This window comes from Lichenostomus cassidix, chromosome 5 (assembly GCF_008360975.1).
Source record: "Lichenostomus cassidix isolate B80296 chromosome 5, HeHo_3.0, whole genome shotgun sequence".
In the NCBI taxonomy this organism is placed as follows: domain Eukaryota; kingdom Metazoa; phylum Chordata; class Aves; order Passeriformes; family Meliphagidae; genus Lichenostomus; species Lichenostomus cassidix.
In genome coordinates, this window is record NC_139486.1 from 19975375 (window position 1) to 20029514 (window position 54140).

Below are 54140 nucleotides of genomic sequence, written 5' to 3' on the forward strand. Positions count from 1 at the left end.
TGCATGTGGGAAGATTTGTTTAGCTACTCTGAGAATTCCTGTAGTCGAGTCTCTCCACCACACAAACTTCATAGTATGAAGTGTTTTCTCATGAACTATTCAATCCTTAGTTACTGTGGCTGACCATACATATTAGGTTTAAAAAGGAGAATGAATAGATCAGATTCCAGACTTAGTCTTTTGAAGAGGACCCTGTGGCTGTTAGATGATTCTTTAGATTATCTTGGATGCAATGAATGATGGTTTTGAAATCCAGAGCTCAGCAGTACTACTACTGTTCCTTTCTATCCCTTCTTCACTGTTGGAGATGGCCATTTATGCCATCCCTCTCACAGCTAGTGATGGAGCTCAAAAGCCCAAACCTGCATCAGACAGTGTGTCATGGGGTAGGTCAGCCAAGGAGAACAATGAAGCTGAATACAAGAAAAATAGCATTAACTTCTTTTATAGGAAAATTATTTTTAAATTTCCCAAAAAAACTTGTTGAGCCTCTTCCAATTTCAAACAAAACATTTTATTCCCATGCTTTGCATTTTTTCTGAAGTATTCTAGAGAACATACCCATTAAATGCCAGAAATAATACATCTTGCTGAGACAGATTTAAAATAGCAAGTATTACATAAAGGAGTGCATAAACCCAAAAATGGCTCAAGGGATTGATCAGAGCAGGAATGGTAGAGAATATCTATAGGATACAAACATTTACAAGAAAAGGTCTGGCAAATAAATTATTTAAATTCTATTGCCTGGACCTTTCCAAGAGCTTCTAAAATATTTTTTACAGAGTTAAACACAAGAAGGAATATGCAAGACAAACTGGAAATACCGAACTTTGTTGATAAAGGCAGTATCTCAGAAATCTTTAAACAGGCATAATGTATATGCAATGATGAGAGACAGAAAAGTTCAATGTCTAAATATATCTTCATCCATTAGTAAGAGCAAACAGCTGTATTAATTCAAAAGCAACCTGCACCAGTCCAACATACCACATCTCTCCAATGTCCTACTACTTTCTCTGAAAGAAATATTCAGGTTTAAGATTCATGTTACTTTTAAAAGCACTTTTAACATAAATTTTGATTTAGTATTTCCTGTCTTTCTGTAGAAGAATGTGGTTTAAGCTTGAATTTTCTTTTTCACTGGTACACTAGAGTCTGTGAAGTCTGTAGGATAAATGTCTATTAGAACTTGATTATCTTTGCTGCTGCTGAGATACTAAATAAAGACACTCAGGTAACTTTTTCTCCCTTTAATGGTTATTCCAGTATCAGAAGGGTGGCAGAACCTGGCAGGGGCATGTTGCATCTCAACATAATGTTTGTATGGGACTCTCTGACTTGGCCAGAACATTACGAATGCCTGTGTTTCAAGAGAGGGAATTTTGCTGATAGGCACACTTAAGAAGCTATCTTTGTTATGCAACACTGGGTGAGTCCAGATTACAGAAGAGGAGGTCATAAATTATTATTTATATGGGTTTCAGCAGTTTTAGTTTCAGAGTTTGCTGAGAATCTGCCTAAAATGGCTCTCCCAAAAAAAAAGCAGCTAAATTAATCTATAATGCAATATTGTAGATTTTTTTAATGGCATTAATGATGATGGATTATTTATTTTGTGTAAGACTATCCCCATGGAATTGGTGAATCTAGGCCTTGCTTCTGCTCACTGAAGCAGCCTTCATTTATAATCAGAAATACAGAATCAAATAGAGTTTTAAATATTTGGAACATACAGAATCGAATAGAGTGTGTACATAGCATTTGCAATCACTCAGTTTCCAGCTGTAGTAGCCAGCTCTAAGGGCTCAACCATTATGTTTTTTGGATACTACTAGCCCACATTATATAAGATCTGACTATTGTCTGATCAATTTAATTATAGTTCCTCAAAGACTATAATTCCATGAAAACCAGCATAGATATTGTAAAATGAAATTAAAAATACCTACCTGAAGGCAAATATTCATGGAGTATTTTCCATTCTTGTGGCAAGTCTTTCAAACAGATGGGTGAAATGATCCATGGTAGCCTTGGTAGCAGTTCTGCAGAGCCAATCTGCAGCTGGCTGGGAACAGGCAGTGATCCTGCCAGCAAAGCCAGGCACTCAGGCCACTCAAATGTTAACAATGCTGGTGCAGAGCTGGAGCAGATCAGCTCCTACCCTGAGTCCTTATGTCTGCAGGAGGTGTTCATTTGTTTGTGGTGTATGAATGAGCTGAGCACAGCCAAGCTTGACCTTGGTCTGGCCTCGTCTAGCAGCAGGTATGGCAGAAGGATGCTTTAGTGCTTTAGACTGGGGGTTGTTCCTTGTGTCTGAGCATGGATTTCCTTAAGCACACTGTGGAGAGAATATGCCCCAGCTACAGCCAGGCTGTGGCCAGCCACAAGATAACTGTGTGATTTGTGTAGTTGTGCTGCAAACATTACAAAAGTCAGGTAACAGACCTCACTACAAGATAAGAGTTGTTCTTAAAACATGTTGGAGGAGCTAGAAGTCATCCTTCAATGCAGTAACTGTTTAGCATGAAGTAAGCTAAAGGTGTGATCCACTCCCTTGGTCTAAGTATAGATTTGAGGCAGCTCAACATAGTAAGTGCTCAAAAGGAAAGTTCTACCCTGTAAGAGAGAGGTAAGTAGGGACTGCAGTAGTTATAAGAAAGCAGTTGTTACAGAGTGTTCAGAGCAATAAACATGCTCACATTAAACAGCACTGGAATATGGCACAAACTGGATCAGTCATCAGAAAAAGCAGCCATCATTAACTTGACTGGGTAGCCTGATCTTCGAAACAAATTCAAATAAACCATCTCCTAAATAGGTTTATCAAAAGGCGGGAGAGTGATAGTAATGGAATTTTTGCAGCACACAAATGCCCTAATGTGTCTGTGTTTCTTACCTGTTAAGAGCAGCTGCAAAATCAGTGATAGCTGGCCTTTTACCACTCAAAAGGCTGTATGAAGAAGCAGCTTCTTTTCCCACCTCACCCAACTAAGCCAAGAACAGCAAACAAAAGACTAGGTCTGTTTCAGGTCAGGATGACAGAATAATAAGAAATTTGTTCCATTTTAGGCCTGCTGGAAGTTTTAGGAATTTTCTAATAGAAAAAAACCTGAACCTTTTGATACATACTCATTTGAGAACTTCAACCTTTAATTTTATTTTTAATCTCATTTTAATTATCAAATTTTGTCCCGTTTTGTTTTTTTTTTTTAGTCATATAAGTATGCCCAAGTCTTATTGTTGGTCTCCTGCTTCCTAAATTTTTTTTTTTAGATGAGGGTATATTTTATATTTGCTCAGTTTATACATATTAATTTTCCTATTTAGGTAGAGCATTCACATCTACTTCCAGAGTTATCATCAGGACAGTATGTTTTGCCCTACACTGATAAGAGCTTCAAATAAGTGGTTTGTCTAAAAGAAGACCACTCTGGAGGTACTTTCAGATATAGCAAAGGGTATTCTAGGGAAAAAGGACATGGTGGATATGTTACCTTCTCACTTGATTCACTGTATGCACAGTCACCTCTTGACCAGATTTTGGCTGTGATACTTTGAGATGTTATAGCTCAGTTTGCTTGCATTCTTCTATGAGAATTTGGTTCTGCGCTGTCCCGGCAGGAAGATAATCATTGACTGGGTCTTGAATGCTTGTAAGAATCTGACCTATCCCTCGGCTGATTCTCTGCCCATAAGACCCACTGCTGTTTTTGGCTGAGATTGTCTGACCTCTGTAGACTTGAGCCTGGTGCTCACATATACCAAACCTGCTTAGCAGGATAAACACATCTCTACGGAAAGCTTTGGTGAAAATAGCATAAAGAAAGGGGTTGGCACAAGAATTGAGTGGGTAGAAAAGTACCAGCAAAATCTTGGAATTGGTGACAGTTATCAGTGGTTTGTTCATAATGGCAGATAAAGCATGGAAAGAGATGGGAGCCATGCACAGAAAGTCCGTGAAAATCAACACAGCCATCCGCTTGGCAATTTTGGTGTCTTTGTCCCCTGACTTATACTGGGGGTTTCGCACCGTTAGGTAGATTTTTATGTAGCAGGCACAAATGATGACAAAAGCAATAATGTTACATATTAAAACGAAGACAATGTAGGCTTCGGCCACTGGTGTTTCAGTGTCCATAGGCAAGCAGATGCTGACTTTGCTGTAGCTGCTGACGCCAACCAGAGGCAAAAGGGCGAGCAGGATGCAGGAGAGCCACCCTCCCAGCATGATGAGCACGGCGTGCCGGAGGCGAATCTTCCTGTCGGGGCGCATGGCGAAGGTGATGGCGTACCAGCGCTCCAGGGTGATCACCGTCAGGGTGTACACAGAAAGTTCACTGGCAAAGACTGTGAAAAACCCAGCTGTGTTGCAGCCTGGCCCAGTCTGCCACTCTATGGCGTGGTTATAGTACTCTGACCTGGTGTAGAGATCCACGGAAGCAATCAGAAGGAGGTATAACCCCATGCAAAAGTCAGCAAAGGCCAAGTTACACATCAAAAAGCGGGGTACAGTTAGTTTATAATGGCTGGTGAGGAGGATTAAAAGGACAAAAATGTTGCCTAGGATGGCAAGAAGGTTCACAAACCATACCACAATCCTCAGAAACTGATATCCCATGATATCCTCACAGGGATTAAACTCATCAGGCTCTGGCGTGCATATTACATCTTCATTGCCTCCACAGACAGGATAGTCATAATGACTGTCAAAGGTCTGGACATCTTCCATTTGAGGGTTCTTGAGCTCTTTGCCAAAGCCAAGATTTCCTTCTCCACGCTCTTCCAAGAAAATGTAAGAATGGGGATTTTCATGAAAATTTGTGAACTTGGTGTTTGCATCATACACAGCATCAGTGTGGTCTGTGTATTCTTCTGCATAATCTTTGTAAAACGGGTCTCTGAGAGCTTTGACTGATCTCTTATGAAAGCTGTGGCTGCTCTGGTTACACATCAGGTACTCCAGGATCCTGAAAGAGCAGAGGGGGAAATCACTGCTGGCATTTACAGTCTGACTGGTGCACAGCATGTAAACAAAGGGAATGCTTCAAAAGCAAGTCATCCTGAATGAAAATGTAACTATAAAAATGTCATTGAATATATTTTTATTAACAGACCATAAAGTGTATGATAGCATTTCTGGGCTTTTTTTTTTTTAACCTAATTTTTCATTTTGTCCCCAGTAGTGATTTTACCTGTTTGGCATCCATAATCCCTCTTCTTCTTTGGGATCTACATTCTTAGTAGGTAAGAAGACATTTATCTACTGTTTCTAACTTCTTGGATAATACATACAGTATTACTTTCTTTTTCACTGTCGCTTGCAAATCAATTGCTCCCAGAACTTCCATCAATCTAATTTCTGTTCAGTAGGTTCTTTACAGCTAACTAGCAGTGCAGTGATTTGGAATCCAGTACCTTATGATGTGATGCAGATGTATTTGTAGTCAAAAAATTTTCAGTAGTGAAAAGCTTTTCAGTTAGAAAATATAAGAAACTTGAGGCTATAACACCTCCAACACTTTTGTTTCCAGGCCTTGCCTGTAGCACATTACCCTTTTATTTTTTCTTTCCCTTTATTTCTGGGTTCAACAAGCGGAGGAACTGCTGCAGAAGGTTCTTTCTTCTGACAGTTTGCAATTGCAATCTCTGTTTCAAAGAACATTGTCTATACCTAGAAAAAATGGTCACAAAAGTGCCAATAGATGTATTGTTATATTACTAATAAAACGTTGTCTTCACTGACATACTTAAAAAATAAATGCCAGTTAATGAAACTCACCCACTTTTTTTTTTCCAGCTCTTGAAAGCACAGCAGTGACTTGGATATGATAGGTCAGCTCGCATTAGCTGAAGAAATATCTTTACAGCTGGTAATTTCTTTAAAGTCCATGTATTTTTGGCCATTAGTTCTTTTAGGCTTTCCAATCCTTTGGCTGGAAGGTTGGCAACAGCTGTTCTGGAGATGTCCCTAAGTAAAGGAAGAAAAAGACAAATGTCAGAATATTCACTGACTGGATCAGATTTTGTTTCAGATTCTTGCAGTTCTTCAGGAGTTTCATAGAATTTTACAATAAAAGTCAAATCCAGAGGAGGTGGGGATTTCATATGGCCTTACTAAATTCTGATACCATTCAAATTCAAGTAGGCTGTTAATTTCTCTGTGATTTTTACTGTCTTTCAAAGCTCTTGTCTTTAATGTCTTATAGTGCAGAATACAAATTATGAAGAAATATCATAACTTTTAAAATTACACCTTTAAAGCCAACCAGATACAAATCCATATGGAAACACAAAGTTTTAAAAATTCTTTAAATCACATCTTCCATTGGAAGAGTTATATTCCCTTAGATTGCTTTAGACTCATTTTCACCTGTTGGCACACTTCAATAGAAAGCACTAAAATTCCTAAAAGAATATTCTTTATATACTGCAATGAAAATCTTCTATCTTAGTCCATTCTGAATCTCTCAGAAAACTGAGTATTATGTTTGTTGCTTTCTGCTTGTTTGCTGTTTGGACTCTCATGAGTCTACCATAATCAATCATGAGTCCATAATTTGTCACTTACAAAGTGTGGGATTCTCAGGGATTTTTATTACCTTACAAATCTAGTCTTGATTATCTATTCAGATTCACAAACTACTTCAAGCAGCATAGCATCTGTCTTCAAACTAGAAACCATGGGATTGAAAAGGTTTATAAATAATTACTAATCCTTAGAGCCAAGTGAATCCAAGTAGTTGGAGTTGCTAATACTATAGTATCTGTGTCTGCATTCATATAGAAGACACTTTTTCCTAAATGTTTTCTTTGTTGCGTGCCAGTTTATAGAATCATAGAATCATTGAGGTTGGGAAAGAACTTTAAAATCATCAAGTCCAACAATCAATCTAGCACCATCACCATGTCACCAAGTGCTATATCCACACTTTTTTGGAACATTTTCAGTGATGGTGACTCCACCACTTCCCTGGGCAGCCTGTTCCAATGCTTTACAAGCCTTTCTGTGAATTTTTTTTTTCCCTAATGTCTAATCTGAACCTCCCCTGGCACAACTTGAGGTGATTTCCTCTTGTCCTGTCACTTCTTACCAAGCCCTGATCAGTCAAGTATGATCAGTCCTGATTTTGGTCTGCTCAGAAAGATGGAACCTGACTGCAATTACGTCTGCCTCATTAACATCTAATAATATTGATAACTAAGATGCTGTTTAAGCACAGCAATGCTTTTGTTGCATGGAAGAGTGTCTTGCTAGCACTGCTGAGCTACAGCTGGCACGCTTAAACACGAGAATGGGCAAGAGGTCTGATGGACTTGTTAAGAGGATCTGTCTCAAACTGAAGTGACTATAAAAAAGGCTAGGCAGGAAACTGGTAACATGAATGATAACATGTCACAGGGATGGGATGGTTTTCACCAGGAAAGTTCTGAAGCAGCTGAAGGAGGAAGTAGTTGAATTGGTAAAAGTTGTGGAATCTTCAACTTAGCTCCCCTGCAGAAAGACAGCAAATGAGCCACCAACTAATATGATGTACCTTGGCACAGTCAGCATGTAAAGGGCTTTTATAAAAATAAGTCCTGCCTTGCAAACTTCTCCGTGTGTTGTGCTTATGATCTGCTCAAAGTCTCCTGGGACTTCTACAAGGCCTTTGACAAACTCTCACAAGGCTGACAGAAACCAGGCAGGCACATTCCTTGTGGAACGTGTCAAATGCTCAAGACTAGCAAAAGACTAGCAACATTCACTGCTAGCCTAGAGCCAGACCAGACTTCATCTTTTAAGTAGCCATGGTCTAGAGCCCACTCAGGTACTGGAAGTGGTAGCAAAGAGCTCTACACTGTGAGGCGGAACAGCGACCAAAGTGCTCTCAACCAATTGCAACATTTTTGCTTGGTAGCTGTTTTTTTTTGTCCTCACATATTTTCTTATAAAGTTCATGTAACACTTAGGCTGTTGCTTGTCTTAGCTGAAATTTACACATTAGATGGAATGTTGAAGAGACATTGGAGAGGTTCAGATAAATGTGGGAATAAAACATAGCTTAAGAATTCAGCGATTATGTTTTCTGAACCAACTATATATTATAGAAGTGTTAAACTGATATTTAGTTGCTCAGACTTTTTTTCTTTTCTCCTGGGTTGTTATATTTTGGTCGAATTTTTTGTTGGTTTTATGAAATTAGAATTTTAGAACTAGATCTAAGAGATAATAGCTTTTTTCAATAATCCTTTTCATTGCCGGAAGCATGCAATTGTAGTATGAAATCCAGTACTAGCAATAATTTAAAAGACAGGTAATTAAGAAAACGAGATTGAATGCATAATGATACACTTGAGAATTTTTACCTAATCATGTAGAAATTTCTGAGTACTGCAACAGTTAAAAAAGCATAAAATACATAATAGATGGGTTTAGACTACAGATACTATTTTATCTCTGCTGAAAGATTTTTTAAATCTACAAATTAGTGTTGTTTGATCAGCAAAATACAGAGTGCTCCTCTTGTTCAAAGACTTGCTTGTGTCCGGTGGCAGAAAGAGAACAGAACCTCCTGAGGCAGGACCCATTCCTAGATTGGGAAATGATGCTTTAAAGGGCAATTCTGCATTCTAAAGATAATTAACTACTCACGTGTATCTTGTGTGACTGTAACATTTTGAGTTTGGACTGTGTGTTTTGTAAAAGCTAATTGAAAAATGAGCCTGATTGTATTTTTGTTGTGCTCTGTTGAACTTTTGCTCTAGGCAGCAGCTCTTGTTGCATTGAGTACATCAGGTCCACTGAGTTGCTGAGCCCTTGCCTAGATTTCATTCTGAGGTGAAAACAATGTACTATCATTATAAAGTTAAAATAGTTTTCTAAAGGGAGCAATCTGTGTATACATCCACACACATCACAGTATACAACAGTGACAAAGGAGCCACAATTACTGGCATCTGTTTTTGTCTATTCAGTGATCACAATTCCTGCTTCCTCTGCTGTTGTAAAGTGCAAGGTTGAAAAAAAACCAAGCAAAACCAATGTAACTTTTCAATACTTAAAAATGTTTAATTAGGTGGTCTGAGAGCATGGCCAGCCTCACACAACATACATATAATAAGGCACAATTTTGTGTAGTTGAATCTTTCTCATTGGGTTTCTTTAAAGCCAAAATGGAACATTACCCCGTTAGGGTGGATCCACGGTCTGCGTTTCAGCCTTTAATTTGCTGTTGCTGCTGAAATCCTGATAAAAAAAACTCACCATCTGTGGGGCACCTGTTCCAACCACCATAAATTCTTATCTCCCTTGAAGAGTAGGGAACTCCAGACAGTAAGTTCTGCCATCTTGGTAGGGAGGCATAACAGAATTTCTCTTTAGAGCTCCATAATTTTTTTAAAGTGTTTTTTTTTTCCCCTGCATACTGCTACCACTGTAAGCAATGCCATTCACTGCCCCAGAAAAAAAGAAATATTCTCAAAATAATTTTCTATAGAGTTAGTTTTCAAGATGAAACAGTTTTACTTATCAAACTTTCTTTTTGAGGAAGCTCCAATGGCCAGCTAACAACAACAAGGTGCCTGAACCAAAAATGACCTAACAAGTTATTTCTTACAATAAGCCAAGTTGTTTACACTGCCCAAGGGAATATGGAAGGGCTGTACTGGTCAGAATTTTCAGACTGTTACAGAAATTAACAAATTTGTGGTCTCTCTGTAAGTAACTCAAAATTGGTCATGATGGTTTTTTGACTTCAGCCTTCTTAAGGTAATGCATATGTGGGAATTTCAGAAACTATTTTGTTCCTGTTAAAGTAGTTCTAGTTCCTGAAGATCAGCTAACAGACCTGTCCAGGTGGAAGAATTCCACTTTAAGTTGTTCATTTTATCGCAAACCTTTCCTACATCACACATGCAGAATAATTACTGGTTATCTGTGGGTAACACAAGTCCCTAAAACTGCCATTAAAATTGCATTAAAATGAAATTAAAAGCTAATATCTTGAATTAATACTGTACTGGTTTTGGCTGGCATAGAGTTAAATTTCTTCACAGTAGCTAGTGTGGGACTATGTTTTTGATTTGAGAGTGAAAATAGGGTTGATAATACAAGGATGTTTTAGCTATCCTGGGCAGTGCTTACACTGAACCAAGGCATTTTTTGTTCCTCCCACCATCTGACCAGTGAGGAGGTTAAGGGTGCACAAGAATTTGGGAGAGTACAGCCAGGAGAGCTGACCCCATCTGACCAGGAGATGTCGTAGACCTTATCACATCATGCTCAGCAATAAGGACTGGGTGGAAGTTTGCCAGGACTACCATTGCCTGGGGACTGGCTGGGAATCAATGGGCTGGTGATGAGCAATTGTTTTTGTTACATCACTTGTTCTTCTTGGGTTTGGTTTGTTTTCTTGCCCCTCTGATTTTTTTTGCAACATCCCTTTTTTAATTATTAAGATGACATTATCTCAACCCATGATTTTTCTCACTTTTACCCTTCCAATTCTTTCCCTCATCCCATTGTGTGCAGAGGTGAATAAGCAGCTGCGTAGAGCTGAGCTGCAGGCCAGTGTTAAACTGTGACACCATCCTAAGATCTCTAGGGTAGGACTAGCATATCAAAGTATCATGATGTGAAATACTCTGGCTTTTTAAAACACTGTTCATTTACTGTGCTTACATGCCATTTCTGGCCTTCTGCCTTTGAGATGTGAAACCTCTCACTGTAATGACACTATAGTAAGTATCATGTCTCTCTTTAGTTGTAAGTACTGCTAGGACTCCTCTTAGCCATGAAGGTAATATAATTCTAACAGGAGATGGATAGCTGGCTGTTTCAACTGCAAGTATAAAACATGTCCTGGGATCAAGGATCGATGGTAGCTGGGCTAGCACAATAGTTATAGAAGAATAGAAAAAATTCAAGAAATTTGGGATCTCTAAATTGAAAACACAGGGTAAGAAGGAAGTTCTTTACAGTTAGATATGCACATCGTAGGAAAGCATCTCTAGCACCTAAACCAAGAGGTTTTGTGTAGCTGACACATCTCAAAGCTAGCCCTGGAACAGGGAGTTTACCTGGTTGTTACAACATACAATTAACCACCCACAACCCTTTGCAGCATATCATTACTTGTTCACCTATCCAGCATAGCAACACCACTGATGCTTTAAATACCCACAATAATCAAGAGTCAAAAATCTGTGCTGCTGCAAGCTCTCACCTGCTGGAGCCAGACTGATTTTCTGCTGTTGAAAAAATTCCGAAAGGAAAATTATTTTTGCACCTTTTGTTATAGGTAGCTGCTAGGATTCCTTCCAAGAACAATGCGCTGTTATTCTGCTAAAGATATGCTGTTTTCCTGAAGAGCAAAAAGTAAAACTTATTCTTACATGGACTGAGCACTGCCAGCACCATCTGGTTTTGCAGTGCAGGAAGAAATTCCCCTTTGAGTATTTCAATTCTCCTTGTGAACAGTTGCAGGCACTACATTACATACTAGATGATTTGAGTCAGGGAATATGATTCTTCTGGAAGTTCTTAACTGGTTTAAAGTTTTATTTTCATTCTGGATTATGATTCCTGATTTTAGTGAAAAGTTTTTTTGAGGATTATAAAATCAGAGTAGAAGCCAAATAACATGAGAAAAAAGGAAAAGACAACATAAGAAGTAACTATTTTTCTGTCTAAAATTATTTTTTCATCTCTTTCAATTTCCTTTACCTGTGTGCTACAAGAGTCCTTATTTTGTGTTACAATTGTACAGCCATAAGACAGGTTGTAGTACAGAAACCTTCAGAAGAATAATTGGTAGGAACAGTATACATAATGTGAGATGCAAGCATTTAATAAATCAGTTCCCTAAAGCACAGGTTTTGTTGCTGGTATTATTTTTGTAAACATGCCATTCCTGTCCCTGCTGCACTGATGCTAATGGTTGTAGAGAAAGTGTAACCTAAAACAGTATTATTTTTAAAGCTTTCTCTACTTCATTTTCTCCTACTTACAGTAGAGTTGGTCCACTGTGCACTCCCAGAAATGCATCATCATTGATAACTTCCAGGTATTTGTTCTTGTGTAGATAGCTGCAGAAATGAACAAAACACAGTGATTTGGAAGTAGTTACCCATAGGTTGCAGAAGATACTGAGTTCACTTGCCTGAACAGATGTACAAAAGCAATATGTATAAAGGCCAACTGTTCCCAAAGACATATTGAAGCATAATCAGTTACTTCATTTTCTATGTACCCAATAAACAAAGTACAGGTTTTCAATTTTGAAAATAAATTAAATTCCTCAACAAATAATTAATTTTGCTGGTTTATTTATTTATTATCTTTGTTCCAAATTCTTTTTCTGTCTCTGTCATACACACAAGGACACATGCATATACACTGTATCTTCAAGTACATATGTGTGAGGATGAGGTAAAATAGTCTTGTTTTCTATCATCAGAATGAGGTATGGGGAATTACATGATGGGACACATCATGAACAAACAGGAAAATAATTTCATCCATGTTGTGAGTGCAATAAGAGTTTTAAAATCTCCATAGATTTAAAAAGCTTTAAAATCTCCATAGTCAAGAGGAGGTTTCCATTTACAGTTCAAAAATGAAGACTGAATTTTCGTTATAAGAAGAGCAAGGAAGGAGTGGGATGTTTGGTAGCCTATTACAAACATTTACAAGCTAGCTTGTGATGCAGCTAGGAGGATAAAAAGTGCAATAGAAAGGTGGTCACAACAGATGTCAGAGGGTGTTCATGAAGTTCACAGAATCACAGAATATTCTGAGTTGGAAGGGACCCATCAGGATCATTGAAATCCAGCTCCTGACCCTGCACAGGACAGTGCCAAGAGTCACACCATGTGCCTGAGAGTGTTGTCTAAACACTTCTTGAACCCTGTCCGGCTTGGTGTTGTGACCACTTCCCTGGGGAGCCTGTTCCAGTGTTCAATCACCCACCAGGTGAAGAGCCTTTTCCCAATATCCAACCTAAACCTTCCCTGACACAACTTCAGGCCATTCCCTTGGGTCCTGTCATTGGTCACCACAGAGATCAGTGCCAGCCCCTCCTCTTCCCCTCACAAGGATATTGTAGACTGCAATGAGGTATCCCCTGAGTCTCCTCCAGGCTGAACAGATCAAGTGACCTTAGCCACCTCTCACACAGCTTCCCCTCAAGGCCTTTCACCATCCTCACAGCCCTCCTTTGAATGCTCTCAAATAGTTTAATGTCATTCTTAGATTGTGACCAAAACTGCAGGACCTGAGGTGAGCAGAGCATTGCAGAGCAGAGCAGGACAATCACCTCCCTTGCCCAGCTGGCAAGCTGTCATGTGGAAAAAATTAAGAAAAGATTCTAATCGTGTTCTGGTTGAAGTCATTGGCAATCTTTTCATAACATTTACTGGATATAAGCTTATATTGATCACCATAGTGAGAAATGAGAAGTAAATGCACTTCATCTGGATTACACAACAGAAAGTCTTTGGGAGCCAAATAACGCTTCTGGCATGTTATTCATTGGACATTATTCATGCCTTAAGCCTTGTTTCTTACAAAGGAAAATAGCTTACATCACCTTTTCAGCTGTTGTTGTTTGAAATAAACTTTGATTCTTTATAAATATATAGTATTCTACTATCACCTGGTATTTGTATTTTCTGAGAATTGATTTTCATATTCTGTAAATGGCACACTATTGTTGTGAACACTTCCTTTAGTGTGCCAATTGCCTCATGATTTTGTCTGCAAAACGAATACAAAAATTAAAACCAGAGCAACAGTTAAGAATTAATCCAAGATTTCAACATCTATGTTGTAGTTTTGAAGTACTCAAAAAACTGCTTAACCTAATAAAACCTGTCTGCTTTAGTAACCAGACACTATTATACAACCAGTTAATTGCTTGTCCAATTTTGAAATATTTTCCCCTGATATTTGAGTATCATAGTGAGTAATAAACCTGAAATATAATAGCTTATGTACATGATAAAAATCTTCAAAGTTACAAATAGAAACAGCTAGAGACTTTGGAAAGTACATAACCATATGTTACAAAGGAGGGGCTGTGGTGTTAGCTGCCAGTTTTCATATCAATGAGTCAGGCCCATCAGAATGTACAATTTCCTGATGCTAATTGATTTCAGTTGTTTAAACTCTTTTATTTTGATAGGTACAGCTTTTAAATGGAAAAAAACCAGGCTTTGATAAATACTAATTTGACAAAGAAAGCTTATGTAGAGCCAGTATAGTTCCTTCTGAAAGTGCCATTAATCCTCTTGTTACTGACAACTAAATGATATAGAATGTCATTTAAATTCACTGCAGAAGAGAAAGCCACAACAGTGGTATCAACATGTCTAAACAAATCTTAGAAGTTTTAGAAATCACATAGGTAATGTGTAATATCTCAGTGGGGACACTATAATAATAGTAATTTTGGAGAGTTGGTGGATGCAATCAGATGAATGAACACATGAATACCACAGTGCAAAGAGCAGGAAATATGTAGTAGTAAAGGCAGAATGTGGAGTAGGAGATGGTGATGTTTTTGTAGTGCTGTAAGGAAAAGATGGGCTATTTTCATATTTTTCAATCAGTCAGATCAGTAAGCCAACTATACTTGGGCCAACAGAGTCTCTATGGACTCAAGATCCAGGGCAAAGTGGGGAGAATTATGTGTTAAGCATCAACCCCACCAGAAAACAACATGGCTGCAGGGTGCTGAGCAGGACCTTCAGAGGGCACAAAACACTAACAGGGCATTTCAAGTGCTATGTAAAACAGGACAATGTCAGGGCATGACAGAGATACTGAGTATTCAGGCAGTACCAATGCAGGCTTCATGAAGCAACAGGCTAGAGAGTCTGTGGGAGGAAAAGCCACATTTTATTTCATCTTGAGTGGCGCACATGCTCTGTTTCAAAGTGTTAGTGTCTCAAGTCTGTTTTAGAAGAGCAACCACCAGGTAGTGATATTCAGCAACTCTCCAGGACCAAAAAAGCTGAAGAGGCAAACATAGCTATAGTCTCCAAAAAGGAGAAATATGTGTGTGTATACACACACACACACACACACACACACACACACATATATATAAATAAAACTTTCTTAAACAAAACTATGAAAGTTACATTAGTGAGAACATTCTGGGAGCTCTTTAGGCACCATTTTGAAGATACAGAGAAAACAAGAAAAGCATGAATTGGTGAAAGAAAAACAAAATCCTGAATTTTCAAAATATTCAACTGAGATGAAAAACTGAAAAATACTGTAAGGTCTGAAGATAATTTTACAAAATATTTTATTTTTACCAAAAGTGTGATTTCTTCTGGGGATAAAAAATTTGAATGAAAAATTCTTCTATTTTTGACCAGCTACTTCAACTAATTAACATATAGTGCCACATACCTTTATTAAAATGAAAAAGATTTCCATTTCTCTTCATTCACAGTACAAGGTCATTCATGCCATGCCCTACGTTGCAGCTGGACACACCTTTCTCGGTGTTTTTTTAAAGCTGAATAATTTCACTGATTAGGTTTTACTGCAGTCCCACAACCAATTTTATCAGCACAGAGAGTGATGGAATAAGAATAAACAGACAGATTAGGGTAAAAGGGAGGTTTTGCAAAATTTTCTTACAAAGGATCACTTGATGAAAAATCAAGGGAAGTTACCAAAGATCCTTGTTGGAACATCTCTCTGGCTTATGGAATTACGTATTGTCTGCTGCTTGCTTTCAGCTTCTAGTTTTAAAATAAGGCAGCAGAGAATAAAAAACAAGAAGAGGATTAATATGTTGGCCACATATTTAAATATCACTACTGTAGTATTAAACGGGCTCTGAATGTGTAACACATTAATGTATCTGTGCATCCAGCTGGATTATGAAATGAAGGTTAAAGAAAGGGAGAGCAGGCAAAAAAGATGCATTGGTGAGTAGTACTAAGGACTCATCATATGATTTTCCCTACAATTGTTTATCTTGACTCTGAGCTGTGCCAAGCATGATAAGTGAACCCTGAAAGTGTATACCAAAGAAAATATATTCTTTTGGAGTTTATTTTTAATTAGATTTTGAGATTGCACACTTTCCATTTCAGGAATTTAGAAAGCTCTGTAAAAGCTCATCACGACTATATTTTGCCATTCACTGAAAATATGCTTTCAAAACTCTTCTTTCCTCACCAGTTTCCTTACAGAAATAAACAGTGGTGTAGCAGCACCGCTTTTCAGAAGTCTGCAGGAGTGATGCAGTTTATGGACGTTAATGATAGGTTAAGATGAGGGATTCAAGTGTCAGATGAATGCTTTTCAGTAGAAGTCTCATTCAGCCCTTCATTCCTGTTTTCTTACTTCCCTGCCTTTATAAAACTTACACAGCAATACTGTGGTTTGCCATTAAACACAGATCCTTGTTGGATGACAAGGTCACCTTGGTAGTGCTATTATTCAGTATGATAATGGAAACCATTTCTCTATGGTTTCTTACCTATACCTGCATTATTTTTTTTTGACTCCCTTTAATTACATAGGCATTTTAACACTGCAAGACTGATAGAAAGGCACAATGCATAGCAGAAAATAGCCTCCAAGATTCCCAAAATGTCTTGTGATTTATGGATGGAACATGAAGGCTTTGAATAATTTGCCAAAAATTTATTATTGTTTTTTATTGTCTTCCTTTTCTACTTTTTTTCATCCTTGAGATAATAATTCAAAACCCATTCAAATTTCCCTCACCTGTTTCTATTAGTTAATTTTTGCTCCTATTTTTGTCAAGTTCAAAGGCTCTTGGATCAGACCCAGAGAAAAACAGGTACTTCTTTCAGGATACAGTGGTAGATAAACAGGAGTTCAAATTAGAAATGTCAGAATAGAGAATATGATATATTTGCCTTTTGCATTAACTTAACTGCTGCTGCTAGAAACAACAAATGTCCAAGCTTGCACTTAGCAAAATTATACCTTATTATACCTTATCTTGTCATATGGTAACCAAACTACTTGAGAAAATTAGTTTAGAAATTTCAGTGTAGATTACCAAACAGATAAAGGATTTACCACTGATGTTCAGCTCCCTCGTTTGCCTTGTACATCTAGAGTACTAGTGCTTTGCTCTAAGTAAATGTCATAGATTTAATCAGGAGAAAAGTGTATGTTGTAAAAAACCATTTTCACTCCTCATAGATAAAGCCATGAACATAAGTCTAGTTTAGTTATTTTGTTGGTTGTTTTTTCTTTTCAAATTTGATTAACTAGTGCATCATAGCCAGTCTCTGGAAAGATTCACTTAGGATCATAAATCATAGAATATACCAGGTTGGAAGGGACCCATAAGCATCATGGAGTCCAACTCCCTGGTCCTTGCAGGATGACCTAAATCAAAATCATGACTATGACCATCATCCAGATGCAATTTGAACTCAGACAGTCTTGGCATTGTGACCACTTCCCTGGGGAGCCTGTTCCAGTGACTGACGACCTCCTTGGTGAGGAACCTTCTCCTAATGTCCAGTCTGAACTTCCCCTGATGCAGGTTTGTTCTGTTCTCTTGTGTCCTGTCACTGGTCACCAGAGAGAGGAGAGATCAGCACCTGTGCCTCCACTGCCCTCCTTGAGGAAGCTGTGGGCTGCCATGAGATGTCCCCTCAGCCTCCTCTTCTCCAGGCTGACCAAGCCAAGCTACCTCAGCCACTCCTCATAAGCCCTCAAGGCCTTTCACCATCTTCTGCTTTCCTTTGGACACTCTTAAGGCTTTGATGTCCTTCTCATATTGTGGCACCCAAAGCTGCACACAGGACTTGAGGTGAGGCTGCTGCAGAGCAGAGCAGAGCAGAGCAGGACAATCCCCTCCCTTGCCCAGCTGGCGATGCTGTGCCTGATGCCCCCCAGGACACAGTTGGCCCTCCTGGCTGCCAGGGCACTGCTGATTCATGTTTAACTTTCCATCAACCAGGACCCCCAGATCACCCTCTACATGGCTGCTCTCCAGCCTCCCACTTTGTAGGTATAACCAGGATTACCCCATGCCAGATGGAGAATCCAGCAGTTGTTCTTGTTAAATTTAATATGGTTGATGATTGCCCTGCTCCCAAGTCTATCCAGATCTCTCTGTAGGAGAGATAGATCGCTCTCTGAATAGATCTCTGATCTATCCAGATCTTTCTTGGCCTTAAAAAATACTTCAATATCCTTAAAGAATACGAATTAGAAATACTTTTAGAAATATTTTTTCTAAAAGTAAGCAAGCAGTATCTACAGAAACCAATATGTGTCATCTGCTTCTCTACTTCCCAGATTACAGAAGCAGATGTTTAGGACTCCAGATCTTCTAAAACTATCTTTTCATTTGATTCTTTAACAATATTGACAATTCCAAAGAGGATAGAAGCAATAGTACCTGCATGCTATCAGAGAAGCATAAAGAAAAATTGCTACAAAATACTGTCCAACCCATGTTTTGTCAAACAAAATGAAATGAAAGAGCCAACACAGTTAATGTATTGGCTACGGCTTAGAAAGGTTCTGAGTTTTGCTGCATCCAGCTTAGCAGGATTCAGTCAAGACACTGGATTAATTTTCCTGTATTTTACATCTTGTGACTTCTGTGGGCACTAGTACAAACACTGTGTCACCATGGAAAACATCCTTTTTCATGTGAAAGTTTAAAGTAACCGAACTAGTGTGAGTAAAATCAGATCTACTCCAGATCTTTGGTTTAACTCAAACCTTTCAGACATTAAGAAGTCTAGCTAGCTGCTAAGGTAAAAAAGGCAGTTTGGAAAGATTAAGATCATGTGAAGAGTGCTCCTACAGAATTCTTATAGAATTTAAGTCTAATTTAAAATAGAGTACTGAAAATAATCCTATCTATCCTCACGTCTCTCTGGTTAATCTAAGAGCTCACAATGAAAAAACCTCTTTACTCATGAGATTGACAGACTCTTCAGTCAAGACTCTGTAGGACAACAGTAAGCTCTGCCAAAGTGAATGGTGTCTCTAGAACTGTCTTAATGATTGAGACAGATGATTTTGTGCATAGTGTGAAAAGGATATTCACTCACTAAATATTAATTTCTCAGAAAATACAATAAGAAGTTGCAGGGAAATATGAAATGCTGGTTGACTGGTTGATTCATGCTTTTGAGATGTGCATCTCATTTCTAGTGTGAGTGGCTTGTCCCTCTGAATTGCTCCCAGCACCTTACACCATGCTCTTTTTTGCAGGTAAGAGATATCTGTGAAAGAGCTGCTACTATTATCAGTGCTAACCTTACTAACATTCTCATAAAATAAGCATAATTATCTTCCAAATGGTCATAGAACAGTTACTGATCGAATGAAGTTTTATTGCAGCTTCCAACCAGAACAAAGCTCATCCTGGAATTACTTGCCATGACTTTATTTCTGAGCTATACATATACATACCAAATGAAAGCACACAGTGAAAGACATTAAGCAATGATATTATTATTGCTGGCAGAAATTAATATCCTCTCTTTGTTCCTTAAAGGTAATTAGAATAAGATATGTATTTCAGAGCCTCAGATAACCAGAGAAGTTTGGGTTTTTTTCTGAAAGAAGAGAAATACCTGCTACTTACATAGCATCCAGATTTGTCCCATTAAAAGCATGGCCTTGAATACTGGTAAAACCGTTATTGTAGAGTTTACTGCAAGAAAAAAATAGTGTATTTCGGGTTGCTTCAATACATGAATACCTAACATTTTATGTATAAGTTTTCTTGGCAACAGCACATTTATGGATAGGTTAATTTTAATCTCTTGAAGAAGCACTAGTTACTGTGGAAAGTCAAACAAATGCTCAGAAGCGTTCTTGAGTGTACCTGAATCAAGGATACAGTGTGGCTGGAGTGACATCTTTTACCTCTTTTTACAGCAGTGATAGACTAAAACACTTTGCTATAACTTTCCCACCCTTAGACTAAACACAGGGAAATGAAATCCTGATATGACTGACTAAGGAAAACTAAAGGAACTAGCAACTTGCAAAAAAAAGGTCTGGTTTTCCTACCAGGCCTGCCTTAAATTTTTAGAATTCATTCCTTTACTCCCTTAAAGCAAAAGGATTTTTTTTAGCCTTTCTTTAGAATACATTCATTTACATTCTAATGCTCTTCCTCCCTGTTCAGGTCATAACTCATTACAGTAATTTTCACTCCCATCAGTCCTTTCTTGTGGCTCACATTGACTATGACTTGCATAACTGAACTTTATTTAACAATTTTCTTTCACATATAATTCTTCTGATGTTTACCATCCATTAATTTCCATAGTATGCACAACTCAAGTTGCAAAAAAAGTTAGACACAGTTCTAACCCTGCTGTAGCTTTACAGGGGAAGAACTTTGCAGACTTTGTCCTTTGATTTTTTTTCCAATATAACCATTCATTGGCTAGGGTCATAGGAAAACAAAATCACTTTAGTCAAGCCAGTTTACAGAAAAGAGCAGGACTGATTCAAATAACTGTCAAAGTAATGAAATCTATGCGAACTGGATTATAGATATTGCCTGCCTATGGTGTTTCCCCGTTACAAACTACTAGAGAGTAGGGCTGGAATAATTCTTTTAAAACATTTTGCCATATGCATTACCAGAGAGGTAATTGCCTTGTGACTTAAAATGGAAGAACTTACAGGGTTAGAGATTCATTACAAAGCCCATGGAAAGCATTTGCAGGCACTGAAGTAATGTAAGGATTATCTGCAATTTCACTGAAAAAGGAGACAAAATATCACAGTCAAACATCTGCCTAACAGAGCTTCTTGAGAACAGTTTTGTTATAAATTGTTCTCTGCCTTGATAATAAATAAAATTTTAAAATACAATAAATTTATTTAAACAAATGAATTTTTATCATTTATTATTATATTGATATTATTAAAATAAATAGCATAGCCATATTTATTATATTATAGATTTAAATTTATTTATTTAAATATAAAAGTTTAAAATAATAACCTGTTTATTTATATCTAAGGCCAGAAGATACATGTAGGATGAAGAACTGAGCATGTTCCAGCATCAAGGAAGAGAGCATGTGAGGTAAATGAGTTTTGTAGTTCTGGAGAGGTGTGCCAGCCTGTGTGATAATTGTGGCTAATGGCACAGACAGGCCTTGATCTCATGAGCCAGAGAATTAGCAGAGTAAATAAGCATTGGCTGCAGTGTCACTTGAACAACCCACATGGCTTTAGGGCTGAAATCTTGCTCTCGAAATTCTGATAAGATATCAGATAATACATTATTCAGGACAGAGGCATTTTACTTTACAGAACTGCATCTAGCACATCTTTCACTAGTAAGAGAAATAACTTACCGATTCTTCTAAACTTTTGTCCAAAGGAGTGTTTCACTACTCATTTATTAAATACTTTTTTTACTTCTACTCTGTAGTCTTAATAAATACTCTGTATCTTCAACCATAATTCTGTTGTAACAGAAGGGAGAAAGAAAAACTAAAGAGATTTACTATGACTAAAATGGAGAGAGAGGAAAAAGCTGGTAGAAACATAGGGCAGAGCAAAGTCTGATTGATCTTTTTCTGCTTTTTCCTGAATCCTATTATAGTCTGGAAATGAAAATATTTTCAAATTCCTCTTTTTCTTTAGCTTGTGGATTAGGCCAGTAAGCCCAATGCAGAAATTCCTTGAGCTGAGAAGTTCTAACAGCAACCTCTGTGCCACAAATAATTTCATTCCTTTTCTGTGCTACATTTGTACATGTATATGTGCTAACACCGAACAGTACTACAACCATTTTCATTCCAAATAATTTTCACTGATAGGTGGTTTTCCACCACTAGTTATTTGGGTTTGACATTTTTCAGATTGGTTCACTTTTCTAAATAAATGTTTGCTTGTAAGTTGCTTGACCTCAAAGGTATATAGTATTATAATGAATGGTTTTTCCCCAGCTATACTTTATTCATCATTTAGAAACATATTATTTTTCATAAGCACTTTTTTCTTGATGTAAGAAAGAAAAAGTCATTCACTGAATATCAATATTTAGAAATATACATCATAGAACTATCTCCCTTAAAAGCACATGTTTATTCTTTAAAAACCCTGTGTAGTATATAAGACCTATATTTATCTTTTGTTAGTGATCTCTATCCCCCCCAAAAAAATCAAGGTAGAAGTAAAACAATGTTTGGCTGTCTGCCACTTAGAAAGGCACTGAGTTGTTTGGAAGTAAGAGCACAGATGGTTGTATAAACTGCTTTGTTTCATTTAGTCATTCAATTCATTTCAATTATTGGTTCTCTCTACTATGTAGAAGTAGATCTAGCAGAGTTCAATCTAAGCTGAAGCCCTTTTGGTCTTTGAGAAGGTCCCTAATTGTTCTTAAGATGTAGGTATATCTCACTCAGAGCTCTGAATGACATAGGTTTCAATCTTGGAGGCCTACAGTCAAGGTGAAGGTGTGAGTTAGAACAAGGCTTATCTCTGGTCTCAGAAGATCCTTGGGAGGGAAGACCTCATTGCTTACTACACTTTTTGCACTAAAAAGTGCAAAAGGTCTGCACTTTTTAGCAAAACAAGCAGCATTTCTACATTGATCCGATGTTTATCTTGCCAGTGGCAGACCATGAGTGCAGTGGGAACTGACCCTTCTTGACCAAAAACACCCCTTAGCAGCACTGAAACAGGGCCTGCAGTCAATCATCAATTATGTCTTTGCAAATCACCTTCTAACATAATACTTCTCATTTTTAGTTGCCTTTTGCCTAGCATATCCAGCATGCAAGCCTCTTCCAGCTGAAAACTGCTACAATATAACATTTCTAACTCCTCTCTGGGACCAAGAAGTGACCAAGATACTTTTACCTTGTGTCAGCCTGCAAGTCTTTATCTGAGCTGCTTTTCCTCCTCAGCTTGATTACAATCCAAAATTCTACCTTTGGTTAATATAGGTGGATGTTATCTTTGCTTTTTAAATACCAAGAACCAACTGCTTTTTTTTAGAGTTCAAAGCAGAACTCTGTTTCTGAAATACCTTTAAGGATTACTGTGGGAGACCTCCCTGCCCCCATTTGCATTCCCACTCTCTTTCTTCAAGAAATTGTTCTGCAGTTTGCTTCACCATGCCAGCACAAATTTGTTCGAACTTTGATAAGATGACTTGATGTTTACCAGCTTAGATCCTGTGTGTCACACTTTTCTGCCTTCAGATTAATTCAGGTATTGCACAGCCATAGCAAAACCAAAAACAAAATAAAAGCAAAAGGCCTGTAGAAGTTGTGTATCATGAATGTGCTTGTGTGTCCATGTATCTCATTCAGGTCAAATGTATAGTGCTAGGTGATCTGGCATTTTCCACATTTGGTGCTAATGATGATTGAAATATCGCTTGAGGAAAACTGCTTTGGCAGACATCCCTGATATTTTTCTCAAAACCAGAACTCTCCATTATTTTCTTGTGGTCTGAGGATGGCAATATTCTAACTAGCTGTGAGGACAGATACTTACAGCAAAAAATTCACATCAAATGAATAGATTTTGTTGAGGTCTGGAAATACTCTGAGTCCAGTATTAAAAATACCACTGAAAGAGAGAAGAAACCGAAAGAATTACTGGATCACTGAACAATAATGAACAATATATTTAAAGTGTTCAACAGTGAAGAATGGTTACTGCATTCTCTCTATTTTCAATCAATTCATTTATAATCAACTGTCCAAAATAGAAGGATGCAAGAACTATTAAAAAAATTAAAAATACCAGACTGATTATAAATTGTAGAATCTACAAAATTGGAACACAGACTAATAAGCCATGTAGATCTGCAGAGGGAAGTAGCTTGTGAGGTCAATAGGGAGAAAATAATTAAAACTCTGGTTTATTTTAACTTGAGAGATTAAGGTTGCTTCAGTTAATAGTATGGAGCCCTGAATCCTCTATCTTTCATTTAAGCTAAGAGTTATTCATATAGATGTAAAAATGGAAACTGTCTTAAAATGTGAATATGCTTAATGCCCCTCCTTTCTGAACTTCTGTAGAGTGAAAATAACTGAAGAAAATTGGGTTTTTAATTTTTAAAACTATTCTCTTGAAATGGAATTTTTTACTACTTGCTTTTTTATTGCTTTCATATCCATAGGAAAAACCTGGAAAAATCTTTCCTCTTTGCCACTGCCTTTACCACGCACACACAGAGTTCTTTCTAGCGTCTTCCAAATCTTACTCAAAATCACAGAAGTTTCTTTAGAATAAGATGGGAATTTTTCAGGATTTCTTTCTGCCATAGAGGTCATGTTACTTCAGGTGTCTATACATGGGCTTTTCACATTTGGCTGACACGTATGCTTTAAAATCCTGTGTAAATGCCTAGTAAATATAAAAGATGGGTAGATATCTCTTGTGTCCCTTCTCCCCACTATTTCCTACAAAAATAGAGTAAGACAGCACTTATCATAAGAAAAAAAGCTAATGCTGGAATTTTGCCAAGGGACATTAGTGTATTCTAGATATTTAATGGATAAGACAAATGGGAAAACTACTGATGAATTTGTGAACGTTTGTCTTTCGCATAAAAGTAGTAAGAGTTCCAAACCCTACCTTTGCTGGCTTTCTGTCATTAGAATAAAGCAACAAAGAAAAACTTGGGTAACAGTTCCAAAATCAGATGCAAACTAACAAAACTGCTATAATGTAAAGAGTCATCTGTGAGACTTAAATACCACTTTGTTACAGGTGGTAAATACTTACAGGTATTTCAAAAGTGGGAGGTTCTTAAAGGCATCTGGATCTATATAATCCAAGTTTCTAAGATTTCGAATTTCACTGTAAAAAGGGAGGAAGATTGATAATTAACATTTAATTACTTATCACAACAGAAAACAGCAATGTTAAAATGAAATTTCAAGGACCTAATCCCTGCAAGCTTTTTGTACTGGCCAGCACTAGCTCAAGACCAGAGCAATCTTACATTGATGCATTACCCTCAGGTTAGATGCTATCCTGGGGACTGACCTGTTGAAGCAAGACAGTGAGAAATACCTGAGATTTGACTATGGATCCTTTGTCTGCATGGTTCTAAAATCAAAACAAAAACCTGTGGCAATGGCTATTACTTTGAACATGGTGAGAAAAAAGAAGAAAAGTAAAACCTTCAGTATTTATACATAATAATCTTATCAAATTATGACCATCTATGTAGCTATAATTTTATGTGTTATTTTTCTTCTTACTTTCTTCATGTGTCCAACAGTATTTTGTATTGTTTTTCCTGTCTCTTTTAGACAACTCATCAAAAGATTGCTCAGGTCACTTAAATTAACTGTTCTGAGACTTGATATGGACATGCCATTCACTACATAGTCATGCCCAGCGATACGAGCATAGTGTATTTCTTTGCTATATAATGAGGCAAGACATAACATATACTTCATTCTTTATATCTTCTGTCCACAGCTGTGTCTTTAAATACTTCTACCCAGGAGACACCTTGGTCTGCAAATGGCTTTTTAGTCTGCACACGTTGAAAAACCTGCCTGACGCTAATCACAATGTAGCCATGATGGTGTTTCTGTAGGTGTGTTGTTGGGTCAACAACACACCAATGCCAAAATTCTTAGTATTGACGTAGATTCAATACATGTACCAAATATTCATCTTTTATTAGTAAAGGCCTCTCCCATCAGATGCAGACTTTTCACTTCCTGGACTCTTCACTGTTTCCAGAAGGATATGGATGGTTTTGCATGTTTGTGTCTATTTCTTTACCTTAAATGAGCTCTGGACACTGATCTCATAACACTGCTGAAACAACCTTCAGCCTTAAAATAAAAACCAGATAGACAGAACAGTGTGCCAGGCTTCTTCCTGATACTAGCAGTGGAGCAATGGGCCTGAAGAAAACATTTCTGGCTGCTTATATAGAGAAATTTGACAAAGATGACAGATTTAGATAGCACAGTGGTGCAAGTTATGTGGGTGATATGCCAGTCCTAAGTCAGTCAAAGAAGTGCTGCTACTGGACAGAGACACATTGGGCAGAAACCAATAGTATTTAATTTACCATGGCCTAACTGTGCCAAGTAACCTACATAATAGAGAATCAGAACATTGGGATTTAAGACTACCTCTGCCTCTGGAATGGTTTTAATAGCATAAAAGCAACCCAGACTAATTGTCTAAGAAATAGAAGTGGGAAAAGAGACAGAAGTTAGTAGATAAATCACTGTCTAGATACTGATACAAAGACTTAAACTTCTCCATATATTGCTGTACTGACAAAACAGTTCTGCTTCACCTTTCAAGTCATCAGCTTTCACTCTGTTCACTAAAACACTGCAGGGAAATGAGGTTTTACATTTTACTTGCATGTTAAACTGATGTAATTAATGACTACAGTACTGCTATTGTAGTGCTGTATTCAACTTCACATCTGTTAGCTACTTTGAACTGTAGCTGTGTTTCTGTATTTAAAAGAAATCCTCTCAATGTCAGTTTCTTGCTTCTCTCCAATTATTAGTTGTGCAGCTATCACATTCGCAACAGTGGAATTTTAACTGACATGTTTTTGCCATCACTGACTGCTTTCAAAATGTTGGACTTGTGAGCTTCCTGGCCTGATAGTCCTCTGTGGATCAAGCATATTCCAGGAAAAGAGTCTTCAGTTCAGCCTTCAGCATGGAAATGGATAATGCATTGGAGCCATCAGGTTTTGGCTTGCTTCTATTTATAGTATTCTGTGTAAATTATTTGGATGAGAGTGCTGGAAATAAGAATTCAAAATCTGCAGATGGTACTAAAATTAAATTTAAAAATTTTGATTTGTTAAGTAATTGGGCCAAGAGAGGACATGTGCTAATTAAAAAAGCCAAGTGAAAAACTAGTTAATCTGGGAATAAAATATTTTAAACTGCCAGATGAGACACTTAGCACAGTAATGAGTAAAGCTGAAATAATGTGATTGAGAGAATAAATATGATTCAACTAAACATTGGCAAACAGTTTATGTCCCTGCTGTTTAATTTTCTTCAATTGGTAATGCTGGGATTAAAAAAGAAGTGTGCTTTAATATATACAGTATTTATACTTGCATTTCATTCTACATTTCTGTATTACAGAGGTGTCTTAAAGCCCAAAAGGAAGAAAAAGGTGATTGTGGAGCAGACAGTTGCTTAGAAATCTCTAGTCAAAATAGATGAGAGAGGTACAAAAATAAAAGGTTATTTGACAAAAGAGAATGTTATACTTAAGAAAAAATTGAGGAGGGAAATCCAATTTTCCCTACTTCTAGTCCAGTCAAATGTGTCTCCTGCATATGGCTTCTCATTTTATCTGCATGAAAAAGAAAAAGATCTTGTGTGCCCTGAATACATGTAGGTAACACCAAGAAGACCACAACACACAGCTGAAGGGCAAAGAGTAGGTTTATTCCATCACCTCACTGGCTGGATGATCCAAAAAAAGCAAGTGGACCCACATAGACTGCTAGGCTCATATTAGCAGGGGCAAAACTCAGTGAGGCCTGAGTCCTGCCTTACATATCATGTTCCTGCCTGGAACATGTGCAAATCTTCAACAGGCTATGTTTTACAATCTCTGCACTTATCTCCTTTCCCTGCTTACAAAGAGGCCCCAAGCCTATAAGAAGAATGCTTTTAAGTCTTTTACAATTTTCTGTTATCTTGTGAGAAAATTTCACCTCTTTAGTATACAGAAAGCAACCAAAACAAACACAAATACGTGAATTCTCTCACACTGTTTTCTAACATCTCCCCAGTGTAAGATAGGTCTCTGAGTGAAAACAATTCTAAAACCAATGCATTTTTCTCTCTCCTTGCCAATCTTCTGTTTTTCAGCCCTTTCCTCCCCACAGATCTTCAAATGCATTTCCATTCATGAACTGTGCTGCTGTCCTTGTTTTAAACACTCAAACATCATTAGTCTTAGAGTACTGGAAGGAATTCCTCCCTAAAATCACAGATTTAAAGGGTATCTATTTCTCCATTGATATTGGTGCCTAAGAAGTTAAGCCCATAAGGAAGAAAGATATTTGAATAGTTCTGAGCTCATCAATTACCAAGACAAGCTGCATTTCACAATTTCTTTTACAGTAATCAGTCATAAGTAGTATACCCAACAACACATAAATGTTTTATGTCCTAATTTTCAAACTGATCAAAAGACTGCTGTGGTGTAAAGATTAATCCCAAAGGGTCCATAAAGATTGAAGAGCAACTTGATTATCAGTAAATTCATTAAGCAGGGTTTGCACTTGTATCATTTAGCTTTTATGAATCGGTGAGTTGAAAAGATTGAAACTCATGAACTTAAAAAGTTATGGTTCTTTGAAAAGCAGCTCTACGAAACCTACTAGCAGTTTTAGGTGCCTAAAATGCAGATAAAGCCAAAGAGTATACTTAAAAATGCGTAGTAAGCTAGTTCCCAGATATCTAAGTATCTGTGAGAGCTGATTTTAAATTACTTTTAAAATGCAACTTTGATACACTCTACAAATATAACTTTGTCATAGCATATAGCAATGTTACAATTCTGAGTCCTTCTGTGCATTAAGTGCTTTTAAGGTATAAGAAAACCTGTCTCAGGTTAGTAGCCATTTTTATGGACCGTCAATGCACAAAGGCAAAAGGTGCTCTGAACAAACACTTCACTTTGCAGTCCTAACTAAAACCACTTAGAGATCCTCATAAGAAAGAAGGATGCTGCTACTTACCCACAAGCTAATTGAATTATTTGTGGAATATTTACAAATGTATTGAAAGTTACTTTACAAACTATTCTACTTCTACTCTATTTTTGGAAGTCCATAAACCATTTAAAAACTTATTTGTGCTATAAAGACAACTGATATTTGAAATTTTAGTTCTGGCACTCAGACTGGAAATTAAAATTGTACTAGGTTCACAATGAAATCACAACCTGACTGTCCAAGAACTGCAATTCACTTTTACTTTTTAATGAAAATACACAAAAAACACTGTCACATTAAGAACAGATGTGCAGAGAAAGTCACTTGAGGATATAAAGATATGTGTCAAGACTTACAGATAACTATGACCTCATGTCTGGTTGCAAATATATAACTACTCAGTTCCAAATCCAAATCCATCTAAAAATGAAACTAATAGTAAGAACTATTCAAATATTAGGCTAATTAATTAATTGAGACATATGTTTCCCAGCTATCTTTTAAGAAAGGTTAATATGCTACTTAACATTCTATATTAATTTAGTAGCATTTAAAAAAGCACAAACATTAGCATACTTAAGTATGTTCATTTACCAGACATGTTTTTCATACCTGCCTTGCAATATTGATACATCCTTGAATCTGTTTAAACCCAGAATCCAGAAATTGCAAATCTAGCCTTAGAATAGCAATATAATCATGTTATGTTGAGATACTTACAAAGACTAAGGACACCCAGGTCAACAATCATGAAATGTTTTAAATAAGCTTTTTAAAATGCTCTTGTAATAACCTGGCCTATCCTCTCTGCCTTCTGAGACTTACTTTGTCTGTCGCTACCTTATCTGTTCTCACTTTTACCTCTACTTCCATGTTTTATTCTCCCCCTGCAGCCAAACCATCCATGTTATTTCATCTGCATGCACCTGTTTAAGCCTTTGCACCACTGGCACCAGAAAACTGGCTTAGGGTCCCAGCAGTCTACTCCCTACCTCTAGACTGCAGATTTTGACAAGATTGTTTTGTACAACCCTTATCACAGTGCTCTGAAATTCACTACAGGTATACAGCATTCCCCTAGAAATCTCTTCAGTCTTCCTTTTCAGTTGCTTCTCTATTCTTCCTGCCATGCTGTGTCCCATGGCCTGGCATCACAAGCTGTCCAAGAGAAGTGCAGCCCTGGCCCAGGGGATGGGATGGGATGGGGGAGCTGCCCTGGCCCTTGGTTCCATCTCACTGCAGAGATGGAGTGTAGTTGCCTGCCAGCTCACCAAATGATGTCACATATAAGAGGGCAAGCCACTTGAACCACAACCTTTGGGCCTGTTCCCAAATGCTGAGAGGGCTTTTTATGTGGTTGTATAAGAGAATGCTTTTGAGTGAGGAGAAGAGTGTAGGGAGAGATCAGGGGAGAGTGAGCTGAGACATAGAAAAAGGAGGAAAAAGAAAGAGTGAATTTTTCTGAGGTTCCTTTCACAGGAATGTTTCCTTGAGAAACAAATACCTAACTACAATAAGTTTTTATTTAGTGTAATCTTACCAAGTTTCAGCTTTACTACTAAGACAGCTACACAGAGACATTGATTGCTAATAATCACATTTATAAAAAATAAATACTTATGTAATTGTATGAGAGAGACAGTTCTGAATTTGTAAACAGACATACTTTAAAAAGGTAAATACAAAAAAGAAGAAACAAGAAACCATTGTGAAACCAATTTAACACAACGGGAGAAAAAAAAAGCAAAAGCTTGTTCCTTATTTACATCTTCATAGATTGGAATTTTCGTCACAAGCAAAGTGAGATCTGACTCATTAAAATACAGCATGTGATCAGTATCCTTAATTTGCAGAAGTTGCTCAGTACTCGAAAGGCATGGATGCATAAAAATATGATCTATGCTTAAAGAGAGCTGAGGTCTAGAAGGAACAGAAAGTCAGGATAGAACCACATGAACCAAGTAAGGAATGAGAAAATGGGTTGCTGAAGATCAAGTCTGAAGTGCACTAACAAGCTTGGCAGACAGAGATCATGATCAACACAGGATGCCTATTCATGTAACACTTGCCTCAAGCCAAAGCATAAGCTCCTCCCTTCCACAAACACTAAATTTTCTCCTAAGAACTTCATATGTCTAAAAACAAATGTTTTGAAAATTAAACTGTGTGTGTAAGTTTAAGTTAGGGTAAAAAGATTATTTACATAAAGCTGCACTTTATAAAATTTCAAAGTAAAACAAGCTGTAAAAATAAAACTCTGTGAAATGACTTCAAAATTGTTAATCTCAACCTTCTTTAAAATACTTCATGATGATCTTAACCTAGTATTATTTTAGCAATAATAATTTAAAAATAATATGGAAATGGAGAACATTAAATAAATGCATAGCACAAGATGCAAATTTATCCCTATATAATCCTCTTGTTTGGAAAGGAAATCAAACTCAAGAGTGATAAGTTTTAACAAATCGGGAGCTATGGAAACAGTTCATAAAAATGATCAAATTTATAAATTGCTTTCTTTCACAGCTTATATGCAACTGTCTTAACTTGCCAGATGACTGGATATTCCCTGATTAAATCATACATATGCCTTACTTCCAAGCAGATTTTATAAACCTGGTAAGCACTTTTGAGTAGTAGAGGTGGCCCTTTGTTGCCTATCTGCAAAGGCTTCTGGTTTTCCTATAACTTTTGTGAGCAAAGTTCTGATGTTTTATCCTGGGTAGTATTTTTGGCTCTTGTGCAGAAAAAAAAGAAAAAGTGTATCTTGTATGTCTGTGTGCGGTTTCTTTTTTGGTAGTGCCTTGTGAGAAATATAAGGGGCTCCACGTTAACATACCCTTGTACACTGGACAGGAAAATTCCCCCCCACAGCCTGTGCCATAGATGGCAGGAATGTAGGTGCCTGTGAACTCTGCTGCTTCCTGAGCAGACCTGCAGCTTCCCAGTCATGGGCAACACATCCAGGCCTGGGGACTGGAGGGGGTGTGATAATGCAATGATTTTGGAGCTGTATGAAGCATTTTATCTTTAATTTCTAATAAGGGTAACCACCAAAGAAGTACCACATGAGGAATTTGTAGTTCATAGTGGCAGATTCTTTTATTCATTGCTGATAAAATGTGCTGCCAGTAAATGCTTCATTAAGTGTTTGTGTTAAACAAGAAATTCTAAAGACGTAACAACTATGAAAGAGGAAGAGAGAACATGGACATGACAGGCTTGGAAAAAAACATCTACATAAGAGGGAATGGTATTATAACCAAAGGTAAGTACTGATATCATACCAAAGTTTTGCTGTGAAACTTTCAGGAACACTACTGGAGCAGATTATTGGCCTGAAGTAGATCTCAGAATCCTGCACGATGCTTCTAGCTATGCCTGTCAGGTTCAGGTTCTCTTAAAGGAGTCATTTACACTTCGGAGCATTAGTTTCTCCCTTATCTTTATTAACAATAACTACATTTTTCTCCTGTAACTTTATTAGCCTTTCTGTTTCATGCTGTGTAAAGTAAAAGGAAAAAAAATAATAGAAAATAGAGAAGTGTTAAGTGATCACCTGATTCAATCTCTGAGTGAAGATCAAATGGATCTATGGGGTTTCAGATCACACAGCTTTAAAAGGCCTGGAGTGGTACGGCCAATATCTCCAGGAAAACAATTCTAGTGTTTATTTATACCAGCCATGTGAAAACATTTCCTAGAGTCTAACACGAATCTCATCTAATCTAACTTAACGTTGTTATTATTACATTTACTTTTTCAAACATTAGTGTGAAAAATGGGTAGTAGCTTTCACCTCTTACAACAAACTTAAAAAATCTATCTGCATCTGGTATGTTTTCTTTCTGGACACAAAAGACTTTCCCCTCTGACAATGTGTTCTGAATCCATGGTGACAAACAGTGCTCTCCCATGGAACCTCTGCAAACAGAAATCTTCCCTGAAATATGGCAAGCTGTAATTCAGTTGAGCTTTACAACACTGGCACATTTCCCAATCCCTCCTTTGGATCAGTAACGGAGACACAGAAGAGTACCAGATACAGGATGGATCCTGTGAAGCTCTCTATTCAATACATTACATTCTCATTTTGACAGGCTGGATGCAGGTATCCTACCAGTTCTGTAACTGCCCTTAGTGCAACATTTGGTGAGGATTGGTCAGAACATGAGAACAAAAAGGTATAAAAAACTTCCCAGAAGCCTTTTCTCATATTATTCTTGATCAGTTTCATAACCATATAAACACTCTTCACTAGTGCACTTTCAGAATTATTACTTATTCTTCGTGTCTCCAGCTAGTGCCATTTTGCTCTGTGCTTTGGTCCTTCAGATTTTATTTCTGGTGGTTATATTGCTGTTTCACACTTACCTGCAGTAAATTGACATAAATAATTTTTAGTTGCCATTTTATTTCTACTTTCCATCAAGTTCATTATGTAGTCCCACTAGTTTCTTACTACATGTACCTACATTTCTATGGGAGGATACAGAAGAGCAAGGAAACCAAAAAGATGTACAGGAAAGAAAGCACAATAAAACAAACTCAAAAAAGAGACTGACTCACTCCCTGTTATGGAGAAAGGAAATGATAAATGGAATATTTAGCTACAAAGGAGACAGGAATGACAACTCAAACATCATCATGCATGTTTTTTCCACACATCCCAAATTTATCTCATCACTGTATTCATTTATTTAATTACACTACTTACATGTGAGTGACTTTGCTTAAACTGTTGAAGGAATGGGCCTCCAGACTCTGAAGAGTTTCATCTATAGAGATGTAGCTAAACACCAGCAAACAGAAAAATAAACAGGTCTCAGACACTGGGAAGCCATATCTAGTGCCTATCATGCCACTTTATTTTTCATCACATTATTTTCCTCACTCAGCTATGATGACACTGCCAGACACATGAACAGTGTCTGAGGAACACAATTTAAAATCCTTTAAAGGATTTTGATTTTGACTAATGTTTTAGATGCACCTTATACTGCAGAATACAGCAAAACCAAAACTGCACAGCAGTGCTAATAAGCAAAAGTAGACATCAATATTTCACAGTTCAGTACCATATTTCTTCCCTTTTCCTTACTTAAGATCACCTTGGAGTTCTCTAAGGGGAATCTTATTCTTAGGTAAATTGGCATATTTCTCTGAAGAATTTTATAAAAGGAGGAAAGAAAAAAGATGATCTTTGGGCCATGACTGTAATAATAAATGTTGCAATTTCTCTAGAAAGAGATGGGTCATTAGGCCAACCAGTGCTTTGATATTGCTGAGTGAAAACATGCTATAATGTGAATTTAGAGAGAAACTCCAGCCATACAATGAGTGTCATAAAGGATGTAAGGAATAATGTGGGTCAGAAAGAAAACCAGACAGCAAGAAATATTATTTACACACAGTTCAGACTGAGTAGCATTTGTACTGCTGGTATTCTATGGAATGTGATGAGAAAATAGCTCTACAGAGTCTCTCCACCATCATTAGGAGAATGATAATGCTGCAACTACTATCAAAGACTTTGAAGTGAGAATGAAGTTGCAATACAACTAACTAGAGCTGATTATCAGTGTAACTGACTCATTGCTCTTTAGGTTAAATTATCTGATTCTGTCTTTCAAAATATCTCCTAGCTTTAAAATTTATTAATACTGGGATAGCATTTAAGTGATCTATTACTGTATTTTATTTACTTTTCTAATAATATTTTATATCATATTTCTAATCTGTACATATTTCTTAAAAATTTATTCCTTGTATATTTTTATAATTATGGGTAAAATATTTCAGTACTACCTTTTGATACTCTTAATTAAAATTGATTAATGCAGTTTTTAGTATTTAGCATGATTACACATATCCTGAGCAACTCGATAATTATTTTAAATGCACAAAACTGACTAGATATGTCCTAGATATCAATTTTAGATGTGAAAATAATAAATAATATAATAAAGAGTCTGTGTCACATGCCCTTCTTCCTTCTTAATCAGTAGACCTACAAAGACTTAGAGTTATATGTAACTTTAAAACTATTTAACTGTTATTTTACATTAATTCTGATTGTGTTCCTTAAACAAAACAGAGACAATTTTTAACATTCCATTTTCCCCACATACTGTATAAGGAGTAGTAATAGTAAATAGCAAATTAAAATGTGATAATACAATCCAAGAACACTTTTTAATACAATCAATTATGGATCAGCTTTCTAATTTTTGGCTAATTTTAAAAAAGAAAAATCTTCACTTCTTTCAGTGGGTGTTAAAAAGATATTTTAAATTCTTTCAAAAATTGGAAAGAATACTTTGTGACCACCACATGCCTTAACAACCAGCAGATCACTAATAGCACTAACTGGGTGGGAATTTATGTCCTTTCCAGACCAGAGCTGAAAACACATTACCTGAATTAACTTGAACTCATTGAGCATGAAATCTATTTTATATTGGTCACTTTGGACATGTATTCAACTATCTTTGAAAAGATATCAGAAAGGTAAAAAGTAGAGACTTCATGACTATCAGATTGTCTTTCTAGAGTAATATTGCTTTTCCAAAGCTATTTGCTTCTTCCAAAATGAAGGAAGATAACAGAAGACAAATACATTAAAGAAATATGTCCAGTGTGTACCTCTGTGACTGAGTGTTGCAGAGCTAGATATTTATGTGCAATGCTTTATTTTTTTTTTTCCTGTAAGTAATAATGTTTGTTGTCTAGGAAATTGGAGCTTCAGTCTTAAAAGAAAACCAATTATTGCATTTTAACAGACCGTACATGTTAATGTACCAAAAGATATCTTAATGACATTTTATTAAAAAAAAATTATATAGGAAACATATATATATGCTATATATGTGTATGTATGTATATATATGTGTATAGATATAAATATAAATAAACAAACAAATAAGCATATATATCTATTTTGACAGAAAATGAAATTAAAAACAGATAATGAATGAAGATTGTATCCTCCTGCCAGGAGAGTAGATTTTGTGTGCTCTACGATCAAAATGAATCACCTTACATCAGGCAGGAAGGTGCTTTTCTCCAACACATGAGAAGAGGCAGAGAAGAGGATTCCTCGTCTCCTTTCTCACCCCTACAGCCATTATATGCCTTCCCACCACATTTCATGTCACATTTTACTATATACTGTCTGGGTTGGACCCATTTGAGGTATAGTTTTATATCTTTCAACTGTGGGACACAGTGGGAAGGAAATGGCATATTTTCTTCACATGTTGACCTTCGCTCTTCTACTTTACAAGCATATGTATTTGTGTAAATAAATTACCCACACTGTCACTGATGACAAGGAGATGAGTAGTTTTATTTACTTTAGTGTCATCTACATAAACACTATACAAATATATTCAAAGTCTCCTCTGAGACAGGAATGCCAAACAGAAACATCTATTAATAGTGCATAAACATTTACTGCAAGTGTTTCAGAGTGCCTCCAGGAACCTTTGGGCTGTGCCTAATGAACACATAAGGCAACACATTAAATGTAAGAAATAAAAATAATAGCAATCATGACTGAAAGGAGCTGCATCAGAAATAGGAAAGCATGTTTAAATTGCCATTTTGAAGGCATGTTACAATTCAGCACCTCCTCTCCCTACCGGCTGTGTTTAATTTGCGGGATTTCAAAATGCCTTCAACACTCTTCACAAATGTAGGGATAGCTTAAACACCAAATGCACAGTTTCAGAGAAAGTCTGTTTGCTGATAACACTTTAATCACCACTGCCCATTCAGAAGGAGCCTGAGAGCACAGGATTCAAATCAGATTGACACCTGGCAGCAGCTGCAAGGCTCTGTCCCAGCCCTTATTTTCCTTCTTCTCCCTCTTGCCACCTTTCTTCGCTTTTTTCCAACCTCAGCATCCACTGTGTTGCTGTCCACCAGCTGCCCCTGTTGTCCTCTGCTGCTGATGGAGAGCACCTTGGTGACACATTGGGCACTTCAGGAGAGGACAAGCAGGAGCAGGAAAGGCAATGGAAGCTCTGAGCTGAGGCTGTACTGTGTCAGCAGGTACTGGGGAGCATGGGAAGTGCAGATACATGCCAGGTGTGGGGAGCTGTGTGGTGGCACTGGCTGTGGGACAGATGTGTGCACAGGGTGGGGAAGGCATTGTGTTGCGCAGGAAAATGGTGCACAGGGTAATTGTGCTTTACATTGGGCTGCTGGCAGAGAGCATTGTGGAACGCTCCTTTGTGTGGAGAAGCCATGGAGAAAACACTTTGGAGAGCTACAGATGAGGTGTTTGTGAGGTACTCATCAACGTGACCTCAAAGCATCATCCTAAACCCAGGAAAAAAGTTTCTTATCTTTGACCTTAAAAATACTGAATGTTTAGTATGTCCCCAGGTTGGTAGAAAACACCAGGTGAAGCCCTTCTACAAAGATTTAATGTATTTGCATTATTAACAATGGAAACCATAATTTTCTCTTGCATTTGAATAGCCTATAAAACTTTTTTGTATTCAATGATGCATTTCTGACAGGAATTAGTTTTGCAGTTAAACACATAATTATAATGCTTTTTCTTTCATACCTGTGGAAAAGCAGCACAGGGGAAAAATCTCAGCTTCTGGTTATCAAGAGTACATAGCCATGCATTCATTTAAGAGAAATTGTAGCTCTAAAATTTTTGTTTTAACAAGGTTCATAAAGAGGACTACTAAATTTTCTATTCAGTACAGAGGAAAAAATGTTTATTTGTGGAAATATAGTAGAAACCATAGGTAAAATGAACTGCTGTATTTGGAACAGTAAACACAGTCTATATTCCCTTATTGAAACTTCAGAATGTTTTCTAGATGAATTTGCAAAACCAGGAATGATCTGGTAATTTTCATTACTGATGGAAATTACGGACTGGGAGAGGCAAATGAGGCATGTGGTACGTTAGAGGCCAAGACAAACACATAAAAGTTGTAGTTAAAATACAGGTACTGCTTCCTTAACCTGAAATTTATATCAAGAAGGTGGGAGTTCATGTTTTGTGGTAGTAGTAATGCTACAAGAAATATCCAGATGGGCAGTGACACTATCCAAATTTAACCCACCACATGGAGTTTTTGGAGCCAAAGAAGAGTTGACCCCCTTTTATATTGAATCAAACTCTGTTCTAAACTACATTTATCTTTTTTATATATGATGTTATACATCATGTGAGGGATATTCCCCTCTCTCCAAAAAAAGCCCCAAACCAAACAAATAATACACCATCTAGCTGATTAAACTGAGATGGTAAATGAGGCTGCAGATATTCAAGAACAATTACTTGTAAGGATTTTAGAAAGACTTTACTTCAATATATCTGGATAAAACTATAAAATATGATAGGTACACCATGTTCTCCCAAAGTCCTTTCTAATGTATTCTTAAATGGTAGTTCTCAACTATTCAGCCAAAGCTCATATGGAGCTGAGACTTGCAAGAAACATCAAGAGCAAGAAGAAGAATTCCCATTGCTACATTCGTAATAAAAAGCTGAACAAGAAAAAGGTGGGCCTCTTACTGAATCAGGGGGGTTATTTATTTAACAGTGGCCACAGATAAAGAAGAGCACAAGACTGTTAAAGCCTTAAGCATTCTGGTTGGATTGTATGAGCAGAATGTGGACTAGAGGCCTCCTGAGGTCTCTAAATGATACGGCTCAAAGTCTAAGGAATGAATCGTGAGATGGCAGAGAAATTCACTGCACGGATTATGGGCCAGCAACAAAGAACAAACAAATGTGGGATAACTTTTTGTCAAGACTGCTGAAGTCTACAAGCAGTACAGTGCAAGGGCAGCTGTTGAGTAACCCATTCAGTGCAGGCAGCTCAGTTTGCAGCCTCAGTGTGAGCTGCAGGTTGAGCTCTGGATGGGAGGAGCCCTAGGCAAGGGGCCATGAACTGCCGACCTTCCGCAAAACAAAGGGCAAGGGGACCTGTGGCCCAGCCAGGTGTCGTGGCCCAGCCAGGTGTCCTGGCACTCAGAGACACAGCAGGAGTCAAGGACCACAGTCGTTGGGGCACTTAAATTGTGAAGATGTAAAAGCCCAGAGATTCCTTTGTTTGGTGCCTCCCTCCTTAGAGGCACCAAAGTCAGGCTGTTATTTTTTTATTTAGTTGTTGAACCAAGATTAAACTATTGAAAGATCTGAACATCTGAGACTCTGCTATGGGAAATGTGGGGTCGAGCTGGTAATGGCGTGAGCATGACTGTCAGAGTGGCTCTGGGATAGCCAGACAGGCAAGTTTCCTTAACATAGCCACTTTCAACAGGACAAATGCTGATGTGAGGCAAATAGCTAGAAGCTGCTAGTTCTGCTTTTGTGGACTGTATCCATGCATATGGTTGCACACAAAGGAAGTGACACAATGGAAGTCTCTCTCGCATCACACAAATATTAGTATTTTGGTGCAAGTCCATCTTTTGTCTAGAAATGCTTCTGGTCTCCAATGAGATGTGTTATAAATCATACTGACAGCTGGAAAAAACTTTCAGTCAGGACCAGCAATTGAATATGTTAATTTGTTATGAATAAAACGATTTTGTGTAATTTGCAAGCAACAACAAAAAAGGTTTTTAGCTTTATTTAGCACATCAACTTCAATAAAGGAGGAGTGGTCTTGTCCACAAATGCTTAGAATGCCTTCCTATAGCTGGTTCAGGTTATAAACAAAAGGATTATTACCTGCATTTTAAAATGTAAGTGGTGAGGTAGCAAAGGTAAGGGAATATTTTAATTTTGTAAGTTTTTCTACACACAGACAGACTTTTGGATAAGGAGAGTAAATTTTAATAAAAACTTAGAAGAATAATATCAGAAAGAGAACAGAACTTACATCCTAGAGATGTTGGGGAGATTGGAAAAAGCATCTCTTGGAATTGTTCTTAGATGAGTCTCCATAAACCTCCTGGAGAAATAAAAGTTTGACAGTTAATATCCTTTGGTAAGTACAATTTAACATTTTCAGGATAAAGGAATCAAACTTACTAGAAAATATGGATTAGTTTTCCAAGTAAGAACTTTAAGCACTAACATATTTATTAGGTTGACTTAATATCCTTTCTACATTAAGATAAAGACAGCACATATAAGATTGTTCAACAACAATTAATGGGAAAAAATGCTCCTGTGCTAACCTGAGTACTACTGTTTATTTCTACCTTTATTTTCTCATTCATTTTAAAAGCCTCAATAGTCCAGAAAAAAATCTTCAGTCATTATTCTGTAAAATCTTTCAAAAGAAAGAACCAAAAGTCTGGACTAATTTTCATTACAAACATGCTACCAATATTTACAAAGATACAGCACATTTTTGCCCTGTGTTGATATAAAAATGTCAAGAAAATGTTTCAGAAAAACCTTTTAAGCTTTAAAGGATGACACATAGTTTGCATTTCTTAATTTCATATATGAAAAAGTCAGTTTGAAGTTTTCAAAATTTTCTTTTTGCTTTGATATTTAGATCAAACATTTAGTCTGTATGTTCTTGAAAGACTCTACATTTTCAGTCGGGGAGAACGGCCTCTATACTGCAACAACTGTTTAATTAATATGTCTGACTCATGCAAAAATAAAGAAAATTAACCAAAAAAAAGTAAAAAAAAAAGGTAATAATATGCAAATATCAAGAAAGAAAGGTGAAGAGGAAAAAGATTACATCATTTTGGTGGAAAGGGTAAAGATTGTCCTCTTTTTTTTCTGATGGGAAGAAAAAAAAGATAATGCTGTTGCTTAGAGTTGGGATTTTGCAATGAGTATTGATACACATTTTTAGAATTATATTAGAACCAAACCTTTTCAGCTACATGAATTTCAAAATGAGGATATTGGCAAGTGAGCCCACTGCTCAGGGGCAAAAGGGATTTAGTGACAAAGAACACGGAAAAGGCCTCAGTGCCTTCTTGGTATGGTTTAACCCCAGCTGGCAATTAAGCCCCACACACTGCTCCCTCACTCCCCCCAAGGTGGGATGAGGGAGAGGATCAAAAGAGTAAAAGTGAGAAAACCTTTTGGGTTGAAATAAAGATGGTAGCTACATGGGCTGTGTCCCCTCCCAGGTCCTGGTGCACCCCCAGCTTGGTGGGGTGGTGTGAGAAGCAGAAAAGGCCATGACTCAAAGCACTGCTCAGCAATAACTTATACATCCATGAATTACCAACTCTTTTTCCAGCACAAATCCAAAACATAGCACCATACTTGCCACTATGAAGAAAATTAACTCTGTTCCTTCCAAAATCAGGCCACTTTTTGCACCTTTTTTTTTTTTTCATTTGCTTCCATGCCTCTTAAACCCTTTGCCTGGCAGCACAGCCTGAGGAAATGGAGCATTACCTGCAATAGATGATAGACTAAAGAAGCACTGAAGTGTATTGGTCATACAACAATTTACAGGACCAGACAGGTTGCACCTGAGGGCAATGAGGGAGCTGGCTGATACCATTCTGAGGCCACCCTATCATCTTTGAAAGATCATGGTGATCAAGGGACACTAGGTCTGAAAAAGAAAAGCAGCTTGAATGTCTTCTAGAGAGGAAAAAAGGAGGATCTGAGGAAACCCAGCCAGTGGCTGCTATGTAGTTATTTTTTGTATGCATGTAATTTTATACATTTGAACATCTTTTTGCATGTGCCATGTACATGATCAGAGGTAAACCAAATTCCCTTATTTTCATCTATATTTCTATCTTAATAATTCCTAACATTCAGTTTGACTTTTTGACCTCTGTCAAGCAGCTGGCAGCAATTATAGGCACTTAGTTGTTCTCTGATTAAACACAATAGTAGGCAGCAATTACAGCATGTTCTTACTCTATTTCCCTGTAGGAAGTGAACCTCTTCAGAGTGCTCTGTTCTGAAATTTCATGGTCCTGTTTGAATTTCTTTGCAGCCATTTATATACTTTTAGCTCAGTATTTCAGAAACACAGCTCTTCTCTATTGTATTCAGAGTACATTTTATTGCAGGCCATTATAAAAGTTTAAAGTTCAGGGTAAAAAATGTAACAGTACTGGTTTTAGGTCAAAATCAAAATTTAATTCAAAAGTAATGAAATAGGTATGTCTGTGATCACAATAAAAAGAAATATAAGAGGCTGTAGTGTTTTAATATGGCAATTGGGTGAAGTCCCAGGTGACTGGAAAGAGGGAATCATTGTACTCATCTTTTAAAAGGGTATTCAGAAGGACTGTGGCAACTACTGACCTGTCAATCTCATCTCTGTGCCTGGGAAGATCCTCCAGAAGCTATGCTAAGGCACATAGAAAACAGGGAGGTGGTTTGGATTCTCCTTATTTGAGAGAAAAAAATAGCTCAAACTTTTTGTGTTGAGTGAATCAACTTTTCTCCATAAAGAGAACCATTTAAAAGGCCGGTTTCTTCAGATCCAGACAGATCACACTAAGTGACTTGAGTTCAAGAGAGAACTAGTCTTATTTTAATATGTGTCAGTAGCTCATGGCCTACATTGAGGCTTAAATTGCAGTGTTTACTATAGGTGGTCTCACTGCTTCAACTTGAGTCTGTAGCATTGCATTTTGCAAAATCCTGAGTATCACTGTTTCCCATTGACTTGGGTAAGGTATCAGGGCACTGGCTGGATTGCCCAATCTTGAATAGAATAGAAGCTGTTGACATAAAATAGCCTTTTGCAGATCGGTCATTTCTCATTTTAGAGTAAAGCAACCTACTTTTTCTGCTCTCTAAATTTTAGTTACCACATAGTAGTCACTAAGCTGCTATACTACTAGCAGCTTCACAATATATATTCTTAGGTTTTTTTGAGACTCTTTAGTGTATTCTGTGAACATAAGCATATGTAAGGGCTGAGTTCAGTGGAACAAAAAAGCATGTTTAAAGCTGAGTTTTTGAGGAACTGAGATTGTATCTCATTTTTCTTATTCCTGTTTTGGAAGATTAACATTTCACAGCAGTCTCTATGAACTGCGTGCGGTAAGGTTCAGTCACAGTCAGGGAAGCAGGCAGATCATTTGGACATTTTTAAAGTACTTCCTAAGACAGTCCAGTTTTCAAAATATAATCACATTTTTTTAGACTATTTTGAGGTTCTGTAAACCCATTTTAAGGAAAATATCAACATTTATTGATTTTGCAAATATATAAACAGTCAGGTATGAGTCAGGTTCATGAAAGTTGCCCTCTTAACTCTTACTAAGAGAAAACACAGTATTGTTACCTTTTTGCAAAATATCTTTAAATTATTCCTCAGTAGACACAGGGAATTTTTTTTTTTTTTGTAAAATTTAAGCTTTTTCTTTCCTTCTACCAATATATCAATAAGCTCTGTTTCTCAATTCAAGAGAAGGCTGTTGTGTGCTGCTGAAGTGTAATGGGTTGGAAATTTTGTGTCAAAAGAAAACACTGTAATCAAAACTGACTACAGTAGCAATCAAGATCCAGTGTAGTGTAACACTTACAAAATCAGTCCGTTAAACCACCGTTGAAATCAACTCCAAAAATAGAGTTTTTAAACTCTGGTATAAACCACTCTTTTGCAATTACCTGAAACCCTACTATCTCTGAATTTTAGACAATTCCTAAGACTTAGGTTTGGGGGATATATTTTAAAACAGTATAATTTATTTTGTATGTAAATCAGCTTCAGTACAACATATAGCTTCTGGGAACAAAAATGCTCTAAATGGCTCATTAAGCAAATAAAAAGTGTGGGTGCCAGTGATGCCAGTTATTACAGGTAAAACAGTTTAGTCCCTACATATTTTGCTCTCCAGTTCAAAAAACCATTTTAATCAGTTTTACTTATGAATATTTGACATTGCTACTTCCAAATATCACACTGTAAATGTATAAAACATGTTGCATAGTTTCCATATGTCCTTTATTAAAAATTAACAAGAGCATAGGGAACTAAACAGACAAGCTGATTCACTACATCTTAGCCTGGTATCCACATGCTCACCCTTGCCAACATAGTAAACATGACTCATGTTAGGGTTCCTTATCCCTGAGGGTTGAGCTACCTTGCATTTATCGAAAGGCAGAATCCTACCTATGGCAAATATCTTGGAGCAGATGCAGAATTGCAGCTTAATACACACTGTAAAGAGCATGTCCTTGAAGACTGTACTGGGTTTGTGTCTATTTATATACAACTACACTGTCCCTGTCTAATTTCCTCTTGTGCAACTTCAATCAAAACTGATTATGTTCATGTGAAAATAGCCCCTGGGTACAGCAGAGAAAGTTTATTAACAAGGCAAGGCAAAGGCAAAGACAAGGCAAGGCAAAGGCAAGGCAAAGGCAAGGCAAAGGCAAGGCAGAAATTGGGTTATTTTAGTAATCCTATACATAATTATATATGTATATTATATAATGTTTAACTTCAGTCAACAAAACAAGAATTACTTGTAACATGCAAAAGCTTTTTCTTTCTATTTTTTTTGTTCATTTCCCAGAAAAAGAACAACAAAAAATAAATTGTACTGAAAAAGGACATCTCCAAGATCAATATCTGTGCATTCGGGCATTCTGGATAAGCACCTGCATTAACTATATTTGCATAAATACATTACAAACAGTTGAAAATAAACACACTTTCCTACTAAGAGGTGGAAATAAACATTTATTGAAATTTCTTATAAGCATGGTTTGTTAAAAAAAGGTTTGCCCCACTCAAAGTAGGGTAGAGAAATGAGAACAGTTCCAATTGAATAATCAGAATGAAACTTTAATTGGAGTTTCAAGATCCTGTGCACTGAAAAGAGCTCATCATCTCCAAAAGCTGGCAAACTGTTCCTAGACTCACCAGTCTCTTAGTCCTGCAAACCCTACAAAACTGAATAGCCACACAAAAAAGTTTTTAAATTGGCAATCTAGAGGTTCACACATACCAGGAAGCAGAATTACTTTGCCTAAAGTAACAAAGTTCCTGGATTCAAGGAAAATTGTAGAGGGTTTCAACATAAAATGTGCAGATACGTACAGCTACATATTTCACCTCAAAGAAGTGTTCATTTGTTCTTAAGGTTAAGAGAAACTTCAATTATTTTGTAGTCTTTTGTCTTTGATTCAGAACTGTTGCCTATTGTGAGGCAAAAGGATGAAAGCATGGTGGAATCAGGGGCACACACTTTACAATCTCTCAGGAAAACTCTGTTATTATACCTGCCACATGCAAGTAATCTAGTCTGAAGCATCTGCAAGCAGTCCGAACAAAAAACACACATAAGTAACTGTTATGTTTCCCATTTAACATATGGAGTGAAAGAAGTAATAAGACATTTGCAGAGAGCAAGGGACTACAGAATCAGATAAAGTCCACCAGACTTCAGCAATTCAAATAATAAAACAGAACGAAAATACACACACTTCATCCAGCAAGAAAACTCCAAACTGAAGGAAAAAAAATGTGGGTTTTTTTGTTTGTTTTGTTGTTGTTTGGTTGGTTGTGTTGTGTTTTGTTTGTTTGGGGCATTTGTATGTGAAAAGAGCTCTGTTTTTCTTATTTCCTCAGATAATTTTCCCATTTGTTTTCAAATAAAAGACTTGTTTTACCACTTCTGCCATACACTATAAAATCAAAATTGTCATTACCTGGAACATTTTCTTGATGTGGTAGGGAGTACATGTCTTGAGAAGTTTGCAATGGTCATTCTAGTTGGTGCATATGATTAAATTTCATCCAAAATAAACAGAAAAACATTTCTCAGTTGCTTTTGTTAATTATTTTTCCCATGGAAATAAGATTGTCACTAGGTGTTTTTGTCTTTTCAAAACAGTGGCTTATGATCTTACAGCCCCCATTACTACAGGTGTTTAAAACACTAGAATTCCAGTGGCCAAAAAGCTTTATTTGTGGAGCTGTGTGTAGAGAGGTACTTCTCAGCCATCAAGACAGCATTTTTTAAGGAAAGTATCACATTTCATTATGTGGTCTCATTGTTTCTATTAACTGTTTTAAATGCCTGTACAAAGGCATATTCCTCCTACAAACTGAAACTGCTTTATTTTCTAACTTGTCACAGCAGATTTCAAAGAACATACTACTTGGTGCACATAGTAACACTACTGAAATTTCAATCTAAATAAACTACATATATAAAAGTATAATAACCAAATGAAACTTGTATAATTTAAAATGTTATTAATGGAAATGCTGCAGTCTAATCATCCAAAAAACTAAAGGCATGCAAAAATAATGGAAATAACATAAATAATTTTTTCTTTCTTTCTAGACAAGTGATCAATTTAAGCCTTTACTTTCAGGTGTTAAAAAATCTTGAGAAGGATTCAAGTAAGTTCATATAACTTCATGGTTCACATTTTTAAAATAAAGTCCTGAGAATCATTATCAAGAGATAAACCAATCTACCTGTTACTGTTTTATCTTGCAATTAAATCAACTGAGTTTGTTTGCTTTATCAGAAAGTAATCTATATTTACAAATGAACCTTCCCACAGAGACTAGAAACCTTTTGTACCTTGTCTTTTGTACCTCAAGAGAAAAAGTAAAAGCCAGGAGTGATTCACCTACTCAGTTTTAGCTGACAGATGCCATTTCAGTCTCACTACAGTATTTAACTGACAGATATGACACAAGATGCTCATCTGGACTGGCAGCAGGAACCCAGACAATGGTAATGGTAATGGTACCGAACAATTAGGCTCAGGTACCTGAATTACTCTATCACTTTGGCAAGCTCTAAGTTTGCTGCTTTATCCCACACTCCACACTTTCATCTGAAGTACTCCGTCTCCCAGACAGTGGTATACTGGGATTCTCAATTCCCATGGATTCTGTTTCTTTTCTGGCTTTTACAAAGAAGCTGAAAATGCACAGAGGATTTAATGGAACTCTTTGCGAGGTGACACATCCAATTCCTGTCAGCTTTTAATTATAAAATTATGTTTGATCTATCCTTCCCCTCATCCCCTAAGCACTTGCCACACAGAATCCAGCCTACTGCTCACTTTGCCCACAAACAGCCCAGTTACTTATTTTCCCATATTTTTACACAGAACTCTTATGACCAAATGAACAACCATCTCTTCACAGCTCTTGAAGGTTTGAGAGTCACTTTTTGTACCTCCTCCTGCCACACGCAGAGCCTGCACGCTGCCGTTCCCGCTATCCTGTACCGCTCAGGTAATCTGCAGCACTTCTCCCCTCTCACCACTTCCTCGGCTCACAGGACATTAGCTCAGAGCATCTCCTGCCTGCAAAGTATGAATACTCACAGCTGGCTTCCCTAAACCATCCCAAATACTCACAGGGTCTGGGTGTCCTCCGGAAGGCTGGGAATATAGTGGATGTCCCTGCAAGTGATTTTGTAGTCCTCCCAGTCGGAACACTCGCAGAAGGGTGAAGGACACCTCTCTGTGGCCTGGCTGCACAGCACCAGTACCAGCAGCAACTCGAAAGTTACCGTGAGGCACAGCATCTTTCGCCGTCCGCTCCCGCTCTGCCCCTCGCTTCTCCGAGGGGACGAGGAGACCCCAGAGCTGCAGGGGCAGACGACGCTGCCCCGCCGGGAGAAGCTGCCGGCGAAAGGCGGCACCTGTGCTGGACAACGCCGCCTCCTCACCAAGCGGGGTCAGGAAAGGTCTCAGCAAGCCCTGCGCGCCCTCGCCATCGGGCAGGGTCCCTCTCCTCGCCCAGGCGCCGCGCCCACCCCACCGGCCATCCTTCCCCGCCGCCCCGCACCGACCTGTGGCCCCCTGCTGCTCCGCACCCCTCCCGCGGGGTCCCCCGGCAGCGCCCGTCCCCCGGCAGCGCCCGTCTCCCGGCTCTCACCGCGGCAGCGCCGCGCCGGTCCCGGGACCCCGCCGCTCCCCGCGCTCCGTCTGCAGCCGGCGGATCCAGAGCAGCCTCGGGGCGCCGGGGCCGCCTGCCGCGGGCGGCCGGGACGGCGAGAGGGCTCTCTGCCCTACCGAGTACATCCCTGCTCTGCCCGGCTGCGGCGAGACGCGCACCGGCAGCAGGAGCGGCCCGTCGAGCTGTTTTCAAAGGCAGCGGCGAAACGTCGGACCCCGACCATTCCTCCTGGCATCTCCACAGAAAGGAGGAGGAGAAAGGAGGCTGAGTAAGAGCTGTACTAACTCACCTGTGAAAGCAGTGAAGTTAAAGCGGACCTTTACAGCGAGCAAAAATTCACTGACTGCAAGTTAGATATGCACTAAATGTAAAGCAGTTAAAAAAGCACTGAAAATTCGAATGAGTGATTTTGAAAATGACAGGATAGAGCAAAAGAGGAGAGAGGAGCATTTTCCACATTATCGGAAAAGAGAAAATCCATTAACAAAGAAAAAAAAACGGGGGAAAAATATCTCACCTTGACAGAAATAAAGTGGAATTATTGTCACCTTAAGTAGGCACACAACAAAAGTGTCAACATTGGTGTTTGTAACTTTCAGAGGAGGAAACTTGAAAATGTAACTTATGCACAGTATAAATTAGACCACAATATTCTCAGATAAATAGTTCCCCTCCAGCTACATTAGAGTTATTCAAACGTTTTCAGTACAACACATCAGATACTATTTTGATATAACTCTTTAAAAGTACTTTAAGTCAGTTCACCAGTATGTGTTTCCTAAACCTACTGAATGCTCTCAATACATCTTTTTAAGGTAAGCAGATACACCCATACAAGAATATAAAAGAATACATAAAAGAATACATACACCCATAAAAGAATATAATACAAATCCAGATCTTATGGGCTTATGTTAAACAGTTAGCTCTTGTCCCCAGAGAGGAGACAAGATGAAGCACCCACAACAGTGTCCTGGACAGCTTCACACTGTGTTGCATGAATTCACCTAGGAACATTGGCTGTCCTATGCCCTGTTCAGCCATGTCCTTCTGACACACCGTTCACATCCGTGACTCACCTGCAGCCCGAAGAGATACCACCCAACACTTTTTGGGGTCTGTACCAATCTGACTAAATAATAGTGAAGCCACAGGCAGATCACTGAATTTCAACGCAAATAAATAAGAGAGCTACACATTCCACAGAGGCACAGATGAGACAAAAGGTGTGATTCAATCTTGCCAAGTCAGGCATGAAGCTCTGTAACTGTTCACCACTTTGGTCAGTGCTAGGGGAGATGATTCCAGTATGCCGTAAGCCAGACTGGGTTGCTCGAGGCTGCTACCAAGGTGCTCAAGGTTGCCATCTCTCAGCAGTGGGATCGTGTTCTTCCCCAGCCAAGAGCTAATGACACATTTTGTGAAGAAAAAGCTGCAAAGTAGTACAGGTTCTGAGAGTAGAAACACATCTACTTCTATGCTGCTACCTCAAGTGGTCCTGTCTCATCCATCTTGTCCTCTGTGGAAGCTAGATGCACCATATCCTGTTTGGCATAGTAACTGAGAGTCAGCAATCACAACATTAACACAGTTGCTACAATCTACAAAACCTACATGGTTGTCCAATGCACTCAGGGTAATATTGCCTGGTATTCATGATGCATAGCCTGTCTTCCTGTTTTGGGAACCATAGACAAGATAAAAATTCTCATCTACCTATTATGTCAGTTGTGGGACACAACTGTATTATTTCATAATACTTTGAAGTCTTACTGATCTCTAAGGGCAAGTCACAAGAATGGGCTTGTGGTGCAAGCTCAGGGCTCCTTACTGTGTGCTCCATTCAATCACGCTGATCTTTTCCAGATCTGGAAACAACACCTCAGCACCCACCTGCACTGTAGGGAGGCTTTGCCAGGATCTGTGGGACTTGCCTTCTTTTTTCTCCTCATGCTGTTGTGGTTTCCATGGTCATAATTTTTAAAATCAAATGCAGATATATCAGAGATCAAACAAGCATGAAAGTTTAGTGGAATTAGGCTTGCCTTGGATCCTCTATCCAATGGGAGTAATCAGCCACTTAATGAACTTCACCTAATGAGTTCCATGGTACAAAAATCATGCAGTGCTATACCTGCCTAGAGTTTTCCCAGGATATCAACGTTCTCCTCTGGTTTTCTGCTTCTTACTGCCAAAGTAACAGCTTGTCTCAGGGATGCTTATTAGACATGAGAAATGAAAACTTCCGCTCCTTTTGGCTTTGGCAAAGAAATATTTTGGTTGATACAGGCTGACACAAAGCATACAAAACCATCTTGCAAAACAAACATATCATTAATGGAATTTCTGTTGTCTTTTGGACATATCTCTTAGCTGTCATGAGTCTATTCTACACCTTATTTCCAGGTGCAGTGGGTACAAACTATAGCTGTTTCATCCAGCAAACAACACTGCCTGGCCCTGTCCAGAGGAAGCTTGTTAGCTTCAAGCAGCATAAAATTCTCTTCAGCTTAATCTCTGTTTACTCACAACCAATTCTGATGACTTAGTATGACTCTGAGCACAACAGAGGAGTTCTTACTTTTCACAACATGACCTAGTTTTCTGGCAAAGACAGAGATGTGTATCCTCTCTCTAACTACAGTACTGTTGGAGTGATTTGTTGTAATATTTTGTGTGTATTCTCTGGTAGCCCACCTCTCTCCCACTTTTATTCCAACTTCAGTGTTACTTTTTATGTATCACTGTGTACGGAAAAAGCAAAGGAAAAGTAGTTTTATTGGTGAGAAGATAAGTAGTCCCAAGATTTGAGTCATTTCAATAGGTTATCATAAACCAAATCCTACTCACCCATCTGATGTATTAAAGGTATCCTTATGCTACTTACCTCTACTAACAGGGTAACCTGCACTAGCAACTCCATGATAATAGTGTTTCAGACTCTTAAACAAGGGGAAGGGTAATTTGCTTCATTACTCTTTCACTGAGAGCAAAATATTTCTAATTACCTTTCATTTATTAGGAAAAAGAAGAGGCACATAGGTATTGACATCCGAAGCTTTGGCATGGCAACAGCTGTTTGGTAGTGGTGAGAGTCAAGAAAATGTTAATGGAAGGAAAAGTACCTTGCCAGCTATTTCTAAATGATCAAAAATGGAAACCATAAAAGATTGCATAATGAAGAAATGGCAAGGCTGACATGAAGATGTTCTGAACAGGTTCTAAAATAAAAAAGAACTTCTTAATATATGGTTTCTGGGCTTCAACCTTAAAGGAGAGAAGCAAGGGACTCCTCTCACTGAATGCCTGATAACCTTGAAGGAAACAGAACAGAACATGTGATCAGCCTGGGTAGAATTCCAGGTCTGGATGCACCTCCTTCTGTGCTTCAAGACTTGGCTTGCACTTCTTAGCCAAGAGCATCAACAGAGTTTGGGGAGAAAAGTTACTGTTGCACATGGTGTTTCTATGGACTCTGGCTTCACTCAAAAAAATTACGTTCTAAGCAAGATGATATTTACATTGTAGTTTCTATTGAATTTGCTGGTTAGAAGTCTGCAATCACCGTTTAGTTGTTTCCTTCTGTCAGTGCTCTGCCCTGGCCAACCTGCCCACCCTAGCACCATGCACGCTCTGTGACAGCTCTGGGCCAGCTCAGGCCCGAGCTATTTAAAAATTGAACTCATTCTCAGCCTGATTCCAGAAGCCCTGTCTTGCTGACTGGTTTTTCTGCATATACTGGGGACCTGTGTGGAAGGTAGTATTCTCTGGTGCTCTCTCCAGTCCCGTCTCCTCAACAGATCTTGGACCTACATTGAAGTCTTGTCTCCAGGTATCTCTCGCTCCTCCTGTCTGGGCCCTGCACCTGTTTTCATTCCTTGCCTTGCTGTAACTGTCAAAATCACTGACTCAGTCTCACTCAGATTGAGACTGAAGGATGACTGAAGGATTGTGCCCTGTTGGCAAGGTCACCCTCTGTGCTTTGGCCACGCTCAGCTCACAGCCTGCAGTTCCCCCCCTAGAGCAGCCTGTTGGAGCTGAGGGCACTGATAGACCTGACTGCCCCTGTCTGGCCTCCACCAGGACCTTCCCCCAGCCTGCACAAAGCCCAGGATCATGTCAGCCTGGCCACACCAGGGCTGGTCTCCAAGTGTCCTGCCTGGCCATGGGCCCTGCTATGCCAGCCCTGACACCCAGGCTGCCATCCTGGCCCAGCCTCAGCCTATCCCAATTCCCCGAGGAGGTGACAGTACCTGGGGTTGTGGCTGCCCCAAAAGTCACCAGCTCCCTGGCCCCTGGCTGGGCTGGTGGGATGGAATAGGCTGCTAGGCCCTGCCTACTGCTCCAGGAGGATCTCCTTTGGCTCCTGGTGCCTGGCCCTGAGGAAGCTGCTACCCTTGCAATTGCCATGTTCTAGCTTCTCCTAGGCAGTTCCTGGTCCTTGTATTCCAGAACAGGCCTGGTGATGGGGGAACTAAGAGTATATTTACAAGTCTACAGATAACTCCAGACTAGGGAGGTGTCTGAACTCTAGATCAGAATGTAAATTCATAATAGAAAACCACAGGTAGTTACATGCAATAAGACACACCCTGCATGGCAGAAGTATGTGAATATGCTGCAATTATTCCACTTTACTTTGCATTTATAGAGTTGTCTGGAACGCTTTATCATCAAGAAGTAGACAAACAAGATTATTCACAGGATACTAAGGAAAATGGGAGGTTTAGAAACATGACCTGTATTGAAGGAATGATAGAGCACAGTTGCTTAGCTTAGTCAAGACTGCAAGTGTTTTAGGCTGTAATAAAGAGCACTAATCAATGGTTCTGACTACATCGGTTTTGAAAAGTGATAACATCTAGCAGCTTAGAGTGACTGGCAACTTTTCACCCCCTGTAGAATATTAATAAAAGTTCCTCTGTTATGTACTAAAACCAGTTAATGTATTAAAAGTATCACAAACAAGTGTACATCCACAATTACAAATATAATCCTGAGAACAGACATTCAAAATTCTGTATGCCCCAAGGCTGGAGAAATTAAGTAATTTTTATCAATTAAAATGTCTTGTGCTCTGATTCAAATAAAAAAATAGGAAAGAAAATCACTTTTAAATCACAGTATATTGCAGACTTTTTTCCCGGTGTTTTTTCAAAGATCCCTGCAGGTCCCTATTAATTTAAACATGGCAAAAATTGAGAAGCATCTTTTTCTACTGTTACAGGCACTCCCTCTAGTGACAGCCACAGTTTCCCATTCAGTAAGTATCATGTCAAGCACTGTAAGGCTCAGAATTACATTGTTTTTGTGGTGCTTTCTGAAAAAAATAACGTTATTGTCATCTGCCAGATTTGATTCAGTTTCTCAGTTACCCTGCACTGCTTATATGGTTTATACACAAATCAGATAAACCACAACAAGTTCTAACAAAGAGGCAATTAGCTCTAATTGGTGCTCCACATAAATCACCAGATATCAACAGCCACATCTTGGAATATCTGCACGAGGAAATGTTTAAACTGGGAAAACAAATCAGTAAAGACTAGAATAAAAGACTTGGCAGGGTTTTTTTTCTGACTAATTAACATGTTTTGTCATTCTAGGTGCTTAGAAGATATGCCAGTTCCTACCTGTTTCTATTTCAGTATCACAAATAATTTCTGGCCTGTCAGAAAAAAAAATACATTAGATATACTGCTTTGAAACAGCATAATTAATCAAGGGTTTGAACAGTTATATGAAATAATTTATTCTAGGTTCTTGAAGATTCATGTCTATATGAAAAAAGTTGTCTTCAACTTCAAGAACAGGTAGTTTTGGAGTTTTATGGTTACAGAATATTTCTGGCGGCAGGGCGGCTAGTTCAATTGCCATAGCGGCGAGGTGAGGCAGGGGGAAGGTGCCGGGGGAAGGGGTGGCATCGCCTCGGAGTGCTGTGTGGTGAGGGCTGTGGGTGCGGGAAGGGCAGAGCCTGGGCAGGTGGCTGTCCAAAATCAAAGACTCTTACAACTGTAGTTAGTACATTAATATAAACTACTAAGAAGAATAAAATTAATGTATGCCTGCTCTTTGGAGGAAGAATCAAAACAGCTTTTTGGAAAGACAGATATTCCTTATATGTTTTGGAAGTGTTCTGAAGTTGTCAACAGAACTTTAGATACAGTTTACTTAGATTTTCAATCTGCCTGTAGCACAGCCTTCAGCAAAGGCCCTTAAATTCTGCAAAACCATAGAGTAGAAAGAAAACACTTTTTCACACATCTAGAAAAATGCTTCCAGAAATCATTGTCAGGAGGCTGGGGAAACACACAGGATTACACAAACTTGGAGTCTACAGGCCTGTAAACAGACATCAAATGAAACAGTCTTCTTACAAATGTGCTCTGACATGACAAATGTATATGCCAGAGGAAACTACAGAAGGTTAGATCATAGTAAGTACCCAGGTTCATGTGCTCTCTCTAAATATAATCTGCTGTAACTGATGAACAAAGTATGCTGGGCCAAATGGACCCCAGGACAGTGGATATAGCAGCAAATACAGCACACAAATCTTAATCCTCTCCCTGCTCTACAGAAAGGTGTAGTAAAAAGCCTCTAAGGTATCATTCTACTCTGGAAATCAAAA

The 54140-nt window shown here is 38.1% G+C and overlaps 1 protein-coding gene across 1 annotated transcript; it reads right to left on the reverse strand.

Moving 5' to 3' along the window:
* Positions 1 to 492: 492 nt before the first annotated feature.
* Positions 493 to 47271, reverse strand: TSHR (thyroid stimulating hormone receptor). The gene is made up of 10 exons (XM_085061622.1): positions 46966 to 47271; positions 39554 to 39625; positions 33409 to 33483; positions 24734 to 24808; positions 23495 to 23569; positions 20657 to 20734; positions 19602 to 19670; positions 11992 to 12069; positions 5783 to 5971; positions 493 to 4970 (listed from the first exon to the last, which is right to left on the reverse strand). The coding sequence occupies exons 1-10, from the start codon at positions 47133 to 47135 to the stop codon at positions 3566 to 3568; spliced, it is 2286 nt and encodes a 761-aa protein (XP_084917748.1). The 5' UTR covers positions 47136 to 47271; the 3' UTR covers positions 493 to 3565.
* Positions 47272 to 54140: the final 6869 nt, after the last annotated feature.

Coding starts and splice junctions, on each gene's coding strand:
- TSHR (XM_085061622.1), bottom strand. CDS start 47,135: ATGCTGTGCCTCACGGTAACTTTCGAGTTGCTGCTGGTACTGGTGCTG. Junction 39,626..46,965: donor CCGGAGGACACCCAGACCCT/GTGAGTATTTGG, acceptor TTATTTCTCCAG/GAGGTTTATGGAGACTCATC. Junction 5,972..11,991: donor CACAGTGGACCAACTCTACT/GTAAGTAGGAGA, acceptor TCCTTTACTTAG/GGACATCTCCAGAACAGCTG.